Source organism: Nelumbo lutea, chromosome 1 (genome assembly GCF_056320005.1).
Source record: "Nelumbo lutea isolate HS-2025 chromosome 1, American lotus-T2T, whole genome shotgun sequence".
NCBI classification, from domain to species: Eukaryota; Viridiplantae; Streptophyta; class Magnoliopsida; order Proteales; family Nelumbonaceae; genus Nelumbo; species Nelumbo lutea.
In genome coordinates, this window is record NC_142684.1 from 176,273,467 (window position 1) to 176,345,555 (window position 72,089).

At 34.4% G+C, this 72,089-nt stretch overlaps 4 protein-coding genes across 6 annotated transcripts in view; 3 read left to right on the forward strand and 1 right to left on the reverse strand.

Annotated features, from left to right (window-relative positions):
• The window catches only part of LOC148879393 (GDSL esterase/lipase At1g54790-like), a 4,332-nt gene extending 896 nt beyond the window's left edge, over window positions 1–3,436 (forward strand). The window contains exons 2-5 of the mRNA XM_088960919.1: window positions 507–707; window positions 1,885–2,051; window positions 2,205–2,475; window positions 2,968–3,436. Coding sequence (XP_088817045.1) covers window positions 507–707; window positions 1,885–2,051; window positions 2,205–2,475; window positions 2,968–3,236 — 908 coding nt within the window. The 3' untranslated portion in view covers window positions 3,237–3,436. The remainder of the gene's footprint in view (window positions 1–506; window positions 708–1,884; window positions 2,052–2,204; window positions 2,476–2,967) is intronic.
• A 585-nt stretch (window positions 3,437–4,021) lies between these two features.
• Window positions 4,022–6,373, reverse strand: LOC148879394 (UPF0603 protein At1g54780, chloroplastic-like). The gene is made up of 3 exons (XM_088960920.1): window positions 5,797–6,373; window positions 5,398–5,590; window positions 4,022–4,441 (listed from the first exon to the last, which is right to left on the reverse strand). The coding sequence occupies exons 1-3, from the start codon at window positions 6,262–6,264 to the stop codon at window positions 4,194–4,196; spliced, it is 909 nt and encodes a 302-aa protein (XP_088817046.1). The 5' UTR covers window positions 6,265–6,373; the 3' UTR covers window positions 4,022–4,193.
• A 7,852-nt stretch (window positions 6,374–14,225) lies between these two features.
• DAL1 (E3 Ubiquitin ligase family protein) lies at window positions 14,226–32,476 on the forward strand. 3 transcript variants are annotated; one of them, XR_016104215.1, is made up of 12 exons: window positions 14,272–14,975; window positions 15,097–15,149; window positions 16,254–16,378; window positions 16,479–16,574; window positions 20,564–20,701; window positions 20,816–20,881; window positions 22,391–22,503; window positions 22,592–22,702; window positions 27,116–27,159; window positions 27,233–27,341; window positions 31,552–31,793; window positions 32,167–32,476. XR_016104215.1 is itself a non-coding variant. In XM_088960921.1 (11 exons), exons 1-11 carry the CDS (start codon window positions 14,902–14,904, stop codon window positions 31,652–31,654), a joined length of 1,032 nt encoding a protein of 343 aa, XP_088817047.1. In that variant the 5' UTR covers window positions 14,226–14,901; the 3' UTR covers window positions 31,655–32,025. The 3 variants fall into 3 exon arrangements, 1 of the variants encoding a protein (XP_088817047.1); XR_016104216.1 differs by having other exon boundaries at window positions 32,175–32,476; XM_088960921.1 differs by lacking the exon at window positions 32,167–32,476 and having other exon boundaries at window positions 14,226–14,975; window positions 31,552–32,025.
• A 4,173-nt stretch (window positions 32,477–36,649) lies between these two features.
• LOC148879396 (cytochrome P450 86B1-like) lies at window positions 36,650–38,328 on the forward strand. The gene has a single exon (XM_088967036.1). It carries the CDS (start codon window positions 37,387–37,389, stop codon window positions 38,305–38,307), a length of 921 nt encoding a protein of 306 aa, XP_088823162.1. The 5' UTR covers window positions 36,650–37,386; the 3' UTR covers window positions 38,308–38,328.
• The last annotated feature ends 33,761 nt before the right edge of the window (window positions 38,329–72,089 follow it).

The window sequence follows — 72,089 nt, forward strand, 5'->3', positions numbered from 1 at the left end:
ATTTGCAGTTTTGTTTTGCACTCTCATGCATTTCAACTAGTGCAAATGAAATTGCACTGCAAAACAAACGTGGATTGTTAAAAAAAAAAATTCATGGAGGAGTTGAGACTCCATGGCCACGGGGGCTCATATTCTTTGAATTGCCTTATTTGAGGAACAGGAAATAGGGGCCATTCCTTGGTGAAATGGTAAAATCTTGGGCTGACAAGTGTGAGAATGTGGGTTTGAGTCTAAGAGTGGCTGCATTGTATTAAAAAATGCTGAAGTTTAATTCTGTATCTAGTTCTGGATTATACATTCTGTATTGTAAACATTATGCATACTGATTATTATGTAGCCAGGGTTATCTAATCGTTTTAGGCAAACGAAATGACTAACACCTTTCATACATTCACTTGTATTCATGATCAACATATACATGATGATCTCCCTACTGTTCCCCTGCAGAAACAAAAGATAGTTCAACCTACCTTACCCGTTTATTATTGTTTTGTATTTTGATGTAGTGGAGGCAATGGACCTACCGTTTCTAAATGCCTACTTGGATTCAGTGGGAGCGCCATCTTTCAGGAAGGGTTGTAATTTTGCAGCTGCAGCCTCTGCTATACTCCCAGCAACAGCATATTCAATCAGTCCATTTTCATTTGGGATTCAGGTGTCTCAATTCATTCAATTCAAAGCTCGAGTTCTTGACTTGCTGTCTAAAGGTATAATTAGTTGTTTTTTTTAATAAATTTTTGGAGTTGTCTGGTTGTTGGTCGCCAAAATTCTTTCTTCAAACTTATTCACTGCTCATTAGGGTTGCTCTATGCAGAACAATCATCTCTTTCAGAAACATGGCTAAGCCTCCCTCTCTCTCTCTCTCTCTCTCTCTCTCTCTCTCTCTCTCAGAAAGGGGTTAAATAAGTTTTAATTTAATATAAAAATACATATGATTGATGTGGGTATGGGTACCAATCTAGATCTTAAAATATGCTGTTTCCTAATTCAAATTAGAAATGGAGATCATCTCCTTTAATCACAAATGGTATCTAATTTTGTTTGGAAAAGCATCAGGATTTATGCTTTTAAAGCTCGAAAGCACAAATGCCCCAACTTTGGGGCATAGAAATGTTTTGCATTCATATTATAATGTTTACTAAAGTAATTCTGGCCAAGCACTCGAAAAAACTATTTGACTCAATTTTGTTCTTCACAGCCCAAAGCTCAAAAGAAAAAGAAAATATCCAGACAGAGGCTTAGTTTCTTCAGTCAAATAAAAAACCCAGATCAAATGCTTTTAAGACTTATCACATGGATAGTAGGTGCCACTCAAAATACAGTTGCATTCTTGCAATGATGTAGGTCCCATTTTAGACTTAAAGCATGTTTTTAAAGCATAAATTGAACTTAGTTTCTCGAGCCATATAAAAAGTCCAGCTTAATTAAAGGCTTTCCACATAGATAGTGGGTCCAAAGTAAAATACACATACAGTTGCTCTGTCCTGAGGACAGGTTCTTAGCTAGTGGATATATAAGTCTGGTAGCCAATAAGTAGTTAAAAACCTAGAAAAAGCAACCAAATCTATCATTTCTATCAATTATTGTTACTTCTGTGCACTAACTAGGTAAATACTTGGATGATAACCATAAAATGGAAGTTGTACAGTTTGTTTAGAGAAGACTTCTATGGTAAACAATGAAAGAATCCAGAAGAAATTGAGAATTGAATACCATTCTGTTTCACTCCAGTGAAATATTCATGCTACTGGAATATTTGAAACTTTACAGTAATGAAATATCTGTTCAACACCACGCACCTACTCTTGAATACCTATTGCTCACACTTAATTTTGCTACAACTATAAAAGTTAGTTGACAGCCACATTCTTAAATTCTTTGTAGGCAAGAAACTAAATAAATACCTTCCCCAGAAAAATTATTTCGAGCAGGGGCTTTACATGTTTGACATAGGCCAGAACGATTTTGCTGGTGCATTTTATTCTAAGACGGAGGATCAAATTATTGCTTCAATTCCAACAATTTTGTTGGAGTTCGAAGCTGGAATTAAGGTCAGGTGAAGTTTTGATTTAATGTATAAACTTGTCCATTCCTCTTCCTATCAGTATTTCCTTTATTTACTATCCCCACCTTTCTCAATCCATATGAATGTAGTTATATTATCAAGTAATTGAATTTGTTCTCATTTTTTGCTCTTCTTTCAGAGGTTATATGACCAAGGGGCAAGGAGGTTTTGGATTCACAATACTGGTCCTCTGGGATGCTTAGCTCAAAATATTGCCACATTTGGAAAAGATCCATCTAAGCTTGATGAGCTAGGATGTGTCAGCTCACATAATCGTGCTGCTAATCTTTTCAATTTGCAACTTCATGCTCTCTGTAAAAAACTACAGAGTCAATTTCTGGATGTAAATGTTACTTACGTTGATATTTACTCAATAAAGGCCAACCTTATTGCAAATTATTCTCAATATGGTAAGTAGAGCATCATTTATGATTGACTTGCTTATTTAACCAATAAATCTGTTTCTCACACTCACAGAACTTGCATATACTTATAGTTCTTGATTTCTCTGTTAAGGCAATGATTGAGTACTGGCCTGAATTGTCAATATGGATTTTTGAGAAATTAGCTTATTTTTGTACAAGGAGGGTTATCTATCAGCTTGAATATTGGGTTTGTCTTCAGCCCAATTAGTAAATTAAAGGAGATTCAAATGTTGTGAAGGTCTAGCAGTTTTTTTCTTTAATTATTAATACAGACAATCTCCTGATAGATACTTTGTTTCTTCAAGGAAACTGCATCTTGAGAATTCTCAAGAAAGTATTAACTAATACTGCTAGAAAGTTGAGAACATGAGAACTTTGGTACGAGAGCCAAGGGTCATGTCTAGAACCCAATCATTCTTTTTATCAGTAATGTTCCAAATTAAAGACCTTTGATCTTGCAAGATTGACACTTTTCAGGGTTTCAACAACCAATAATGGCTTGCTGTGGGTATGGAGGTGCACCATTGAACTATGACAGTCGGATCTCCTGTGGCCAGACGAAGACTTTGAATGGGAGCTCAGTTACAGCCAAAGGTTGCAATGATTCAACAAAATATGTAAACTGGGATGGAATCCACTACACTGAGGCTGCAAATCAATTTGTCTCAACTCAAATACTGACTGGAAAATATTCTGACCCACCTTTCTCCGACAGGATGCCATTCCTTTTCAAACTCAAGTTCTGAGGGGCCAATTTTCTATTTGTTATTTTCATCATCTAATAAATTGTATTTATTTTTATTTTTCTTAGTTTTTTTTATTATTTCTAAGTGTTATTATCCATATTTAAGAGAAACTTTATTTGTAAATTAGAGCTATAAAATGCAGTAGTAGTACCTCATTCTTTGTGATTATACATTATAAGATTCAGCATCACAAAACAAAACTTTGGACTTAGCCTACCATAAATTATCAATGTTTCGAATAACTATCCAGCAGAGTTGACTACATTCTGTTGCAAATGAGGGTGCAGAGTGCTACATTCCTCCCACCAATTATTCTGCATTGTTGTAATTACTGAAGAAAGAATTTGAGTCAATTCCATGGAAGAAAACAGAAGAGCAGAAACGCTTTCCCCATGGATACAAGTATTTAACTGTATTTTGAAAGCTGCAACTGATTATTAGGTGCATTAATGCCACCAATTGCCACATATCCTTGTACCCATTTATTGTTTATTTTGTTTGATGGTTATATTTATAAATGAGGTATATGCCTAGAAGAAAACAAGACAGTTGCAGGAAGGATGAACTTGTTTAGTTTAACCACCCCTCCCAACACCCCAGATAGCTGGGACCAGCATCAGGTGGCCTTACAGAAGTTGTTTCTTTTGAAAAATAAATTAATATATACTGGCAAAAGCAAAGGTTTTTTATGATAGTTTTCATAGTTGTGAAAAAAAAATAATGAGGATATGTTTTATAATAGTGCAGTTTATATGCACTCTTGGACATAATTCCAAGTCTACATATGCTCTCTGAATGAAACAGAGTAATTTAATAATAATACTTGTTTATACAGATAATGCAAAAAAGAAAAAGAAAAAAGAAAAAAAAAACTGTTCTTATCCTCTAGTGCTCAATTTCATGCAATCTGGTTTCTCTACATAGAATTTGTACAACTATCTGTTGTACTCATGAAACTCACTTTTTGGAGACATAAGCATAGTATTGTGCCATTGGGACAACAAAGGCAATCACTAACAAGCCTCCAACAACAAGAGAGAACTGTCCACGTTTCTCCTCTGTCTCTTCCTTGGTTTTAAAGTTGGTTTCTCGCTTGTTCTCCTTGAACTTTGGCCCTCCAGGATCTGGCAACCCATCAATGGCAGCAACAAGCCGTTTGGCTGTGCTATACACAGCTTCATTGTACTTTTCATCCGTAGCCAAGACTACAAGACACGACGCAGTAGTTCAATCATCCATAGATATTTTCTGAAACAAGTTTGTATTTCTATCCATCTTATTGAGTGAACATAAGATAAAAAAGTAAGTGGACAGTCAATGGCTTCGAGGGTATTAAAGTCGAGAGATTACCAGATTGGTTGTCTATGACTATTGGCTGCAAATGGTATCTATTTTGAATTTGAATTCGATCCATTTATAATTGGATCAAATACGATTCCACTCCCATCTGTCTGATAAAATCCGATTGGTTTTGATTTAAATATATATATGCTCATATATACTTAAAATTTATATTATAGTTTTACTAAATTGTTATAGTTCAAGTTTCATACAAGTTAATTTCAATTTATTTTGTTCATCCCCCCTATTTTGTTCATGAAATATAATATCAAAGTTATTTTTAGTTCATTTTATTAATAATATATAATATTTTGATCTTTATAAGTTTTACTTATACCAAGGTTCAAAATATCAATATGCTCGATATGCTGGTAGAGGCGTATCAGGCAGTACCGATAGCTTTTTTTCTTTATTTATTTTTAATTTTTTTTTCAAATATGGTTCAGAGGGGTCGGTTTAAGGTCCGTCCACCCCCTGAACCAGTCAAAACCCTGATACACCCTCTATAGGGGTGCATCGGGAAGCTCCCTATACGATACGTATCCGCCTATACGGCTTGATATGTGTCGATATTTTGAACCTTGATTAATACCATTCAATATCTAATTGCGATCTTATTTCAATTCGAGTGGATAAGATCCAACTCAAATTTGACTATAAACAAATCAAATTTTGAGCTACCTATATCCGATTCGATTGGATCCATTTGCATTCCATGCGTTCCTTCTAAGTAGTAATTTTTCTATTGCAAGTTGCTCAAATGCTCAAGAGCTCAGACTTCAAAGAAGAAGAAGAAAAAAAAAGAACAGTGTCTACTTACCAGGAAGGTTCTCAGATACTGTGGCATCAAGAACAGTGTCTCCAACAGCCTTGATGAATGCAGGCCCACCAGTGATCGCCCCTTCTTTCTGACTAGTAACGAGCACGACAATCCCCTTGTTGTTTCCTTCCTCAATAGTGGGATACCAGCGCTCCAAAACTTGGTCAGCATACTCGAAAGCATCAGCTTTGCTCTGCAATCAGAACATATTTTGGCAATTACAAACCAGAAAGCCTAAAGGCTTTTTCTTCTCTCGAATTATAAAAGTTCACAAAACAAAGAACTTCACCTCCTCAAATCATCAAATGGGTACCCTGGGATTTCAGAACTGCATTATATAGCAGAAAGATGATACTCGACCACCCAAAAAAAAAAAGATTAAAATGCAGATAAACTTACAGTGAGCTTGCGAACTGTGATAAAATTTATGTGAAAGTTCTTTCTCGATTCCAAATCTGACAACAACTGTTTCAAATCAGATCTTGTCACACGGCTAAGGACTCCCGCATCATCCACAACATACGATTCGGTTGGTGGCCCTCCACCGAGGACATCGAATTCTGATGCAAGTGCTGAATCACTAGACGAAATCGGGCAAAAGTTGATAGCAAGAGATAGTGCTAGAGCTGCTAATCCATGGTGGATATGTGACACCCAGCTTCTGGGGATTGAAAGTGGGGTAATTAGTGAAGAAGAAGAAGAAGAAGAAGAAGATGGTTTCCTTAGACTTGAATTGATGGGTTTGGTGAAGTAGACAAAACTGGATCTGGGTTGCAGAGAGGGAGATAAAATTGTTTTCGAAGATGAAGAAGAAGATTTCGTGCCGAAGAGAGGAACAAAAGAATGGGAAGAGAATATGGTTTCCATGGAGAAGAAACAGATGATCAATGGTGGAAAATAGAAGTGAGCATAGAGTGCTCTCTCTTTCTCTCCCCACTCTCACTCCAGTTCCTTCCTTTTTCTTGTTTTTATTTTTTAATTATTTTTTGTATTTCCATCGCTCTCATTTTGATGACTTGGATTTGGATTGGGTGGTCGCGTTTGGTAAAGGATAAGAGATTAGAGAAACGTTCTTGCAACGTTCATGGGAAAAAGATAATGGCATTTAGGTCATTCCACCTTATTATTACGAGGTCAGGAAAATACTTCTGCTCTGAGCTCTTTCCACGGTTGGATATCGAAGCCACGTAGTTCTTATCTCGGAAAATCCTACACTTTTTTGATTAATGGGTAACATGGTTTTAATATCCACCATTATTTTTTGATAAAATAACATTAATATCCACTATTAGGGGCATTCACTTTTCAAGGCGTTCACAAATTATGAAATACCGAAAAGCCCTTATTTTGATTTGACAGTTAGGTTGCGTTTGTTTGCAATGTAAACGCAAATATGTATATTACATATTTATCCATTTTTCGGTTCATGAATACAAATACGGTTCACATTTTAAACCATTTTTGCATTCATCCAGTTTGTTTGAAATTGGTGCAAAGGTGTGGCCCATCATTAATTGCTCCAACTATCTTATGCTCCAATACCTCAACTTTGATAAAAAAATTAATTATCAAATGAATACAAATTTGTATCCAAAAATTAGGTACAGCAATGCTCTCTTTTTAGAATACAAAAGTGTTAGAAAATGCAATTTTACTTTGATAATCATTACTTTTTTACGTTTCAAAAAAATGTTCACAAATGCGAACCAGGGTGCATAAATACCCTGGTTCAGTGCTTGTATTGCAAACAAACACAGCCTTAATCGCCAATGCATCGAGGCATTGAGTTAGAGGAATTTGTCATGAATTCGAGATATTTATTTTTGTTTTGGCTGCATTTGGTTCCATTACAAATTTCATTTGCATTTTGCATTGATGCAAATGAATGAGAGTGAAAAAGGCAATGTTTAGAAAACAAGACCAAGCATAGAACTGTAATGACGTGGTATATATATTATAGGTCATATAAATACTATATATAATATATTTTACAACTTATAATATATGTAAATATGGTGGTTAAATGGCAAGTTTCTTACTTTTTAAAGCAAAGGATTAGGATTTAAGTCTCTTAATTTATATTTTCTTTCAAATATCGATATAATAAAGTAATATGCAAAATAAAGAATAAAGAATCATTAATTAACATAAGTAAAGATGTGGACTAAAGGTAATAAAGCAAAGTATATAAATTTGAGGTCATTAAAAACATTTTAAATTTTCAACTGTTAAAGGACCTAGGCGGTATCACAAGATCGAGATCGGTTTTCTGGTCAAACCAGTCGGTTAACCGGATTTTTATCAAGTATGGTTATCGGGGTATGACCGAATTGACAAAGGTCTTGGAGTCACAATTCAATTGGTCCGGTCTAAATTTCTAAATACTGGAAAAAGGGTTTAAAATCTTTTTTTTTTTAAATAATAGAAATGTTCGTTCATTCAGGTCAATCAGAAGTAGAAAAGAGATACATAAGTTTTTCAGGCATAACAAACTAAAAAAAACACCCTTGAAACATTGATTCTCTCCCAGAGTTTCTTTCATAACTGACCAAACTTCATATGGAGTGTGGCAAGCCAGAGAATTTTGGGTATTCAAACACTAAACCAATAACTCACAATCAGATTTCACAAAAACTAACTTCTTTGTCAATTCCAGGCCAAACAACATCACTTGAGTTTCTATAAACAAAGACAGCTTTGCTTGTAGACCAGCAGCAACAATGAGTTCAGCTCTTTTATCAAAACAAACAACCAACATATTTAGGCATTGTTTAGTATTGTGGATGTTTATTTAAATAAAACAATTTGTAATTTTTTTATTTTGAAAAACAAGAAAATGTTAAAAATAATGTGTTTCCCAATAGATGGTAAATAAACGGTTGGGGGTTGGGTGTTGGGAAAACATTAAAAATGATATTTTCTCCCAACAAATGGCTCTCACACAAACCAATAAAATGTTTATTTAGTAAATGGTCTTACCAAATAATGGTGTTTCCCCCAGTGCCTACATGGTGATGACCTATCACTGCTTTTCCAAATAAACAGCCACATAACCAAATATCATGTTAGTTAGTTATGAATGCACTGTCCACCAATAGGATGATTACCATCATGGAGCTGCCTACTTTTATTTCATGTTTGACTTTGTTCTATTTGTTTTGAAAAGAAAAATAGGAAGTAAAATAAATAGCTTCCACTTAATGAAAGATAATAGAGAAAGAGTTATCTAGAGGTGTAAAACGGGCTGTCCTGCCCTCCCTAGAGATAACTTGGGGGGTCGGCCCAGCACAAGCCCGCCGTGCCACGGTCCTAGGTCGAGCCTTGGGCGTGGGGCGAACTAGACTAGACTGGTTTTTTTACCTTTTTTGTTATTTTTTGACATTATTTATTTATTTTTTATTTCTTTGCTAAGTAAAAGTGTAAAACTAAAATATTTAACTTTCCTTTAGGCTTTGGGAACTATTTGAAAAAAAAAAGAAATGAGAAATCTAACAAATAAATGAAAAAAATACTTAACAAAATAAGAATGAAATAACAAATTAGAAGAAAAATAGGAAATTTATTTCATTTAAATTTGAATGATACAAATTACAAAGCATACGATGGTTGGATATTTGGATGAATGAAATATGAAAATTGAAAAATGAAATAAATTAATAAAATATAAAAAAAATACAATATAGTTACAAATTGAAAATACAAAATTACATTGTTAAAAAAATAGCAAATAAATAAAACAAAATTTACAATAATTTGAAAAAAAATCTATACAACTATTGAGTGGGTATATAAAAAATATTGACTTCATCATTTTCTGGTTTTCTCCTATTGCTCATGACTTTCATCATCTACTTCAGGTGAAATATCAGGTCTAGCGTCATGCCCTCCTTTGTCTTATAATCTATCTTCGGTATCCAACCAATCTTTAAAGCAGATGCACATCTTTATACTTTCATCATTCATACAACTTCTCTTGGTGTCCAATACACCTGTTAGGGGTAACCATGAGCCGAGCTTCTCACAAGCTATTTGAACTCGTACCTGATACATAGGCTCATTTGCTAATCGAGACGAGCTCGAGCCCAATAAAGCTCGACTCGTGAGGCTCGGGAGCCTAGTATAATAAATAAATAATTTTTTATTATATACACACACATGCATGCATGCATGCATACATACATACATACATACATACATACATACATGCATACATACACATATATAAATACATATAAAATAAATAATTGTTATTATACATATAATAATAAATAATTTTTATAATTCTTATTTTTTTGTATGTAAAATAAAAACACTTTTTTATATGTATAATAATAAATAATTTTTATAATTCTTATTTTGTTGTATGTAAAATAAAAAATATTTTATATGTATAATTTTTATTTTTTAGAAAAAAACTTGGCTTGTAGTTAAGTTCGAGCCGAGACGAGCTTGAACTTGCGAGCTTTGAATCGAGCCAAGCTTGACCTCAAGTCTCTACCTTGAATTGAGCTTGAGCTCAAGCTCAAGCTCAAGCCTAAGACTATTTTAGCAAGTTGAGCTTGAATAGCCAAATATTCGACTTGACTTGGCTCGAATCCACCCCTAGTACCTGCACTAAAACAAGACTTTGATGGAACTGTAGATATCGAAGGGGTTAGTAGATCACATGCCATGGCGGTGAGAACTAGATAATTTTTTGAATGTTCACTCCACTAGGCTAAAATATCAAAATTATTTATTCCCTCACCTAAAGTAGAAAAATTTACTTGTAAATAAAAATTAAGTTCAGTAAATGAACTTGTTGTTGAGATAGCAGATTTCTGTCTTCTACTTATTAAATAAAAAAAATTTTCTTTTCTACTACTGAGCTCAAGTTCAAAGTAGAAGATGTAGCTGTACAACTTGTAGAATTATTTCCTATTATTTTAAATTCATATAAACTGTATATTTCATCAAATAATAAACTATTAATTTCTTCTTTTTTATTTCCAATTTCAATATTCATATTTTCACAATATGTTTCAATTAAAATATCTAAACCATCTTTCCTAATCCTAGGATCTAATATTGTAGCTAAGCAATAAATAAGAGAAATATTCTTCCAATATATTTTTTTTAAAATTTATTTTCCATTATTTCAACAATACTTTTAAATTGTGGATTATTTATGTATTTTGCAAAACAATCACTAATCATCATTAATTTATAATGTAAATTACAACTAGTTGGATAATAAATACTCGATAATTTATTAGTTGCATCACAAAAATGTTTTAAAAAATCTCTTATACAAATTGCCATTTCTCAATCTTCCTCAAATATAATGTCATTAGGCATTTTTGCATTATAAAAATCACTAAGAATTTGTTTATGAGAAATACAACTTTCTAATATAGCATAGGTAGAATTCCATCTATGTTTAACATCTAATATGAAATGTTTATATTTTAAACCATAATTTTGACATAAATATTTATGTTCAATTGTTTTCTTACTTTAGAACATTTAATATATATATATATATATATATATATATATATATAATACAGTTTCTAATTTTAGAAATATGAGTAGAAATAATATTTAAAACATCCTTACATAAATTTAAGATGTGACATGCACATCTGATATGAAATAATTTACCATTTAAACATGGTTTTAATTGAGATTTTAAAATATTTATTGCTAAATCATTATTACTAGCATTATCAAAACTAATAGAAAATAGTTTATTCTCAATTTCATAAGCATATAAAGTATTTAAAATGCTTGCATCAATAGTTGGGCTAGCATGTGATCATTCAAGCCTAGTAAAACTTAAAGTTCTTTTATTTAAAATCCAATTTCCATCAATAAAATGATCGGTAACACAAATATAACTTATGTTATGTTTAGAAGTCCAAACATCAGAAGTAACTGCAACTTTAAAATTAAGATTTGATAACATATAAATTAAAATTTGTTTATATGAATAAAAAATTTTTAAAGCATCTGATCTAATAATATTCCTAGAAACTTTTTTATATCATGGATTTACAGAATTACATAACCATTTTTCAAGTTTAATATCTTCAGCTAACAAAAATGGTTGTTAGCATGTACAATGTATTTTTTTAATTCATGCCTCATTTTTTTCTTAAGAATATTTAAATGTACCAAAATCCCCTACCCAATTTGTGTTTGTGTTGTTTCTCTCCCTTCTTCTTCTTCTTCTTGTTCTTCTTCTTTCTCATGGGTGAACAAATGTCTGTTCAAATGGTTAGTACCACCCTTGTTACAATAGCTAAAGTATTTCCTACTTGGCAAACAACTCTTTTTTTGTTCCCTTCGACATCCTCTATTTTAAAATTTTTCCGAATTAGGTTAATCAATTTAGAGACCCTCTTTTTCTTTCCCCTAGTATCAACACTAGGGGTGGAAGTTCCATCAATATTAATAGCATCCATATTGGTGCTAATGCTATTATTATGCGACTGAATATCATCGACATTGAACATGTTGGAGAATTGGTTTCAAGAGGAGACAACCATTTTTTTTTTAATTCTAAAAAAAATTAATTTAATTGGACTTACTCGGATTGTCAGTTCGGAATCCCAACTTGATTTTAAAGGTTGAAGCCTTTCAACTCCAAGAGTCCAAGCCTCTCAAATTACTAACTTGAGATACTTGAACTGGTTGAGCAAACCTTATTCTTGTTGAAACTTCAATAAAGTTGAGAATTGGAGAATCAATCAATTAGAGTTCAAAGAATGTATGAGAGATTGAGACTTTGAGAGATTGGGAGATTGAAACTTGAGAGAGTATGAGAACTAGAGAAGAGATTAAGCGAATTGTTGAATTGGTGTGATGAGAATGGTGGAGGATAGGGCTATTTATAGAAATTGAAAATAATTTAATTGCCCAAAGTACCCTAAAACTAGCAATTTTTTAATTCTTGGGAGGGGTATTTTGGATATTGTAAAGTTATTTATTGCTTTACCCAAAATGCCCCTCTAAATTAGTTGTTATATAGCTGTTGGGGGGCATTTGTGTCATTTTTTCTCGCCCCATAACCAAAATACATAAATACCCCTATATAGCTGTTTATAGCTATTGGGGGTATTTCTATAAAGAAAAACCCCAAAAGTTGAAACTAGCTGTTGGGGTGGTCTCCAACAGCTAGTTCCCGGGTAGGCCAAGTGTGACCCGCTACGGGCCCGTGGGTCGTACCGTATCGGCCCATGGGCCCTGGGCGGCATGACACACACAGTCATGCCGTGCTGTTTGGCCTGTGGACTTCAAACCCCGTACCCAACACTACATGGACCATCGGGTCGAGCCTGGCACGGGCCGCATGTCATCATGCCATGTCGCGCTAGGCCGGTCCAAAGTGGGGGGCAGCATGACCCGATTTACGTAATAGGATGCAAGATGATATGATCTTCACTTTACGTGATAAATAATTGAAATATGAAGAAAGTGATGAATGCAAAATTTGCACAGAGGGTGAGTGCAAAAAATACCAAAAAAACGGAATATACAAATTTTGCGTCAGGTAGGAATGCAAACCTCTAAAAATGGTGGTGCATACCTAAACCTCTTGAATATACGTTATCCCGGATGGTGGTAAGGTCAAGTGAGGCTGGCTTCACTTGGGAAGAGTGCAACAAATTCATGCAGTTCAGTTAAATGCAAATTAGCGGTACATGTTTGTATGCATTTGGGATAACTAACGCTGTTGTTGGTTCCTAAAACCAGTGTATGAAATGAATTTTCCTTTCTTAGATGCTTCAAAATACAACGAGACCTCCTTTTTCTTGCCCACAATCGAGTTCCACAGAGAAGAACCATAGCATATATACCAAATGTTCTAAAGTGGTCATTGATGTCGTATATCGATTAATTCAGATTCGCCCGAAGTCGAGATAGCACACCAAATGTTCTAAGTTAGTAGTTGATGTTGTTGATTGATTTCAAATTCCACCCGAGGTCCATGGAAAGTATCCATTGATGCCGCTCAATGGTAAAGTTCCATTAGAGAAGAGAGCAAAGTAGCATTCCTTTCCATTAATAGAGAAAGGATAACACAAAGTTTGCTTAGAAAAAAGAATATACAATTACACCCATAAATTAATGGAAATCTTGACAATATTGCATATTTCCCTCAGTTTTCAAAACTGGGCTGAATGGGACAGTTGGATTGAAAAAACTGAGAACCGGTCACCTGATCTGTTCTGTTTTCCTTCAAATTGCTTTTCTCCCAAAACGGTTGATCAAACTAGGTTTTGACCTGGAAACTAATGATCAAAACAGTAATCGGTTTTGAAAACATTGATCGAATCCTGCTGCACTAGGGTTGGGGGATGGGCTACCCCCCATGGCCCCATTGTGTAGTGTAGTCTATGGAGCAAAATAAATGAATGGGCCGAAACAACCATTCCGTAAATTTTGATGAAAACCACCTGATTGGCCGCAAGAATTTCCGTATCATGTCTTTTCGGCATCATAGTCGTATGATCAAAGAGACTAACGGAGTTCAGATTCCTAACGGAAGTTCACGAGAGCCATATACAACCTTATCCGCTTTCGAATATATGCATAATTGACGTCTGTTACATTGGAATTTCTTAAATCGGCATATGAGTTTTTTTTTTTTTTTTTTTTTTTGTGGAAATGGCGTACGAGCATACTGTATGAATGAAGAATGTTCTTTCTCTCTCATATAAAATATAAACAATTAATAAGTTAAGTAGTGATTGCGCGAGGCTGGCCTGACGCTAACCGTCGGATTCGACGTTCTGAATAGTTATTCCTCTTTAAAGGTGATTAGATAAGGATTCGTACGAGGTTCAGTCTCATAGGATTATTTTACCTCAATTAATAAATAAGTTGTGTAGCGTAGGTTAAGCAATTCGCTCACTGCGTGCAATTTAGATGTATGCAGGGCAATAGAAAACTCTACGGATTGTGCCGTGGCTGATGGCTCTCTGTTTCCTTGATCCGCTCGTAGACTCCAGGCACCCGATTCTCTGCTGCCCTAGCTCTCCCTTTTTCGTTGGCGATTAAGTTTCAAAATAAAAGAATCTCAGTTTTAACTTCAATCACACAATCCGTAGTGTTGGTTTCTAACTCTGCCGTAACATTCTCTTTCCTCTTTCTGTGTCGCAACTCGCGATCGGTTTCCAACTCTCCACTGTTCAATCGCACAAACCCTAATTTTTGTTTGTTTTCCTTCCCAATTTGCCTCTCTTAATTCTCTTGTCATTTCGCCATTTCTATCAGCAACTTCCTGCTAAAATTTGAAATTCCAGATTGTTTTGTCTTCCTTATTCTGTCCCTTTTCTCACGTGATCTTCGTCTTTACCGAGTTCCTTTTTTTTTTTTGCGAAACCATTGAAGTCGGAAAACGTTGGTCTTATTTAACTTAATCTTTCAAATCTTATTTACTTCGCTTTGTGTTACCAACTCCATAGAATGGAGATTGGCTTCTAGGGGGTCTCAATTTCGTGTTTACGACGCTTGAAGATGCTTCCTTGGGGGGGACTGAGCTGCTGCTTGAGTGCAGCTGCTCTTTATCTCTTGGGGAGAAGCAGTGGAAGGTGCATTTTCTACTAATCATTTTTGAATTGTTTGATTATGATTTTAAATAGCTATTACTTGTTTTTCCTTTCATTCAGCGTAGTTCTTCTTTCAATGCTAATTTTAGTTTTTCTTTCTCAGAGATGCGGAGGTTCTTAAATCAGTTACACGGGTTGGCCAATTAAAGGACTTGGGTATGTGGATCATTAAAGATTTTCAATCTCAGTTACTGCTAAAGATTATTAATTATATTTACTTGCTTGTGAGATCGACTTCTAAGTTTGATATTGACTTCTGTAAAATTGGACATCTTTTTTTTTTTGGGTAAAACAACTCTTGTAAATTGGACTTGAGCATTTAAACCAATGCAACACAATACAACTGAACCTTTGCTTGGAAACTTATACCGAGTCTGTTGTTGAATCTGGACATTTTCATGTATGAACCTAGGAACAATGGGTTGTTGGGGCCTACTTTTTAGTTTCAGGTGGTTTTCCATTAATCAAGTGTCTTATAAAGAACAATCACTGCCCTTTTCCCCTCCTATGGGCTTAATTATTGGGCAATCCTTAAGCACGGAATTGAGTTCCTATTAATTTTCATTTGTTATCTTCTTTTTCTGGAAATGCCGATTATCTTTGCAATTTTTTATTTCTTCTATAATATGCTGCTTTTTGTCATTGTGCTGCCGAGTAAGGCTATTTTCAGTCAACGTGAAACACTCAAGGTCAAAAGATTTTGACATTATCTCTTCACCAATTGAATATCATCAAAGGAGTTCATTATCATGCTTAACATCTTAATGCCATCATCTTCATGATAATTATGATCCTTTGTAGCATCTAACTTCACCTTCTTCAATTTTATTATTGTTTTGTTCTTCATTTATTTGCTCATTTGTTGTCCTCTTTTTAGTTCTCCTTTTTCTATTTGTCAATTTCATTGTTATTGTTGTCATCTTCATCTTTGTTTTCGTTATTGTCATTATTATCATCTGCATATTCTTCTTGCATTTCTTGTCATCATAGCTATCATCCTCTTCCTTTCTGTCCTCTTCCTCCTTAGCATTCATCATTTAATTTCTTCATTCCCTCCTCCATTTTCTTTATCCTTTCATCAGTAGAAAAAATAGGGAACTAAGTCCATATAAAGTGTCCTGTCACCTTGGAAGATTTATGAAAAGTTGAAAATCATATGGCGGTTATTTTTCTCCATATGATCATATAAATCTATAATTATCCTAAGTCTTGACACCTTAAGTCTTTAACAAATGATGGGTTTGTATCTACAATTTACAGCACAGCTCCTTGATACTGCATGCAAAGTATTACCTTTGGTTGTTTCCATTTCTGGACGAGTTGGATCAGAAACACCAATTAACTGTGAGTATAGTGGGCTGAGGGGTGTAATAGTGGAAGAAACGGTACGAACTGATACTAGAGAAAATCTGGTTTATCCATATGCCCGATTCAAGTTGTTTTTGTGCATCTGACTTTTGTTTGTCAATTGTTTTTCCCCTTTAGGCAGAACAACACTTTTTGAAGCACAACGATGCGGGTTCTTGGATACAAGATTCAGCCTTGATGCTTTCCATGAGTAAAGAGGTTCCTTGGTACCTGGTGTGTTGTTTTGTTTTCTTACTGCATCTGGATGATTCTTGGAAATCTAAATAACTGTGATAACTAGCAAATATGGTTCTTGTAGTTGTAAGTACAATTGTACCCAAAAAGGCAGGATGGATGGAAAAAGAATACAAAGCCATTGAATGGCTCCACTACACTATGAACAATTATCCTTATTTCTGTGTTTGAGAAAGGGTATAAAAGTCATTTATTATAGTTTTAATGTCAGCTTTAATGGCTACTAAAATGCCCATATTTGTGTATTTAATTCATCTCTAATTGTTAGGGTTGAAAATGTAACTTTAGTTATTACTTTCCACCTCATTTAATCTCCTTTAATTAAGTCTTATACTTGAGGTATTAAATCCCATTTTCTCTTATTAAATGCTATATTTTTAAGGTATTTTTCACCAATAAATGCTACTAATTATATATGTCAATATTTTTAACAGTATAAATCCATATATTTTAAAATTGACTCAAAAACAAAGCCATTCTTTATCAATGTGGTGGTTAAGCAATTCAACCATCCGAATCATATTGATCAATCTACGAAGTCATAGGTAATAAAATTTTTAAAATATAAATATAAACAACAATTATTTTAATTGATAATGAAAATGAAGTACATAATTTAGAATTGGCCAAAAGTGAAATTTAAAAATTAATAATTAATAGTTTAACTTTTAGGTTAAATGTATTAAACTTTAACATCATAAATAAATAATAAAAATACATACCTTTTGCAAAAAATATTCAGACAATGTATAATTTCATATATTTATCATATTAAACAACAAGTAAGTGTAAAATATCAGAATTAGTTTTACACACAAAAATACAAAAAAAAACTATAGTAAAATCTGAACACATCTATAACTCTATATTTACACTACTATTAAAAATATGAATAAGATTGTGGAATTTTCTTTTGACTAGAATACTCAATTTTGAATTTAGTCCCTATTTAATTATGAGGTTTAAATTGTAAGTTGGACTACTAATTTTCACCACATTCAATTCACTCTATTTAAATCTTACATTTTTTGATAAATGAACAAAAAAAGATACACCAAGATAATAAATGATTACAAAATGAGGAATCTAGCCAAGCAATAGGGGTGCAAATGGATTGGATCATGATCTAATCCGATCCTTTTTGTCGAATTTGGATATCCCCATTCCGAATCTTCGGATCGGATTGGGTCAAATAATAGGATCCGATAAAAATTGGATTGAATTCGGATCATTCCCTATTCGATCCGATTTATATGTTATTTATTTATTTATTTATAAATATATTATTTATATTGCATTTTTAAAATTTTTTATATTATTTTTTTTATAAAAAATGTACATATATGGTGACAATAGTTGAAAAGATACTCGTATTTTTTTGTTTTTTCTTTATTTAAATTGTTATATTTTAATGTTCTATTGTTTTTTAAATTAAATTGGAATGAATCAGATCCAAATATATGACTTTCTCATCAAATTCATATTCAAATCCATGTTTATGATATGTGATCAGATCTTCTATTAATAGTATTGGATCGGATTTGGATATACCCTTATTCGAATCCGATCTAATCCGTTTGCAACCTTGCCAAACTTGTAGGCTTGTCAATGATACTTGAAACTTCACAATTCAGTCTGATTATCACGTATTTGGATGGGGTATTTATGTAATCAGAATTGGATTTTGCATTCTACATCCGGCTAATAATAAAAAATATAAAAAAAATATATAAAAGTTTATAGAAAATTTTGGATATATTATCATCATTATCATCATCATCATCTAGAATTGCCATGTGTAAAGCATGTGCATGCTTACTAGTTGTACCCAAAAAGGTAGGATGGAGGGAAAAGAATACAAAGCTATTGAATGGCTCCACATCAAAGAACTATTGAATGGATAAAAGCAAAGAACTAGAAATCAACTCCCAGCCCTGGTGAGCTCCACGTCAAACATTCCCTTACAGGTTATAGCCCATGGTTTTGCTAGAGAATCAGCCAACATGTTAGTGGACCTAGGCAGTAGGCACACATTTAAAAGAAAGGTTCAAATTTCTACCTAGGCAATGAGCTGTCTCACCAAGAGTCTGTAACTCCATGGGTCATAGTCATCAAGGTGTCTATGCTATTCTAGGGGAGTTGGGTGACAAGAATTATATAAAATAAAAACATAAATTTTGGTTGCCTCTATAGATTTGTAAATTTATATAACCAGCATGCTTATTAATTAAAAAGTAACAATTATCTTTACTAAGAACATTAAATTTCCTCTCAAAACATGGCAAATCATCATCTAAAAGACAATAGTATTTTTATTATTTTCAAAAATAGTACTAATGTAATAAGTATTTAATAATGCAATTTCATATCAAATTTGCAATTGAAGAAGGATATAATTTTATATACGATAAAAACTTAAGATAGAGAGTTAGAGAAAAAAGAACAAGGGTGGCCGCACCATTTTATTTGATGTAAGAGACAGAATAGAAAAAAACAAAAGAAAGAAAACCTCTTTATCTTTTTTTCTTTCTTTTTCTCTTATCAAAGCCCTTGGATCTTTTAACTTCAAAACAAAGTATAATTCAAAACCCTTGAGTTATAGTAACTAGGTGCCCAACTAGGCGACTAGGAACCCACCTAGGCAACAAAAAACACAAGGCAGGCGCTTTATAATAATATCATCACCATGGTTACATCTTACTAATATGTGTTTCAATACATTATATATGTATAGGTGGGCTCCTACCTCCTAGTGGCCTAGATGGACACACAATTACTATAATTCAAGGTGTTTAGGCAAGGTGTCCAGCAAAGAGTGCCTAGTCACCTAGGCAATGCCTTGACAGCTATGCATGTGACGTCCTCCCTCATCCAATAGATCACTGTTTTAAGTCCCCTTCTACAACATAGCAGTCTAATCAAATGTGGTAATGAACTTGAGACCTTGTACCAGTGCTATTAACAATGCTGTCGTTGATCTTCCATGTCCAATCAGGTCTGAAAAGCTGAGAACAATGTTAATATTTGTGATTTCTTATTACCTTCCCAGACCTGATGCTCTGAGATTACCCAGACTGCAGCCATCAAAGTTAATTTTCAGTGTTCCTTCATTGGGTGCCTCCCACCCTGCACTTCTTTGTTGTTTGCTACTTTCCCATCTCACAAGTCACAATAACTTGCCATCCTCTTAACAGATTGTTCATGTTAACTCCTCTAAGTCCTTCACACACCAAAGCCCAAGGAGCCATTCTCACCATTATGAGATCTATCAGCACCTCCACTTCACACTCCTTGTCTTCAGAAGATCTTGCATTTCTCTCCACCCAATAAATCCCAAAGGACTGTTGCCCTTGTACATTGCCTAAGAATTTTTTTTCCTTACAGTGTGACAAGCTATTGGGTTTACGATAAACAAGTCCATAATATTTGGTGGAGAGCAGTCCAATCACTCCCTAAAAGATGAACAAAGTGACTCCATACCTGAGTTGCATAATGACAACTCAAAAGGTGATTAGTGTTTAATTGATAATGGAAAAGGGTGTATCTCATGTAGTCCTGATATGTTCTTAAAGAGTGAGGCTGCACCTCGAGCCTCTCTCTGGGCTTATTGTAGCAGATCTTTCTTTGAGTAATGAATTAAATTTTCAATTATCAAAAAAAAAAAAAGGTAACGGAAAAGGGAAAGTAGAAGGGAGATCTCCAAACTTTATATTTAATGACAAATCGCATAATACAATAATACATCATAGTTTACTCGTGAACAGGCCTCCTGCATTTCTGAACAAGCACATATGTCTTGGCTATGCAATCTCTCTCTCTCTCTCTCTCTCTTGTTGGTGACTATGAAGAAAAGAAATCTTTGAGGACCATGCAATCTTATTAATTAATGAAATTCCCTTGATATGTAGAACAGGCTCTTCCAGAGCAGTCCCTTGAGTTTGTTTTTCTTATCGTTGTCCTTTTGCTAGGATGATGGAACTGGTCGTGTATATGTTGTGGGAGCTCGAGGTGCCACAGGCTTGGTATTAACTGTTGCAAGTGAAGTCTTTGAGGAGTCTGGGCGGTCTCTTGTTCGTGGAACCTTGGACTATCTCCAAGGTCTCAAGGTTTGTTACATTGATAATCTGAGCCCTATTAGAAATCACCATGTGTGCATGTATGTATGTATGTAGGTAATTGTTATTGAGTTGAGCTTAATTATGGTCATTATGTTTTTTCAGATGCTTGGGGTCAAGCGAATTGAAAGGGTTCTTCCGACTGGTACATCCTTAACGGTTGTTGGCGAGGTATCTTAAAGTATTTGGTCATACCTAGAGTCTCTCATTTTCTTACCAAAAAATGCATCAAGAAAATGAGATGCATAGGAATGAGGCTTTAGTTCTTATGTGGTTGAATGCAGAGGACAATTTTTTCCAGAAGTACCACCTAGGAGATTTGCTTGGCTAAAAACAATTTACTCAATTGGGTTTTCTTAAGTATCCTTCATGTAATTCTATTGGGCATAAAGAGTAATATGGAGTCAGGAGAAAGGGCAATGCCTGCCCTAAAATAGCTAATTACCTAAACTGGACATGTTTTTCAGGAATCTGAAGATTCACATGCAACAAACTTCAGCATATCACTTGAGATGCTATAAGGGTTTCATTTTGGCCTGTTTTGCATTTGACAAAAATGATGGGGATATTCCAGAGGTTTTTTCATTCTTTTTGAACAATGGGGATCAGAATGATCACAGTAAGGGTGATGTACAGTCAGGGGCGGAGCCAAGTATATTGGTGGGAGGTCCTTGGCCCCCCCCCCCCCCCCCCCAACAAAAAAAAAAAACCCCAAACCCCAAACTTGAACTAAAATGTAAAGGATCACTCTCTAAAGCTCCTCCAACTCCCAAAATAGAAAAAGTATTTATTTTTTCTTTAATTTTAAAAAATATGTAATAGGTCCAAACCTTCTCAGGCCATTTTTTTCCCAACCCTATTTCTACTCCCTATCTCATCTTTTTGTTTAACTTGCCCCCCTAAAAGAAAATTCCTGGCTCTGCCACTGTACACAGTGGTCATCGCTAACTCAAGGATAGAGTTAGTTGTATAAACTCGTTGTCTATATGGGCTTCACTATGGGAGTGATGATTGCCTATTCTTCTATAAAGTAAAAAAGGTAGAAGTCCACCATGGCTGCAGCAATCCTTTTTATTTTTGTTTTTTAATAATGCCTTTGCCATTTAGAGATGTGTTTATAGTTTTTGAACTGTATGCCATTTATCTGATTCATTTTGTAAAGTATAGGGATAATATTATCCAATTCAGTTAGAGGGAGGGAGAGATTGGGCCTATATGGTACTTGGTGAAAGAAAGTACATTCTTAGGTGCAAGCATGAATGACACAGTGGGTCTAGGTTCACAGGTTCTGCATGAATGGGAAAATATGATATACTTGCACACATGAGAGGTTAGCATTCTTTATTGTTGTCAATTTGTCACGTGAGAGACTAGATAAAGATATTGTGGACATGGGCTGCTTGATGAACCTCAATCCCACTGGTTCATCAATTTGGATTGTTCAATTGGTCAACCACTATTGATGGGAATTTAATCAACTATAGCCATCAGATATATGTGTTTAAGCGTTGGGAGGTGGTCTAAAATCCGCCATTCAGGCTGGTTGTTAAGGCTATATCAATCCAAGTGGTAGCCCAGCAATTGAGAGGAAGACCTCAAATCTATTATTATTTTTTTTCTCATTTCAGAGTGCAATTAAAATTTTCAATTTTCTTGAACACTCCCTGCCCTTCTATTCAGGCCATCAAAGATGATGTGGGAACAATTCGGATTCAGCGACCCCACAGAGGACCATTTTATGTTTCTCCAAAAAGTATTGATCAGCTAATTGCGAATCTTGGGAAATGGGCGAGGTTGTTCACTGAACGTATATCTGGTGCAAGTTTTCTTTGATTTCTTTCCACTATGTGTACATTCATTTGATGAATGTATTTCCATCAGGTGGTACAAATATGCCTCCATGGGTTTCACAGTTTTTGGTGTTTATTTGATTGCTAAGCATGCCATTCAATATATCATGGAAAGGAGACGTCGCTGCGATTTGCAGAGAAGGTGAACTTTATTATCTTTAAAAGTATATGGTTGAGTATTGACTGAATATTCCACCAAATACATAAGCATTTATTTATTCCTTCTAGCCAAATGGATGTCTCTGAATTGCTGATAGAAAAAAGAAGTATCTGTATTTGAGTCTGATTACAGTATTCTTACTACTAAAAGATAGTAGTGTCATTTAATTCCCTGGTGCATATGGATATGTAATCTGTGCAACATCTTCTGTAACCTTTGCTCTTCAATATGCTTATAAGGTTTTTCATTGCGCAATGTGAACAACACTTGTATTATGTGCTCTGTATGAAGAAAGACATGGGTATTTTTGGAGGAACTATATCGTGTTGTGTTATGCCACCAATCAGATGATGCTTTGTATCTTAGTGATCAATGGGTTTATGTATTTATTCATATTGTTTCTTGAGAGATGAGAAATTTAAGAATTGCAGGAGGGATATATGGTTTTAAGTTTTAACATAAAATTTCTGTGATACTGGATACATTATATTAACTGTGGTCTTTATGCTTATACACATGAACTATAATAAGAAGTCAATATTCTGTTATATATGGAACAGTATAATATTGTAGTAACATTTAATAATGTGCTCACTGTATTTTAATAATGTTGACTAATATATTATTCACCAAAGACTTATATATTGGGAAGTTCAATATATAATATATCTGACATAATAACAATATAGTTCTAAAGTGAAGTTTCTGCACTGGACAATGGCTTTAAATAAGTGTCTAACCAGAGTTAATCTAATGAAACGTGGCATTCAGATTCTGGACATGTCATGTGGCTTGTGTGGTGGGTCAGCAGAAACTATTGAGCATCTTTCTTTGCATTGCCCAGTTTCGATTTATATTTGGAGGCATTTCCTTCAGGCCTTGGAAGTCAGTTGGGTAATGCCAAATTCTGTGAAGGAACTGCTGTTTTGTTGGAGAATTGAGGGTCTCAGCAAGAAATGGTTTGGAAAACTATTCCGGCTGCGGTGATTTGGACTATCTGGATTGAAAGAAACAACAGAATTTTTCAGGGTAAAGCTAAATCTCCAGAGGAAATGGTGCAGAAAGCTGTGGGCAAATTACTGTCTTGGGTGTCGCTAACGGAGGTGTTTAAAAATCAGAACATGCAATTGTTGTTTAGTTCTCAGTCTTGGATGCATTTGTAATCTGAGTTGGCTCTAGGCAGCCTCTACTGGCCTAGGCTCCTTTGCACTGTTATGTGATTTAATAAAATACTTACCTTTTACAAAAGAATTTTAAAATACTCATTTCTGGTCTGAATATATGCAAGAAATTATTGAAAAATTGAAAGAGGTAGCTTTAAACCCTGAAGTCCCCAGCTATATCAGCTGCTGTAACTATTGTATCACTGGACCTTGGTCAATGTCCAGCTACTTCATCCCATATTTCTGTTATTTTAGAACTTGATCAGGTGGTGGAAGTGTACAGGCCAGTAGCCACTTTATGACCCACTGCTAGTACCTCTTTTGATCATTTAGAGGAAGGAGTTTGATCAGGTTGCTGTTGTCATCAAGGTGGTGCAGTTCTGGCCTTCTCCCATTGGACTTGAGAGGGAGATTGATGAGAAAGTGTTCATGAAGCCAGTTGGCAATGAGGTTGAGAGAATAAGGTGATTAGAAATGGCAAACTTTTTTTACAATGACAAGGAGATTCCTCCAAGTGTCAGGAATGAGGGGTCAGGGTCAGGGTCTAGCAGAAGTAAGATGGTTTTTGAGGTTCGGCCTAGAGTTGAAACAGATATAGCAGAAAAAGAAAGGAAGGATAGGAACAACCAAATTAGAAGTAATGGTGGCAAGGCAGCGTTCAGAGGCAATAATTGTTTGCAGGAAAATTTTTAGAATATAGACTTGCAACGAACTGAAAGTGAAGATCAAATATCATCTGATCTGGCTTCTAGAGGTGGAATGGAAGAAGATGCAAAGAGGTTGGTAGTAGGAGAAGGGAGGAAGGTGGTGGTCGAAGGTGTTAAAATGAAGTGCTTACTGCTTAGTTGATTTGGAAACAATGATTAATAAGGAGGTGGAAGTGAGCAAATTTATGGGATTATTTTTTCCGGGAGGTGAAGAAGCTGAAAGGAAGGCATTCAAGGAGATGAAGGAGAAGGGTTGTGAGAGAGAGTATTTGGAGTCGGCATGGAAAGCTGTTTTTCATAGGTTGATGACAAAGTAGATTTTCCAAGAGAAGCTGAAAAAGAGAATGGAGAGTTGGCCGCATCTCAGACTTTTGAAAAGAACATGGTTCTGGAATTAGAAAGGATTAATGAGAGATGTAAGGACCAGAAAACTCTTAAATAGAATGTCAAGGTTGGGAGACACCGGTTGCTGATTTCCTTTCCCCTTCTCCTTCACAGTCTGGTTTTGGTTGGAATCTAGGTCTCTGCAGAAATGTGCAAGATTCAGAACTGGATTTGGTGTCTTCTATTATTTAGCCGCTTGACAGGGTATTTATTGATCCTGTTAAGCAAGATAGTAGATTCTGGGCTCCTAATCCCTTGGAGCTTTCAGTTATGCTTCCTTTTTCAAAACCTTGACCTCTAATCAACCTGGGTTACAATTCCCAGTCCGAGAAGTCTGATGTCACCCTATTCCCCCCAAAGTGGATGCTTTCTGTTGTGAGGTTTACTATGGTGCAATTAACACCTGCGATCTGATGCAGAGGAAGAGGCCTGGATGGTGCTTTTCACCTAATTGGTTCTGCTTGTGTGAATCAAATGGTGAAACTGCTCATCATATTTTTGTTTCCTGTCCTGTAGCTAGCTGCATATGGGAATGGTTCTTTTCTCTTTGGATGCAGGTGGGATACCCCAGTGAGCTTGGGAAGACTGTTTGACGCCTTCACTTTCAGGTGGCCAAAAAGAAGAGAAATAACTCTGTGGAGATGCACACAGGCAGCAGTGCTTTGGATGTTATGGGAGGAAAGAAATCTGAGAATTTTTTAAGGAAAGAAAAGGCGTAAGGAATTACTGATAGAAGGGATTATGATAACAGTGATCTCTTGGGTAAAATCTATGGGTTTATTCTCAGACTTTACTGCAGATGATATAATCAGGAACTGGAGGACTGGAGCATCCTTGTCATCAGCAAAAAAGAAGGTGTTAAGAAGTTGGGATCCTCTTGAATCTGGATTCCTCAAATTAAACTTTGATGGGAGCAGCTTTGGCAACCCAGGTGTGGCTGGAATTGGTGGGGTCATAAGAGATGACATGGGGAAATTTGTGGGGCTGTATTCGGGTCCTATTGGATGGAGAGACTCCATTACAGGTGAACTAAAAGCAGTGGTCTTTGGAATATGAAAAGCCATGGAAATAGGTGTGAAAAGCTGGTTGTAGAAGGTGATTCCAAGGTAATTATAAGCTGGCTAGAGCAGAATGGAAAGACTCCATGGGTGTTCAGAAATGAGATCAAGAAACTTAGTCACATTACCAAGGACATGCAGTTATTATTTCAGTGGACTCCAAGAGCAGCAAATGGGTTTGCGGACCAGCTAGTGAAGCAAGGGGCTAATAGGGAACATTGGTTTTGGACTCAGTTGTAAGGATGTAAAGCAAAACCTTAGGTGGAATTTTAAAGGACAATGGGGTAGCCTAGGCTACTCAATTTCTGTACTAATTCTCATATCGTTTTCTTAATAAAATCACCTTTTCTGATAAAAAAAAAGGTTGGGAGACATAACAGATCTAGAAGCACCTGGAGGTTCAGGTCTCAAAAGTCTTTGCAAGGTTAAGAGGGGGTTTGTTTGGGTTAGGTCCTATCAGGATGGTGAAGAAAACAGAGAAAACTCAGAAGGAAAATAAATAGGGCGAGTGCTCAATTTCTTGGCGGAGATAAGTGATTGGAGGTTTGGGAAGTGGATTGAGGCTATAATGCTGATGGCACTGGGGTCTGGGTTTTTTGATTTCATGTAGATGGTTTAATTGGTTGGTGGTGTTTTTCAGGTTGAAGTTTGGAGGTGTAAGTGGGTGGGGTTAGTATGCTGTTCTTTTTTCTCTCTATTGACCTTCCTTGTCTCAGGTGACTGCTGGTCATCCTTCTTGTAATCTTCTTTTTCATTTTAATAATATTTTATTTTTATCTTAGAAAAATGACTGACATATCCAGTTATTGTCATGCATGGTCATGGATGCACTGTTTTTTTTTTCCTTATCTTTTTGCATAGTTATGTTTTTGTTGGAGATTCAACTTAGCTCATTTTAAAATGTTATCATTTTATGTTAGCACTCTTCTACTTTAGTAGGTCATTTATCATTGGTTGATTTCTTACAATCTGACTAACAGATGACCAGATTTATCCCCTACTAATCTCATTTTTTTTTCTAGTTGTGCATCTAATTTATTTCCTCCTGAAAAGGAAAATGTAATGGCTTTTTTGTGATTGCAGGGTTCTTGCTGCTGCTGCACAAAAATTAGGTCAAGATAATGAAGGTACGTTGCTAAATTCTAGTTTTTGTTACTTGGTCTTGTTGTAAAATTCTGGAATGTTGGAATTAATGTGCAGGTTCTGATGGAAAAGCTGAAAACGGATCAGATAACACAAAAAGGGACCGTTTAATGCCAGATTTATGTGTAATATGCCTGGAGCAGGAGTATAATGCTGTTTTTGTTCCGTAAGCACCAAAATGATCTATGCTTTATTGTTTTTTTTTTTTGAATATAGAATATGGTTGTTAATGGTGATTATGATTAAACTTTAGCTATCACTTTCCTTCAAACCTTCTTGGTCCAGAAATTTTTTGGAGAGGACATGTGTGAGGAGATTAGATGACAAGAGGCTACTTCAGCCTCTGTCACATAAACTGCATAGGCAACAGTATGTGATTTCACCATTAGATCACCTAGAATATGTATTGCACTGTAAATCTTCCTGACTAAATGTTTCAAATCATTAATATGTTTGACTATGATGGTTGTGGCATTGGGAACTGATGCAAGAGGTTGATTTGGGTCCTTTTTTTCCTTTTTTTTTTTGAAGGTAATAAAATTGTATTAGTCACAAAAAGGGGGATGGAACTCTCCATGTACATTGCGATCCTACACATGTTTCATGGCAGTTAATTCCATTTACAAAAAGAAGTAAACTATAAACAAAGAGGGAATTGACTCAAAAAAGAACCAACCTCGAAGCCCCTGAATCATATGAACCAACAACAAATACATTATCATCCCAGTTGTGTTCCTTAGTACTTTCTCCAAGGATTGGCTTCTGCCCATGAAAATCTTGTTGTTCCTTTCCTACAACATGGCCTGCATAATTAATAAGATACAACACCTCTATGCTGCCAAATCCTTTCTACTCAGGTCAGTGACTTTCTGGCAGTTGAAATGCTCTTTGATGGATCTTGGGAAGAATCCCAAAAATGTTTGAAACTGCAATGAAACTGCAATGCCACAAGCTGACAGAAGGTTGACTCAAGTACTTAGCTGATGGTGATTTCCTTATACTGTTTTGCTAGGATCGTTTGAGTTGGAGCTAGGGCTGTTCACGGGTCGGGTTGGGTCGGTTTACTGGGATTTTCCCAACCAACCCGACCTGGTCGGGTTACCTGAGGTGGAAACCGAAACCAACCCACTTATAGGCAAAACCGACCTGGTCGGTTTGAGTCGGGTTGGGTTGGTTTGGGTCGGTTTCGGTTTTGCTCTTGTACAATAAGGACAGAGAAGCCTAGAACTAGAAGGAAATTTATTTGACCATCATTTCAGTCATCTGAATTCAATTCAGAGTCCAAGATAAATCTTCATGTAAATCTGAATTGGTTGCTGTTCAAGAGTCTAAGATAAATCTGAATTCAATTCAGGTAAAGAATAAAATCAATAAATTCTTCATGTAAAAACAAGTGTCAAGTAAGACAAAAATTATCAATAAAATAGAAAGTCAAACTGTTTTATATAAAGAAGGCTGAAATATTTATATTTCAAGAAACTTTCTAAATTCTAATCTAAGTAAAAAAGGACACCTAATTCTAATTGTAATTGCCTAATTAGTTGCCTATTTGGTTTAAAAGACTATAGAAACTAGGATAGATACAATTTAGTTAAGTAGGAACTAGAACTCTAGAGGATTGGTTAAGTAGGAACTAGCTAGAAGACTAATTGGTTCGGTTCGGTTCAGGTCGGTTTCGGTTTTCACACAAGAAAACCAAAACCGACCCGATACACCGGTTTATGAATTTTCCCAACCCGAAAGCGACCGGTGCTGATGAAAACCCGGCCGACTCGGGTTGGTCGGTTTGGTCGGGTTGGGCCTTCTTACGAACAGCCCTAGTTGGAGCAAACGATCCCTCCCCACTCCTTATACTGTTTACTGATGGCGGTTTCCTTATCTCCAAATCACCTTAACCCTAATTTTCAGTTGAGCCCAAAATTAATTGATCCCTCCCCACTCCTTGTTTTGCTAAGGAATCAGCCATGCTGTTAGCCAACCTTTAAACCCATTGAACTTTTACAGCCATACCCCTGGTCAACCATTTAAACTTTTTTTTTTTAACTCATTTTTGTACATTCATAGGTCATTTCCCATTTTTAGGAGACAATTAATAACAAATTGTGAATCTCCTTCAACGACCAAACTGTGCACATTCATATCCTTCGCTTTCTGAATTCCTTCCATAACTGCCTTTATTTCAGCCTTCAAGGAATCACCAATGGCAATTGGTCCTGAGAATAATGCTATCACATGACCTATTTCATTTCTGAAGATGCCTCTGATACCTGCAGGACTTGGGTTCTCTCTACTACTCCCATCAAAGTTTTGTTTTAGGAATCTTCCAGCTGGTGGTGTCCAGGGTCTATTAATCTTGGGTTTCTTCGACGAAGTTCTAGCCACTTCCTCAAAGTATCATCCATCGAAAAGTCAAAGAACAATTCATGGGATTTTAGACAGTGGATCATGATATCCTTTTTTAGAGTAGTTTCATTTGATCGATAATGTACTGCATTGAAGAAAAGTATTTTAGGGATACGGGATCACACTGGTCCAAAATGAGAAGATAACAAGGGAATCTGCTCTGTCTATTTCTCTGAAATTTGGAAAGTGCTCCTCCCTGACCTTTTCTCTCATTTTCTCTTGTTTAACCAATCACCAGAAAGAAAATTATTCCCTTCCTTTTCTTTTTATTCACCTTAAAGAAGCTAGATCCTTGGACTCTAGTATGAAGACCGCTAGGGCTGCAAGTCGGGCCGGGTTAGGTCAGGTTGAGGCCAACCCTAGCCCAACCCTAAGTTCTAAACCCCAACCCTAACCCAATCCGACCTTCAACCCGACCAACCCAACCCTAACCCTAACCCTAACTAAATTCCTTCAACCCTAACCCAACCCAACCCAACCTTCTTCCCATCATTTTAAAACCTCATAGAATTTCTCGATTTTAGATCTTAACTCAACTTTCACTACATATATTAATCCTATGTTTCATTACTATTTGTTTGTTGACGTTATTTTTTTGTTCGTTTAGTACAAAATTCAGAAAAAAACAAGTATTAGAAATGACTATACTTTATTATGAGTTAGACCTACGATAGATCTTTCTTGGGTGGCAAACAACATAGAAGAGATGAAGAATAAAATTTTCATAAAACATAAAATAGTGTTATTAAGGTTTTAGTCTTTCTGATTAGGATTAAGTGAAGTGATTTCTTAAAAGAAATACATGATACTATGTGGTGGGGGCTATACAAATATCATGCATCTAAACAAATCAATGTATGTTATATATTACATATAACATATATTTATATATGACATGTACTATAGAGTCGGGTTTGGGTTGGCTAAGGGGTCAACCCTAACCCAACCCAAAGTAAAATTGGGTTCATGAATTTCAACCCTAACCCTAACCTGAACATCAACCCGACCCAACCCAACCCAACTTTTTTGGGTTGGGTTCGGGCCAACCTGGCCCAAGTTGCAGCCTTAAAGACCACACTAAAAGAGAATAAAAGAGAAGGCAGGAACTATCAAAACCACAACTCTTATCTGTAAAACGTCACCTGAAAATTAGCCAAAATCAGGCAGCACGTAACTCCAAATTCCTTTCTTTGCAGTAGTCTAATAACAGCACACAATCATCATCCAAATGAAGATAGCAGTGGACCTAGTTTAGCACACAATGGAAACGACACTCCACAGTACATTATACCGTCTTGGTAACCACCCAGTAGAGGGTGTACACTACCACATGAACCACTGTTCTCACTCATAGTGACAGCAATCAAACCAAGGAGAGAGAATGAAATCGTGGCTTTTTTTATTTGCTTTTCTCACAAAAAATAAGTCTGGCTGAGTTTGGAAGGAGTACTAATAAAATATCTTCTTAGAAAACAATTAAAATTATAAAATCATTTTTTTTTATAATCCAGATAAATCATTGTATCATTGTTGAAACATAGTAGGTTTTGGGAAAAGGGTTCAAGGTGCTCAAAATCTCAAATGACATATAGGGAACAAGGCAACTAATTTCCATTTAGCCACCTCAAGCATAATGGCAGTTAACAGAAATCAGCTGGCTAGTACTTGTCTGTGGTTATGCCTATTATGTTTTAGAGTTACCCATTGGTTAGGATTTTCCAAAGGTGCTCTATCATGGAGGTGGTTCTCCACTTTGGCATCCAAATTTTGGTCATTCCAATGGCTACTGCATCGGGGTTGAATGAGATGAATGAACATCGATGGGATCTATGCTGGAATTTGCATATGTAGGAAAGGATTTTATTTTATCTTGCCTTTTCAACGAGTTGTAAATAGCTATATATTTTCCCTTATAATTTTGTGCTTTTATTAGTTAAAAATTACTAAATGTTGATGGGATCTATAATTTTTAGGTGTGGTCATATGTGCTGCTGTACAACCTGCTCTTCACACTTGACCAGCTGTCCACTTTGCCGGCGACGAATTGAGCAGATTGTGAGGACTTTCCGCCATTAAAATTGTTCCATGTGGAGCTAGAAAAGCATACCGTACAGGGCCTTGAGGACCTTTTTCCATTAACAATCGTTCCTTGAGAACCTAGAAAACCATACAATACAGCGAATCTGGTTGGAATCATGATATTTTTCCTCTGGTGGTAAGACATATGCCCCATGTTTCAGCCAAATTGCTTCTAAATTTCGCAGTTGTCTAATATTTCTTTTTTTTTTTTTACAAATTAAAATATTCCTGGCATGGTTGTCATATGGAGCGATTTAAGATGTGCTGCTTTATGCAAATACCTCTGGAATTGTAAATGCTTATGAATCTGTAACTTTGTAAATTAAGGCCAATGTTTCCAATCTTTGGATAGATCTTAATCCTCGTAAGCCTTTGTGTCCTCGTTACTTTTGTATTTATTTCTTGATTGTTGTCTGCTTTTTAGTTTTTCTTTTTGTTATTTTACTGTTGTCTTTGTAAAGTTTCTACTAATTACTAATGCCCGTGGAAATTTATGCATACTTTTTTAGTTCCACAGGATTTCCCTGAAGAGATAAATCAGCATGAGCTAAAAATGTGACATTGGATATGGTTTTGGTATAGTGATCCTGGATTTTCAGTTGCATTTGGAATTTGATTCTGCTTACTGGTTCTGGAAGTTTTCATACTATTCATAATTTGGGCTTGAGCAGCTTTTGCTGACTCAGATAATTAGTTACAATTTAAGGAAGAAGTTACCAATTTGATTTCCTCTCAAGAGGGAAAAAAGATGTTTGTGAATTGATAATCTTATCGGCATATATTCGTTTCTACTAATGAATAATGAATGATCTCCTGAAACCCGACATTTGTATTGCACAATGTACCCTAGCCAACTGATTGCGACTAACATGACATTTGAGGTATCTTCCGGTTCAGTTTGTCTTTGTTTGTTTGCAGTGCATACATATCCAGTTCAGTTTTGCGTCTATTTGTTTATAGTTAAGGACCTGAACCTCCTTTGAGGTTTCTCTTAAATACCTCCTCTTTCCAAATTGGACTGAGCCCCTGTTTGGTATCCTTTAGTTCAAGTATTAAACTAAGTGGTGAGACCACAAAGACAGGAATAGTATTTATTTAAAAAATAAGTGATTCCGGTGCTGTTTGTTATAAGTACTTAAATTTAAGTGCTTTTTTTTTGTGGGACTAGATTGTCCCTAAAAAATTTCAATATGATGTTAATACCCCCGTGAATGGAGAAACCCTATCTATGATGATAATGCCCCCATGAATGGAGTCACCAGTCATGCGTATTGGTCCAAGATACTATTGTATCGGTGGGTATCACAATATTGACTGATATGGTTCGATACACACTGATACGGGAGCATGTCAAACCCTAGTTTGATCTAAGGTTCAAAGTATCGGAATCGCAAAGTGTATCAGAAAGACAATTTTAAAAAACGTGTTGGGATATGTTTTAGATACACATGGGTACAAACGGAAAATCAATATATACATAAATATATAGGAAATTTAAATAAATCATAAAAATTATATCATTAACAATACTTACTAGTTTTATATGATTGTAAATAAGCCATTTAAATGTTAAAAAATCATAATTTAATGTTTATATAAAATGTGACATATTAAGATATAATTAGTAATCGTTGAAAAATTGTGGAACAACTAAAATATGAAAAAAGCAAAAAGGGACTAAAATGTGATGTATATACATCAATTTTCAAATAACTGATATAATTTATCTTAATATTTATTAGCATATAAATCGTAATAATTAATTTCCAGCATTTAATAATAAGCACCACTAATAAAATATAAAATTTACTTAAAACTAAAAATGTATATAAGTATTACAAATAAATTGAAATGGCTTAGTGGCAAAGTTATGGGTGTTAAAATCTAGTGACCAAGGTTCGATTCTTGTTATATATATATATATATATATATTAAAGGAATGATTTCAGCTATTGATTACTAATAATAATTACTTAATTGCTGATAAGAATTAATTAGTGACAATATTGCTTACTAATAATTATATATTAGTAGTAGTAGTAGTAGTAGTAGTAGTAATAATTATATATTAAAGGTTCAACTCTTGTTATTGTTAATATTTGTAATTTTTATACAAACAAAACGAAATTAATGAGAGAGTGGAACATTAATTAATCGAATTAATTAGGTGCTAAAACAATTTTGAATTTAAATTTGCCTTAAATATAGATATCTAATATATATATATATATATATATATTAAAGGAATGATTTCAGCTATTGATTACTAATAATAATTACTTAATTGTTGATAAGAATTAATTAGTGACAATATTGCTTACTAATAATTATATATTAGTAGTAGTAGTAGTAGTAATAATAATTATATATTAAAGGAATGATTTCAGCTATCGATTACTAATAATAATTACTTAATTGCTCATAATTAATAAATATTTTCATAATGGTAATTAATAATTCAGAAATAATAATTTTATATTTATATTAACTCATATTAATTATTTTGAAAATAAATATTTAATGTTAACTATTTATTTTATAATTATTATCAGAAATTATAATTCATACATTTATATGAATAATTAATTATATTATTATAATTAATTATAATTATTAATATTATATTAATTAATATAATTATATCATTATAATTAATTATTACTAATACTAATGATAATTATTACTTCGGAATGTTAATTAATTAATTAGTGATAATTAATAAGCATTTTAATAATGTTAATTATTAATTGGGATATAATCATTTTATATTAATATTAATTTATACTAAATATTTTATAAATATAATATTAGTGTTACTTATTTACATTATTATTATTACAAGTAATTAAAATTAGTAGTAGTAGTAATATTTTAATATTACTGATTTCAAAACCAATATGTACATAATAAGAATATATTATTAGTTAATAATAATAATATACTTATTATTATTACTACTGATTTCATAACTATTAATATATTAATGATATAATATTCAAAAACCAACATTTATGTGCATTTGTAATTCACAAAATTAAGCATTTTGTTGAAGTGGCTTACCAAACTTTCTAACGTCAACAAGTACTTATTTCTCGAACAACTTATTCACAAAACATAGCTTAAGATCTCTCATTGTCAGAGGTGACATCGTCAAACAAAAACCTCCCTTCTACAAAATAATTTATATAAAAAACTAATTTTGTCCTTTATTACTCTTTGCATACTAACCAAGTATTGGTGCATTAGAGGGGCCCCTTGATTACAAAACAATTGTTCCCAATCTTCCTGTTTTCTTTGTACAAATTTGGGAATCCCGAACCCATTCATAGTGCCCGAGATCAACATAGATACCTAGAGGCCTTGAGGCCAAATGCAATGAGATCGGAGGTGATAAAGCAAAGATCGTTTTATGATATTGGAGGCATGGACAAACACGGAGAAGTGATGCGATGCAATCTGGCTGCTCCTAGTTGAAGATGATTTGGCTTCCAGTGGACGATGGAGTTGTTTGATCTGCACCGAGAGAATCAAAGAACCCGGGGGTGCTTACCTGACGAGGTCGCTCTGATGTTTAAATTAGTAGTTTGCGAGCTGAAGATAGTTTAGAAAGCAAGAGAGCTAATAAGCAATGATTACGCGTACCTTTGCCCCCGAAGGATTAGGGTCTTTATATACTGGAGTCCTCGCGGGTTTTGGAGTGATTCCGGGATTCTTTCCGTGATGAGACCCGTATCCGTATTAGCAGGAAATAATGTTGTCAACCGATAAGGCTTATCGCTTCCGCCTCGATCGGACGAGGGAGATAAGACTGGTAGAGGTGTGATCCCATAAAGCGTAGAATCTGGTGGCGATATCTTCGGGGTTAACATGCAGAGGTCGGTCAATATTACTCGAGCTAATGCCCCTTGGATCTGACCTAGTACGAACGCCGAAGTGCCTTGTAACCGAGGTGATCTAGATGCAACTGTGTTCCGAAATAAACTTGCTCCAAGGTGGTTCAATTATCTAAGCTCGGTCCGTTGCAGACTTGATACGTTGGGATGAGCTGTTGTCCTGTCAGTTGGGTCATGTCCACATGTTCCCCTATTACTAGGTCGGGCCAAAAACACCCTACATCAACAAGCAAATCAACAACTAAGCTTAATGCTAGAAGACACTGATTAAGGCTGAATATCTTCCACCATTCCCCCAAACCATAAGCAAAGATCATATCCGGATATATTGGCACTATGGTAATGAGAATGTGGTACAAGTTGATTCTAGTGATCATTCTCTTTCTCTCTCTCTCTCTCTTTTAATCTTTTTTCTGGACCAAATCAATTAAAATTTGGCAGTCTAGAAGACTCTTTCTTAGGTGGTTCTAAAGCCTAATGTCTGAAAAGTCCATAAGTTATTATTCATGTCTGAAATTGAAATCTGAAAAGAAATAGAAATGTTTTTCTGCTTTTTAAAAGTTCTAAAAAGATAAGATCGTTTCAGTTGGAACAATTTTCCAACATTTGAAACTGTGGAGTTTACTATTTTACATTTAGAAATAGACTATTTGATAATATTATAAATAATAAAAACAATATTAAATAAAATAGTATTCTATTAATAAACAAATATTGTCTTTTTGAAATAAGTAACTATTTATTTTTTAAATAATAATAATTATTTTAATTTTTATTAATAAACGTATTATTAAATATTCTTATTAATTACTATATAAATATTAATATTAAATGTTACTGTTTATTTAAATAAACAAATAATAATAACTATTTATAACAATATTGATTTATTATTATTATTATCATTATTAATAAACATATTATTATTATTACTAATTATTATTATGATTAATTTCTTAAACTACTTAGATAAGCAAAAAAAGAAAAAACCTATTTTACCCTTTATTCTCCTTCAAATTTTCAAAATAAAAAAGAAACATTGAACTCAGTGATTTCAGCACATACAGCCCTGTCATTTTTGCACCTAAAAACCCCTTTCATCATATCGGATTCTACCTGCCTGAGAATCTACAGTTTGCCGCCGTTGTGAGACTCCTGTTCTCCTTTTTCAAGTATTCTTTTCAAGATCAGGTAAGTCCAATCGTCATTAATTTTCTTCCGATCATTTTGGTATGAGGTAACTGGTATTGAGTAGTCACCGGAACCGGTGATGAAGCTTTCGCCGTGCTAATTTTGGGTGATATTCTTAAAGTCAGCCCAGATCACTAAACTGTATTGTGATTTGATTAAAATCTTGTTTTTTTCGGTGATTTCTTCAGCGTTTCTGATGACAAAATCATCACCGCTGCTCTATTCTCAGAACAAAGGGCTATTTGGCCCGGAGAATCGCCGGGAGGGGTGCCACCGCCGCTGTTTTTCGTTCGAAGGAAGTAGGGGATGAATGAGAGATAATGACTGCAGCCACTGCTGTTTTGCCCAAAGACTGCTCTGCGAGGCGACGAACCCTTCATTCTCTCTCCCTCTCGGCACAGCCGTCACAGGTGACGACAGCCACCGACGAAGGACTCCCTCCCTCTCTTTCTCTCTTCGACCCTTCGTTCTCTCTTCCCCAATTCACCCTTGTCCATGTTTCATCATCGCCACTGCAGCAAGTTGCAGCAGCGGCGGACCCCTCCACGCACTCGGATACAGATGACGAGTGTTATCAGAGCTCTTCAGGCATTCCACCGGACAAGGAGGGAAGAGGGAAACTAAACCGATCCCATCTGCTCGGAGATGATATCTTCACTGGACGACGATGAGTGGCGTGCTCACAAGAAGATAACACACATCGTCTTGGCTTCCAAGGAGTTCCGGAGTTTCACGGCCAGCGTGAGCAGGAAGCTGGTGGGTGATGGACTCTTGAGCTTGATGCTTCAAGCTGCTAAGCATGGCAACGTCCTGGATTGGGAAGATGTGTTCATGGGGTTTGCATTTAACAGTGTCTACACGGTTGTCCTCGGCAGAAACCCGAACTCGCTCTCTTTGAGCTCTGCTGCTTATGAGATTGCTAAAGCCATCGACGACGGGACGGAAGGTGTGTTCCATAGGCACATCATGGCCACGAAGCTGTGGAAGCTGTTGGGTTGGTTGGGGGTCGGGAGTGAGGGGAGACTGGCCAGAGCTCGGAAGATCATAGATCGTCACTTGTTAGAGCACATTTCGTTGAAAATAGAAGGGCTGCGCAAAGGGGTGCAGGGAAGTGATTTGATAGCTATGTACATGAGTTCTCAAGCTCAGAATGGAGAAAGCAAGGCTTACAGTGGTCTGTTCCTCAGAGACACTGCATTGGGCTTCCTGTTTGCTGGCCGGGACTCGATGGGAACGTCTCTCACTTGGTTCCTCTGGTTGGTTTCCACAACCCCTCGCATGGAGGAAAAGATCCTGGATGAACTGATGCAGTTAAAAAAGAAGAAGGAAGCGGAAGGTGTGGTCAGAGATCAAAAGCAGCCATGGGTGTTTGATTCAGAAGATCTGAAGGATCTGGTGTATTTCCATGCAGCCATGTGTGAATCCTTGAGGCTGAACCCACCACTTCCGCTCACCAGAAGAGGTGTTATCAAAGAAGATGTGCTTCCTGATACGTACGGGGAGGTCTTAGTTAGAAGAGAGAGAGAGAGAGGGGAGTCAGGGTACGAGGGCAATATTGGGTTTTAAGCATTAACACGGATGCTAAGGATGTTAAGAACAGGAGTAGAGTTAATTAAATTTTACAGTGTAAGTCAATTTTCAAAGAATAAGGATAGAATTAGTCAATTAGCTAAACCATAAGGATAGTGTTAATCAATTTTCAAATAAAAAATAATGTTATTAACTCCCTCTTTCTCTCTGAACTCTAAACGTCAATTACATGCCTCATATACACATCTCAGCCTGCATTGAAAACATATCTCCCATGGGAAGATATTCCCATGGTTGGGATGCGCGGGTGGCTGATGTGAATTAAAGAAAGTTCTATGCATTCTTTTTTTAGTTGAAGTGAAAAAATGTTTGACTACATCAATTTGATATTTCAATTATAAACGTTAATGATCAGTTCGCCCATGTAAAATATCCTCATTTATATTCCTCATCCATATTTTATTAACTTTTCCTCCTCCCCCAATCCATGTTTATTAGCTTTTGAGCCTCTTAAGAAAAAAAATCTGCCTCCCCATACTTTTTTTTTTTAGCTGAAGCGACTCTTGATATGACAAAATGTTTAGGTAAAAGAAAAAATGGTACCAAACACAACCTAAGATTTTAAATCATTAGTTGCATGCATGCCACTTCATTTGAATGGAGGCCGTTGCTTTCATCTTTTGTAGAAAAAAGGTGGGAATATGATCCGAAGCCAACGTGGTGTATGACTTGTACAAGAAAATAAGTGAGAGAATTTTCTTTACGACCTGTAGGAATCAAAAGCCCAAGTTCTCTCTCATATTCTGCTCATCCCAAATCCCAATTGGTTTTCACACACCACCAAGCTAGAATGAGTTCTCCTTGATTAGATTAGCCCCATATAAAATCCCCCATCGGCCTAATGTTGTCTTCCGTAACCAATTACCCATATCCAAATACAAGAGCAAATTAAAGGAACCTCTCCATCTCCATCCCTTTGAAAACCTCATAACATGTGTAGCAAACTCTTGAATTCTTGCTGCAGTGCCAAGGCACCCAGCACCCCATCAAAACCAACTGCCCCAATAAAAGGCCAACACAAGAAGGATTTGGAAGCAGTTCCCACCAAGCCTCAATCTCCAGCCATGGAAGTGGAAGAGCAGAGAAACAAGGGTGGCTCTTCGACAGGGAGACTGAGTAAGACTAAAAGCATAAGTGATAGGGCCAGTGATTTCATTAGCCGCACCAAGGTAAAGTTTAGGAGCACTACTTCTGGTGTTGGTGATGAGCAAGGAAAAGAGGGCGCGGAGACACCAGCAGCAAGAGGGAAACTAAACAAGACTAAAAGCATAAATGAGAGTGTTTCTGATTTCATTAAGCGCAACAAGATAAGGTTTTGGAGCACTTCAGGTGGTGGAAAAGGAGCAACCTCCAAATGAGCAGTGGCATAGATGATAATGTTAATATGGATGCCTATATGAATGAAGGAAGGAGGGGAAATGGTAATAATGGTGGGTCTGCTTACATGCTATTATGTAAATTTTCTGTTTCCAGATTATCAAAGTTTTCTGCGGTGTCTTTGTTGTGTTAAGGTCTATATTATTTTATTATTACGTTTTCTTCTTGAAATTGATCTATTATATTATTGTGAATTGTGAAGTTTTTTATTAGTGTTATTGTCATACGAAGGCAATGAATAAATAATGAGATGGTGTTTGTTGCAGTAGTTATCAGTTTAATGATTATCCAATAGTATGGAGTACCATTTATTTTTATTATAAGACTACTAAGGTTGTAAGTGTATTCTTATAAACCCTCCACCCACTGTGTGATATGTTTATTATATCCAGTATCAACCATATATGGTGGTTCAGTTGATAAGTTCTTTTGCAGTTTGTAGGTAAGACTTTTGATCAAATCCGGCCCGTTGCCACCAAGTTCAGGGTTATGGATATGGGTGACGGGCTCTTAGAAACACATGATATTGGAAGGGTTTTGGTCAATCAAAAGCCCCCTAGTGAATAAACCACCCAATTGGTTATCGTTTTTTTTTTTTTTTTTTTTTTTTTTTCTGTATTTGATAAATAGCCATCATTGGTTACTGGTTTTTCTGGTATAATGTCTTTCTAGTATCATAGTCAAATTCATATAGTCTATCAAAAATCGATACAATTATCATGCCTGACTTGTATTATAAAATTCATTAATTTTGATATTATGTCCAAAATGATAGAGAAATAAGTAGCTAAAATCGTCCAATTTCATAACAATTTCAAATAGGAATTTTTATGGTCTGGTTTGGTGCAGTTTGGAGAAGATCTCAGACCAAACTGGTAAATTACAGGTTGAGAACGACTTGAAAAATTCTCAAACCAAACCAAACAGTTTTGGCATGGAATCCAAACCGTTTTATTACGGTTGTGTGCAGTTTCAAATACGATTTGGGGCAATTTAGACCATTCTTTGATTCTATTGGGCTTAACCCAATTAGAAAGCCCAAATAACACCCCCAAGATTAAAAATAAGTGCTTATTTGGGCTGGGACTACACCATTAAGCACTTATTGGTATTTGGAAAATAAGTCCAAAATAAGTGCTTATTCTAAAAATATGGGTTTATTGTACTTATTCAATTTTTTCTTCCAAAATTATCCCTAATTGAATTTTAAAATACTCCTTATAAAACTATTCCTAGTTGAATTTTATAAAAGTGCTTTCGTAAAAATTCTTTTGTAAAAGTACTTCCATAAAAGCGATTTTATAAAAATGCTTTCATAAAAGTGCTTTTGTAAAAGTGATTTCATAAAAGTATATTCATAAAAAGTGCTTTTGTAAAAGTACTTTTATAAAAGTGCTTTGACAAAAGTACTTTCATAAAAGTGCTTTCGTAAAATTTGAATGAAAATGAAAGACAAAATAGGTTACAAATGCTTATTTAAGTGTTTATTGAAGAGAAAGACTACCAAATGCCCAATATGAAATAAGTTGGGTGCCTAATGCAAATAAGTGCTTCTTTGAATAAGCACTTGATTTTAACACAAGTACTACCAAACATGGCCATAGTTTGATTCGATTTATAAAATCCAAAAAACCAAACCAAAACTGTAATCACAATTTAGCAAACTATGAAACCAAATCAAACTGTTTTCAGCCTTTCACGTACAGACTGAACCAAATCATAAATTTGGTTTGGTTCAATTCAATTTTGTGGTTTAAACCAAACAATGAACACCCCTAATTTCAAGGTTATGACAAAACTTAGAAAAAAAATCGAACTTTATTTTGATTGTTACATCCAAAAAAAAAAAAAACACCAAAATTTTGTGAAATTTCACCGAAAATTTTATGTAGCTTTAACATCTGTTTGGTTGGGAATCTTGCTAGAGCCAACTTGGGCATGAGCTGGGATTCACCAACCCAGCAATTAGAGTAGTTTGGACTTTGGCTCTCTAGCCACAGACGTACGTTCCAACTCAAAGTGGCCAGTGGGGAAATTCGTTTGGCTGATGAACCTGTAAAGAGAGATCGATGCGCAATCCAGCTTGGTTTAGATCGAGCTCTTTGGGTTTCGGCTTTCAAACTCTCTAATTACTCATTGGTTTAGAGCTCTGTTGCGTGATCAGTTGTGCATTTCACAACTAAGAATACTGAGCAATTCAGAGTAAGTTGAACCGTTGAACTGGCCAGGGTTAACCCTGTAGCCAGATTTGCCTTAATGGCTTAATCCAAATTGATATTTGATAGGGAGGGAATTCGAATAAACTTTAACGGCAGTAAGCCAGTAAGAGATGGGCATGAAGGTGATGACCTGTTATTATCAGTTGATCTCTCCGCCCTCAATGAGTCAGATGGATTCCACTTTGTATTCTTCTTCTTTCGCCAATCGCCAGTTGATGATGACCAAAAGCAGAAGCATCTTTCTTCTTTATGTGACGACTGAATTATAACTTAAATTCCAATTCTAAGTCCCCGTTTGGGTGCACTGAAGCGCAGCCACTTCTGGCCTTTTAAGATGGGGCCCGGCCCTATATGGACAGTCTATAAGTTATGTTTGGTGAAAAATCCAAATAAATCGTTATTTCTTCCAAAATTGTTGATTTGGTCAGCAAACTGTTGACTCGGGCGGTCAAATTGTTTGACTGATTTTTTTTTTTTAAATTTTTTTATCATAATGGATTGTCTGTTCGATTCAAACAGTCGGGCCGTTTGACCTGAGAATCGGACTGCTGACCAATTCCTTGTGCAGGTCAGTTTTAAAAACCTTGCATGAAACTACTCTGAATAGTAATCCAAAACACACGTGCTCAAACAAATCGGCTCAATTAACGCAGCTCAGCTCTCCCCAAACACAAAAGAGCCACCCAAATGGGGGCCTTAAAAGGGGCTATCTGCTTCAGCTTCTTTGAATAACTTTAAAAGAAGCTGAACCGACTTAGCTGAATTTTCAGCTCAGCCCTCCCAAACGAGCCTTACAATGCAAGCTCCGCAGGCAGGGATTAGTGTAAAAAATGAATGCAGTTGGACAAGGACAGCTGTGTCTGCATGTATCAAACAAGGCAGCTTGTATGCCAGAAAGAGCTGTAGTTTTCTAAGCATATTCTTCTTAATATCTTAGTAACAAAGCTTAGATAACGGGACTCTTATCTTGATTGCTGGCTGTGGCTGGGCTGATCATAGGTGTTTTATGGGGTTTGGCCTTTTTTCCTTTTCATACAAAAAGGCATCGTCCCTTTGTTGAATTTGAATTCGAGGCATCTGAATCCAGTCCTTTTTAATAATTGGATTGATTATTACGAATCCATGCCAGTTTTTTAACTTGATTTTGATCCTATCCAATTATAGCCATATTTATTCAAAGCGTGTATCACTGTTCATATTTAACCCTATCCATACATTTTGCAATTATGATATTTTTAACCTAATTTAATTAAGGTTTTTGGTAATTTTTTTAGGAAGATCTTACAAGAACTTATATGGTTAAAAGACATAATAAGTATATGTTTGGTTTTGTGGGGGTTTATAGTTGGGTCATTTATTGCTTTAAACGATTAGGGAAATTGTTTAAAACTCACCATGAGTTTTCAACATTTCTCTTAAACTCACCACAACTTTTCAAAATGTCTAAAACTCACAATGTCAATAAGGTTTTATTTTCCAAAAATCACCTTCCGTTAGTGCACTGCTAATGCTTCTTAACAGAGGTGTCCATGTCAGCATAAATAACTATTTTCATGACCAAATTACCCTTGAATGGTGAGTTGGAGGAAAAATGGTCTTTTTCAGTTTTCAATTTTCTTGTTTTTTTTGCATTTTTCTATTTTTCTATAATCTATAAATTTTTTTTTGTGTTTTTTGTACAATTTTTATTTTCTGATTTTGTTTTTCAATTTCTATAGTTTCTATAATTCAAAAATAATTTTTTATTTTGTTTGCAATTTCTATAATTTTTATATTTTTTTTTGTAATTTCTATGTTTTTATGTATTTTATATTTGAAAATATTTTTTTTTAACTTTTTTCCTTTTTTCATGTCTAAATATTAAAATGGTAATACATTAACGCCCATTAGTTAAAAGTTAAAGATTCCAGATCTCCCGCCATTTTCAGTTTCCTTACGCTTTTGGGGGCATAAGTCTTTCTAGTTTCCAATCTTTCATTACCAAATAGAAAAATACCAAACTTTGGTCTTCCAAGCTTTGAAAAGTCCTAAAGACTATATAAAAAGACTTGCCAAACTCCCCTCATATTGTTTATAGTTGTGAGTTGTGACCTAATAGTTGAGATGGCCACTCGTCATCCCTATGAAATAGAGTCATGAGATCATATTGACGTAGATGTAGGCTCTCACTATTAAGGTAAGTGGCTTGCCCATTAAGCCTTGTGGCCATTCCCAACCCTATTACCTAAAAATATTCCTAGAATCTTTCTCTTAGGGTATCTCCTCTAAGCCATTAGGAACATACCATGTTACCCCACTCCCCAATCAATTCCTAAAATCTCTCACCCCCAATCTATATCCACACTCTCCATCATTTAAAATATTCATATTAATTAATAAATAGTTAACTATAGTTAATATTAAGCCAACCCATATTCAATGAGTATTAAATTGTGTTATTACCAAAAGTTAATAAAAACGGTTAGTAAATTATAAAAAATTAAATATTCTTATTAGTATTCCTAGTAAATTATCAAAAATTAATAAATATAGTTATTAATTAGCTCATCATGACTTTTTAAAGTATTTTGGCTAAATACTGTTATATTCATGTTAATTAACATCTTATTGAAATTGAAAACTCTTTAACTAATTTCTATAAAATTGAGAATTATATTTAATAGTTTCCAAAAAGTATAAAATTTTAGTTGCTACTATTATTATGGTTAATAACCGGATGCAAATGAGGGAAAATAAAAGATAAATAAGTGTAATTTTGTTAGTAAACTATCTAATAAAAATAAATATTTAATAACAATTTAAAATAATTTTCAATAAATCTCCATTGTTAAACAAATGTAATAAATTTTTCATAAAATTACATTTTTGTAAAATAACATTTTAGAAATTAAAAGATATAAAACTTTTGAAAGTTTATTTAAAATGTATTAAATAATTATTAAAAATTATTGGAATATTTTTAAAATTTTAGGAAAATGTATTACATTTGATAGATTTTGGAAAAATTATGTAATTTTCATTGTAAATTAATGAAAATTATTAAGGATAAATGAGTATGGGAAAGGGAAAACTATAATTTGAACCAATAATTACACAAATTATTAAGATAAATTAATATAATATTGGAAAAAGGAAATTATTGATTAGTTTATATTAGGAAATATAAGACAAATTAGTGTAATTTGTAAGTAAATCATTTAAAAAGAAAAAAAAATATTTAATAACAATTCAAAAATAAATTTTCAAAATTACACAAATGTAATAAATTTTATAGAATTTTCATAAAATTACATCTTTTTAAAATTAAAGACAATTTTGTGTACTTTTAGAAATTTATCATGTGGCTCATACTTAGTATATCATTTTGATTATTTTTGTCATCAAATTGAATATTGGGTTGACGGGTAGTGGGTGTCATGCCTTGAACTCGCCCGACACTGAGGATAGGGCAGGGAAAATTTGAAGAATCCCCATCCTTGATGATGAGAGAGTGCCTTGCCCTGAACTTGCTTAACACTGAGGATGGGGTGGAGAAATTCGAGGATTCCCCATCCCTAATGGGGAGTGGGTGCCTTGCCCTGAACCCGCTTAACACTGGGGACGAGGTGGGGATGGGGTTGACTATCTTGATTATAGGGTGAGGACTAGGATAGGGTGATTTTCCCCGTTTCCATTCCTATATTATTGTTAATTATTAGTAAAATTAATAAAAATGTTACCATTTGTAATTATTTTTATTTATTTAAAGTCAATCAAAATTTCATTTAAAAATAATGAAAAAATAACAATTATTAAAATTACTACAAGTGATTAATGAAATTAAATTTATTAAAAAATATTTGTTCATATTAAATTAACAATAATTATTTTCTATAAATCAACATTTAATGAAAATACAATTATTAAAATTTTAAATATTAACATTAACTTTGAATACTTTTAGTTAATTAACATCAAATTTTGATTATTAATTTATCAATTAATTAACAGTAAATGAAATTATTCAATCTTTCATATTTTCCCATGCATCACACGATTCCCCACTAGTAATATATAATAGTGACATTTTTTTCCTTTAATTTATTAATGGTACCTAATATCTTAAATTAGCTTAAAATTTTGATTAAAAAGTTTACCAGTCAAATTTGGATCTAGGTATATATCATTCCAACCCAATCTTTTGCAGCCTAGATAACATGAATGGTTTTGAACCTTTTAATTAGTTTCATTGTCGTTTATCAAAAAAAAAGAATGTACAAATTTTCTCTTAAAGAATTTAGACAAAGCATATTTTTATTAAAAGTCAAAACAAATGACAACTAGGTGACACATGTGCCAAATTTTCTCGATAAACGCTTAATCAAATAAAATTTCATGTAACCATTGAGGGAAACACTTACTTAGTTGACCCGGTGCCAATTTTCTTAAATGTTAATATAGCCAAACATTATCTAAATTCATGTCAAATTGCTTTTTGAAATTCAACAAAAGGGATTGAGATTGGCTTTCGTGGTGATAATAGGTAGGACACGACCAACCCTATAAGGGGCATAGCCTAGGCTCAAGCCCGACCCAAGGTGCATGGGCTAGGTTTCTGGCCTACAACCTTTTATTGGGACAAAGTGCATTCGACTGAAATGCTTTGCGGATCAGCACCCCGTTTCACAACTTATTATCATCCATCTTCTGAAGTAAACAATCCATAGTGAAAGTAAATGGATCAGACCATGATTCAATCTGAATTCAGATCCTATCCTATTTTATTGGATTGGGATGTCCCACATGAATTATATATGATAAAAACAATTAGAAAAGTATTTGTATATTTTGTTTAATTTTCGTTATATAGAACTACTGGGACTCGTGCAATGCACGGGAAAATGCATTCCATTTTGATGACAAAAAACATTAAGTGTATAGTGATTATCAATCACATACTAAATTTATATAATTGATAAACTAAGTAGAGAGGAGGATAATCATGCCCAATGAAACAAACATTGTAAAAATGTTATATAATTGTAATATAATAATGTATATAGAACAAATAATTCAAGTATGTGCATTCATGTAAGAGAAGTTAATTTTGGTGTAATTCTCCATAACTTATAATATTGTTGAACCATCTTCACTCCTTTACTATTATCAAACCTATAAAATAAGAATCATAAAATCGTTAGTTTAAAATTTGTTTTAAAAATTATTTATTATATTTACAAATTAATATATCATAACTTATTACTAACCATGATCTAAGTGATTCTTCTTCAACAATATTGGGATTGAAAGATATTTTTGTATTTTTTTGTAGTGGTAATAGTATGCCCTGCAATTATATCTCATATGTAAATCAATTGAAATTGAAAGTGATTATTAAATAAAGATAATATAATGTCACCTTTATAATGTGTAACCTTTATGCATCTACCAACAATGGTTGTGAATCCTTCCTTTGTTTTTGTAATCTATGAAAGAATTACATATACAAATCTTTCCCACAAGATAAATAGCATTGGAATCATACCATTAATAATAATTAATGACATAATTAAAAAACATAGAAAAGCAAAGAACATGTAATTAATAATACTTATTGTTGATCTAAGAAAAGAATTTCCATCTTTTTGGAGTTCAGATATACTGGAAAAGTGTGATCTACATAAATAATTGCTCTAATGACATCTGTGGGTAATAGAAATGTTTAGTAGAGCATAAATTTTTCTAATATATTTATTAAAATTAAAATAAGTTAGAATATATTTTTTCCAGCATATTCTACAATTTTGTCAAAAGTGATAGAATTATACTTTTGAAGTGCGATTTCCATGCAGTTGTCAATTTAACATACAATCTTTGTATCACTAGTGAAGTGCAAATGCATATTAATTTGAACTATGGTATACTTAGGATGAGTACAACGAATGCTCAATCTTGATATATTGTATATTATACCTTCATGAAGTATATCCATAAAATTTTCTATTACTTCATCAAACATCCTCACTTCAATATCATCCCCTACAAATATAGTAAAAATTAAAATATAAAAAATGGTATTTTAATATGTATTAAGTAAATAAAATAAAATGTTTATTTTTATAAAAAAGTTAATAGGGTATCCACAAAAACCAGGTTACTTACTTTATGAACTCCATCACTTGTTTTGAATTCTTGAATATCCACTTTTCTTATAAGGTAGGGTGATCATGGGTCGGGCTTTGCCTTCATAACAATGGTCTTAGGCTAGGCCTAGGCCCAGCCCTATAGTAACAATTACACTTTTTTTTTTTTACTTATTGTCGTGGAGACTATAATAGCATATAAGAAACTTTAATCTTAATATCAAGATAAAATTGGGCGGTGGTTTCTGTAAAATTGGTGAGACCATGAACGAGAAGATTAGAGTTTAGTAATTTCTATATTTCATTAAATACTAAATTAGAATTTGGTAAGATCTAGGACCCTAGGATAAAACTCTTTAATTTCCTACAAATCTCTATTAATCTTTATTTAATATATAAAACATCAATTATCAAATATTTTTAAACAATATATATACATAAAGATATATATGTATATATTCAAACTGGGATAGGCCTAAAAAATTAGGCCCAACCCCGACCCTAAATTTTGCGGGCCTGGGCTTGGCCGGGCCAGGCTGAAATGATCACCCCTATTATAAGGCGACCTTTGAGGTCACAATTTTTAATAATGAAGTTCATCTTAAAAATTAGTATTAAATGAAAAGTCATTCTATTGAAACAATAAAACACTTTCTAATGAAATAAAAATTATATTACCAAAAATTTGAATATTAAATTTACTATTCAAATTGTAAATCATAATCTATTTTATATAAAATGTGTCTAGACAACATCTGATAGTTAAAAAAAAAAACAAAAAAAATATAGAAAAATAATAGCATCTGCAAAATCTTGTATTCTCTTGATCGCATAATGCTTCGACCATGATCACCTGAACATTTTAAAATTTCAAAAGATATTAGAGTCAATCTAATAAAATTTAATAAATGATAAATCAGTTATAAATCTGAAATGTTGATGTTGTACAACAATTACCTATTGACCAATGGTACTCAATGCTCAAATTCCTCACAATCTAGAAGATTTAATGTACGCTCCACTTCTTTCACCGCAACAACCATAATTAGATCAACTTCTTAAACTTCATTATATTCACAAATTCAGTGAAATTACTCGGTGTATTTTCTTTTAGGAAGTTTAAACCAAATTCTGATAAGGGTGATGGTAACACAACAACATATGTATGACAAAAAAATATTATTTGTCACTATAAAACCTCTTCCTTTTAGTTGTTGAAATAAATTCAATTTTTCGTGAAAATGATCGTCAAGAGATGTCCCATTTTGCTTTATAGTTTTCTCAAATTTGATCCATAATTCATTGATCCCCCGTTCTCCTTCAACCAAAAGATTTGTTAACTTCAGAAAATGTTATGATTTTCTATAAGTGAATATTTATGAAATTACCCTACACCACTCTGGTATGAGAGTATTTAAAATTGCATTTATTATGGATTGTGATGTTATGATAAATCCACATTCTTTTAATTTTTATGTCAAATTTATCTTCTTAAGACAATGATTCTTTATTGATGTTCTCTCTATCAACATCTCTTTCCCGAATTCTCTCCTTAGACTTCTAACAACAAATTGATGTGTGAATCACCAATAAAGTTTTGGAAAATGAGGCATTGGTGTGTCCAGAACCATGTCGTTAAACATTTCAGAACACCAGTTTAAACATTTATAATTTTTTCAATTCTCAAACAAGTACTAATACAATAAAGGGATGAGAACGGGTCGTATCCACAAGGAAGCGAGGAAAAAATTAATACATACTCAAATCTGGACAAGAGAACACAAGAGAGAAGTGTAGAAATATAAAAATTAATTAATTAAACTGAGAAAAATATAGAATTCGAACAATACTAAAAGTTAAAAGTGTAGAAACATAAATAAATAAATGAAAGAAATGAGATAAAAATCTGTAATCCGATCAGAGGTAGCAGTCTCTAGATCTCTCCTTTGACCCTCGAACTTCTCGAGCTTGGCCTTTTGTCTTACCTAGCCAAAGTGCAGATTTGTAAAAAAGAAAACAATGATCAAATGGAATGAAAATAAATTGCAGAAAGGAAATAACGGAACTAGAAATGAAAGAATAAAAATTAAAACTAAAACTATTTAAAATGGTTGGGATCCAATTCCAGAGGTGGTAGTAGTGGTGTTAGTGAACTGCAAGTAGGAACCCCTCTTCTTGCCTGGGCATTCTCCTCTTCATCTACCCTTGAACTTCTCAAGGTCAGCCTTTTGTCTTACCTGGGGGTAGAATCCAACCCTTTCTCAGGAACTCTTGGGTCTTTTTATAGAGAAGGGTGGACACAACTGGGATTAGAGAGAAAGAATGGGGCGGTAGCTTGGTTTTAGCAAAGTTATGGGTGCCCTATGGTTTCTAATGGAGGGTTATGATGATTTTGGGGTGATCCTAATGCTTAGAATAGAAGGAGAGGTAGCCCAATATTATGTAGGGCTGAGATTTAATGGCTAAAGGTTGAATGGTGAAGATTAGAAGTTAGGTGGCTCCATAGGGTTAGAATGCTAAAAGGAGAGTGCCCTAAAATGGACGGTGGAGATAAGAAGGGGTGGAGGGTGGAGATTAAACAGCTAGGGGCAGATAAGGTTTGCTAAGAATGAAAAGAATAGGTTAAAATGCGCCCTAGGGCTTTCTAAGGGGTGGGGAGCATGCTAATACAGTAGGAGGACGCCAAATTGGGTTTAGCAGATAGGAGGCGCCCTCCTGCTTTTAGTTTTTAACAAAAACACCCTTCTCTCAGTTGGACTTCACACAAGCTTCCCAAAAACTGCATTTCAGCCATAAAAACTTCTCAGTTTTCCCTAGAATTTGCACAGATACCCCCAAAGGCCATAATATTGCATTTGATTGCCACTAAAAATCTCTAAAATTGTCAAAAAAAAACTTTACTGGCAGTCACCAAATTGCCCCTAAAAAATGTGTTGAAAAAAGTTCTAGCGGCAGTTTTGTTGGCTGCTGGTAAAAGTCAAAAACTATCGCTAGAAACAGGCTTTTAGCGGCAGCCAAAAAACTGCCACTAAATGAGTCTACCGACTGCTGCTATAGTTTGGTGCATATGTTTTTTAGTGGCAGTCAATTTACCTTTAGTGGCAGTTACTGCCGCTATAGAGCCCTACCCTAAACAATTGCAAATAATATTTTAATTTATTTTTTCACCTGCTAAAATAACCTAAAATTTTGTCCAAAATCCAAATAACATGAAATTGGTTTTAATTATTAAATAAAGTTATAATTTGTTTCAAATAAACTATTTTCCCTTCATTTATGCAAATTAAAATTTAATACAAAAGGTCAAAACATCAATTACAAATAAAATATAAATGTACATTCTCCATTCAAAATATTTAAGCCACAAACACATTTTTGAGGGACCACCCCTGCTTCTACATGAGGTGATGTAGACACAAAAGTTGCATATGCAAACAGATCAACATCTTCTGTGTTACTGCTATTAACAGTATTTGTTTTTGTTTCTGTTGGAATAGAAGTTGGTGCATTTGTGAGGTCGATTAAACTTTCACCAAACAAATCCACCTTTTTAACTTGCAGCAACTAACCCTGTCACATGAAACAATTAAGTGCCTTAGAACACAAAAATTGTGTATATCATAAAAAACATATGTATATGGAACTATGAATTTTGCAAATGTGTACATAGAACTTATGAATAACCTGACTTGCTTGTTTATATACAAATTGACTTGACATACAAATAACATAGGTAAGCTCTTTAAACGAGAACCTGAATGATAGAGTCATTCATAGCAAACTAACCCCTATGTATACAACAAACATTTTAATGCACTATTTACATTAACTCAATAATAATTGCAAACTAAGGGGAAATGAAAAAGAGAAAACAGCTTGAAGCCAAAACTCGTAACAAAAACTAGCACTTACCCATGGAATATTCCAATATTCCCATATAATGCCCTTGGAACACTACAAAGCCAGATTACTCCAGCCCAACCCCTACCCCAACCAATTCCCTTTATCCTTGAGAAACCCCAGTTGGCATAGACTCCAATCAGAGTTGCCACCTGAAAATAACCAACTAATTAACAACAGGGTGGAGCAAATAATCTTTTTCTTTTTCTTTTCTTACTTTCCTTCTATTTGGTGTAAAATGAAACTCAAAATCCATACATCAAAAAATAAGCATTGAACCCATTCAAAGGTGAAACAAATCAGAGAGATGAGTAGCAAAATAACCAACTTCAAGATAATTAAATGGTTGGAGTTGGACCGAACAAATGAACCACTTTATTCCTTTGAATGAGCAACATGCGGCAAATTATAGGGCTCCATAATACATCTACATTGAAAGTCAAACTTAACCTAACATTTTGTCCCTTTATTGGATATTGGTTAGTCCTTGTGAAGGAATTAGAAAATAATATTAATAAAAAAGTATACTTTTATAGTTATGGGGTTGGACTCGGCCAACTTAGTCCATGAAGCAATTAAGAAATCAATAAAGCCTAACCAACTGTGGGTGTTCTATTGCATGTAGGATGGTGGAGAGGGATAAATTTATTGGTCTATGGAAAAAAGAAAGACAAAATAAAGAACACACATTCTTACTTGTTGAGCAATTATGAAGGCACTCACTAGGAGCAATACAAGACATTCAACATATGACCAACTGCGTGACCGAATGACAAAAATAAGGGTCTAGCTAATGATACTCACTTGCAAGTATAATGCAGCCAACTGCTCATGAGGACTCTTCCTCAATAATCTTACATTGAATTTGTCTTGTATGATATAGACCATAACAAAATTAAAATCTAAATTGTCTTCATAAAAGAAAAGTTTAGTTATAATATTTGCTCCTAAGATAACAACAACAAACTTCTTATCGAGAAAAAGTCAGTATCATGCATAGCCTAGAAGAATAACACTGTCATTAATGTCAATGTCAGTATGAAATATAGATGCATTTTTTTAATCGTAAGCATGAATGACTTTTTTCTGTAAGCCTACTTACCACAGTACCAATTGTGATTGAAACTTTATATGTCTAAAAAAGTGGAAAAAGGGAATCAAATTTGGTTATTGTTAGCAAACTAAAGTATGATGACCTCAAGGAAATGGGGAAAGGGGGAAGGAGGGATGACTAGGGATGTAAGGACTAATAGTGAAATTCGGGTGAGCACAACATTGATTATAACACTCAGCCCAGGTTCTGTGAGAACTATATCAAAAGCATTTATAGCAGCATCAATAGCATCAACAACATCAATTCCAATATCAGCCTTCTTCAATGTAGGAGCAACATTCATTCCATCTCTAGTCATTCCACAAATATGTTTCTTCTCCTGTAACTTCCTTACAATTTCATATTTATGCTCTGCAACAGAAAAAAATAATATTAGTTTAGATGATAAAAGCAAAAGAATGAAAATGCATTCTTGCATAATCAGGATAAGAGAAGGGATTAACCTGGAAATACTCCTACAAATCCATCAGCCTTCTCAATCAACTCATCTACAGGAAGCTTTACATCTATCCCCTGTTATAGGTGCTCGCCCTCAGGCCTCGGTCCGTTCTTCTCGCCTTGAGGCGGAAGCTGAGTTTCATAAACCCTTTTCTCAGTTGGGAGAAAAAAGAAAAACAATGTTATAATACAGTGAATCAAAGAAAGGTTGTAAGTCCAGAATGAATGCTAGGTAGTGGAAAATAGAAAGCAAAGTGGGATGAATAATGGCTCTACAGTTTGTTTTTGATGAAGGAGCTATTAGAAGCAAGTTCAAGAAGGCGGGAATTGACACTCAGTTTATACCCCTCATTTGGAAGTACAAACCTCCGTTGCGACAATGATATATTGCATCCTACCTTTCTCAATCCTGTATGATAAATAATCTTCTACTTGTTTGTTACTTTGTTTTGTAGATACGTTTATAACCCTAATCGTGAATTGGATGAAGTTCCTTCGTTGTCGTTAGTTGCTTACCCTTTGCTTTTTAATTTCAAATCCTCCACTTCGACCATCAATTCTATCACCGAATTACTAGCAATGTCAAATTCCTAACACAAATAGAAGGAACAATATAAGCCACTGCCAAACCAAATACAAAAAATTCTGAGTTGGAGAATTACCTTCGTTTATACGAGTGAAACATGATTGGGGAAGCTGAAGCCCATGTTGTTGACACTACTAGCGTCGATTGTGTTGTCCGGTGGGATAGCACAAAGAATTTGATAAAAAATAGATCGGGTTAGGTCAATCACACACACACACACAGACACACACACACACACACACACAGAGAAAGGTGTTATCCTTACTTAGGTGCCATCTGTTAACACCTACATCACAGATTATCGTTAGGAGAGAAGTTGGTGGAGCTCCAACTGAAAGAGGGAGAGAAATAGAGAGGGCGGGGAAGTGAAAAAGGGGAAGAGGAAGATGAGGAGCATATTTTCTTCTAACGCTTTAGTTGTAGCAACTGTCAAAATATTTTATAGCGGTAGTTTTAATTGACTGCCGCTACAAACTATTATTTTTAGTGGTAGCCCCCTTTCAGCCCTTTATAAAACAGCCACTATATATTGTTTTTTTTTTTTGTAGTATGAGTGTTGTCAATGAATTTTTTTCTAAGAATTTGTATCCAATTTGGATCCTTATCCTTCATAAATGATTATGCTGGTACTCTCTTATCTCGTACATTTAGAACTCAATCTACAAATTCCTATAACTCACAACACTCTTCATTTATTATACCTAGATCTAGAATACGCATGTTTGTCTCCAATGTAAGAATTGGACAATATTCCCATAAATATGACCATTGAATAATGATGGAATTATTTGTTCTCGTCCACCTTTTCATACTACTAGCAATATTTTGAAAATCACCTCTTAAAATAACCAACTTCCTTCTAAAAATAGATCTATCTGTAGTTGAGGACATTGATTTCATTAAATATTTGAAAGTCCTATCCATAACCTCAAATGCATATCTATTTGTCATTGTTGCTTCATCCTAAGTAATTAAATTAGCCTACTGTATTAATTTTGTAATGATTGTTTTCCACAAAAATGTTTTGTCAGTTCCACCATTGCCATAAACAAAAATAATCCTCCTTTGTTAGTGGTATATACTTTCATGACTTTATAAAAAATAACATTTTGATCTATATTAAGGCTCGCATGCCATGTTGCTAAGTTAGTAGCTTCCATTACACTGTCATAATCCAATGCCTCACAAATCAACATGTTTTTGAGTAATTGATAATGTTGATTTTTGGGAAGTGGCATAGGGGGAAATTTCTTTAGAGACTAACAATTTTGATTCAAAACAATTTCAATTTGATACAAAACTATGCCTTTTAAAGTTTTAATATCGATGTCCGTCAAAATATTTCTGTTGTGCTTTTTTAGAGTTGAGTATCATATGTGAGGTCCTTCCAATGTTGTTCCTAAAGTTCAAAAGGATTTGTAACATCATTAAACATTAAAATTTTACAAAAAAAAATCCACAATTGCAATTCTAATGCCCAAAGAGATGACTTATAGTTAAACTCTCATTCCATTCATTGCCATCATCAAGTAACCAGAGAGTTGAGTGTGCTTCCTTAAATGTTGCATATTCAATTTCATTGATTGTTCTCAAATCCTCAGACCTCACTATTGCTTTTATTTTATGGAGTAACAAACACAAATAATACTATTCATCTGAATTTAGATGAAATTTTTCTTAAACTACCCTTATGGTTTAGCTAATTGACTAAGTGTACCCTTACTATTTGAAAATTGACTAATGCTACCCTTGTTGTTTCTAAAAATTGACTAATACTTTCCTTACCGTTAGTGCCCCTTAATATTCCGTTAATAAAAAGACAAAAAAAAACTATTTTACCCTTTATTCTTCAAATTTTCAAAATAAAATAGGGAAAAGGGGAGAGAGAGAGAGAGAGAGAGAGAGTATACGTTTAGATACTACCTTCTTCAACGAGTCTGATCTTTAATGCTAGTGGATCAACTTTCGGATGCCATTTAATTCTGAGCGGAATTGGCATTGGCATGGAGGGCAGCAACGGTTTCCCTTCAAGTATCTGGAAACTATTGATCTTACTAGCATCTGCTCTGATTAGAGATTCCAAAGTCTCTGTCTTCCCACAAGAAGATGATGTGCTTGAAGAAGATGGAGGTGGGGAAATCTCTTCCCTACAAAGTTCGGAGTTCTCTTTCACTTGTAGAACCTGGTTTTTATGATTTAGGTTAGCCTCAAGCTCCAGTGATCCATCATCTATAGAAACACCTCTGATACGAGTTTCTCATCCATTAGTTCTCCTTATACTTTCCTCTGTTTGTGTTGAAGCATCAGTTGTTCCATCACCTTTAGAAACCTTGTACTCTGTCAAGCTCAAAGGTCCACCCCAAGGGGGATTCTTTCCCACTCTATAATCTGGGGACATACTAGCAGGACTCAGTTGTTGAAGTGGAGGGGAGATTTCCTCTTCTTGGCGCCTCATATCTTTCCCAATTGTGCTCAAAGAAGATGAAGATGCAGGGTCTTGCAATTGCTTTGAAGCTTGCAATTTTGTGCTACCATTTGGATTGAAACAATCTGAGGAAAAGAAATCCAAACTTGAGGACCTTGATTTTCCTTATTTCTAGCATGATATAAGCAATTCATCCTTGGAATGAAATAATTCATCTGTCTTGGGGTTACTTGAATGGAATAATTCTTCAAAGAGCTCAGAACCTTTAAGAACGTATTCATTCCCATGTGTAGGAAGAACCAAGTCATCATCAAAAAGATCATGCCAAACAAAACCATTTTTGTAGCTCTTGCACCAATCCCATAGGGGAGATGAAAGCTTATAAGAAATCCTAAAAGGAGTTCTAAAGTGAAAAATGAGAAACTGTGATGCCACTACTCTTGAGCATTAATCTCTTACAAGACCATGAGCACAAGGAAGGCATGCCTTTTCCTTTCAGAACATTAAGCCTGTTAATCACATCTGCAAAACACATAAAAGTTAGATAACTAATTTTGCACCCAAATTTAATGGGTGTCTTGAATCAATGATTAGATAAATAATTTTGCTTCTTGTGAATTAATTTTAAGAGAGAAGAGAGGGAAATGACTGAGAGATTGAGGGAAAGAGAAGACCACCAATAAAGTTGGTCGAAATGGTAGGAAGGTGGGAAGAAGGAGAAGAAAAGAGAAAAGGGAGTGAGAGAGAGAGAGAGAGGAGATCACTGGAGAGATAATCGGTGGAGAGAAACTGTTGCTGCCCTCCATGCCAATGCCAGTTCTGTTCAGAATTTAATGGCAGTCAGAAGTTGATCCACTAGCATCAAAGATCAGACTCATTGGAGAAGGTGGTATCTAGACGTGTACTCTCTCTCTCTCTCTCTCTCTCTCTCTCCCCTTTTCCCTGTTTTATTTTGAAAATTTGAAAAAGAATGAAGGGTAAAATAGTCTTTTTTGTCTTTTTATTAACAAAATATTAAGGGCGCTAGAAGTAAGGGGTACATTTAGTCAATTAGCTAAACCATAAGGGTAGTTTAAGAAATTTACCCTATAATATAACCTTTCAATTGCAAATCCCTTCTTTCTTCTTGTTCATTCCTTTATTTCTTTATTCCAAACCCACTTGGAAGGGAATTCCATATGTGTTAGGTTTCTTGCATCTTCATATTTTTGGTTTGCCTTAAATCACTTTATCAACATACTGTATTTCTAAAACTATCAACAATTGTTGATTTGGCATATGATATTGAAGTTGCTCTATCGTTGGAGAATGATTTTCAATATCAAGTTAAAATATTCTCTAACATGACTCAATTGATGAGATATAACAATAATCACAATACTATTTCACTTCATCGACATATCTATATCAATCTCTTGCAGCATTTGTATTGGCACATTATTGTCTTCAATTACAATGGTTATACGATCTACTCCTTTGTGAATGTACTTATATAAATAATTAATCATCTTTGTTTCCGTATACTGCTCAACATTTATATGTACATCATACTGTAATAATACGTCTAGATTATATGGAATTACCCATATGCTATCTCTCTCAACACTATTTTTTACAAACTTTTTTCCATCATCTCCTCATCGATAAACAACAAATCCATTACAATTTATTATTGTTTCACTACAAAATTGTTTTAGGTATCCTTTAAAATATTTACCATTTATCATACATGGACAATTTGGACTATATTCACTACATGGGCCATTTATCATGCATCGAGTAACTATTTCATATAAGAATGGTTCACTTTCTCGGTCATGTAATTTTGCACATATAATATTATCAATATCATTAATTGGCACATGCTTATCCTGTTCTACCAGAGTTATAAGTATGTGAAAATGTGAAAGACCTCTTTTTTGAAATTCTACTACATGTACATTTACGATAACATCCCCAAATAATTTCCCTTTTTTCCAAATCATGAAGTAATTGCTTCAACTTGATTTGAAATACCCTAGCAGTTAAATCAGGTCGATCTTCTACTTGTTGCCATGACATTCATTGAAGTTCTTCTCTAAGCTCTAGCCATTTTTGGGTTATAAGTCATCTAATAAAAGATGATGGCAATATAGATCTTCCAACAGTTAAATCAGAACGTACTTGTGATTGATTATTTGTGATGCATGTACTTCAATTGTTGCTTATGAATCAACTACAAATTATTGAAATAATTTACCACCCTTTAGAAGTGTTGTTTCCTTCATTTTCCTGTATTGCAACCTTAATGCAATAAACTCTATTAGTGAAACTTTTTGTCAAGATATGCAGGATGCATGTGTATGTGGTACATTTATATTCCACCCATCTGTACCATGTGGAAATAATATAAGATATTGTAACGGTAGATATAATGGGTGTGTTTCACTAATCACTTCGTAAAATTCTATCATTCGTTTAAACAATGATATCTCGATGTTGTTCTTCTTCATTACCACCACCCAAGGTTCAAAATATCGATACGTATTGGCCGCATTGGGGGCTTCTTGATACACCCCTATAGCGGATGTTTTAGTGTCTTGACTGGTTCAAAGGGTGGACAAACCTTAAATTGGCCCCTTTTAAACCATATTCGAGAAAAAAAACTATCGATATTGCCTGATATGTCACTACCGGCATATCGGGTGTATTGATATTTTGAACCTTGCCACCACCAACTATCAATGTACCAATTTCATTTGTTGTTGGCCTTATATATTGTCGCCGTTGTTTTGAATTTATGATCTAAATTTGTAAATTAGGAATAGTTTTCTTAAAAAAATATATCTCTTGCCCTTCGAATAAACTTGGCAAAAAGTTAACCTAACCCGTGAACTCGACCCTAACCCACCAGAAAAATAGGGTTAGGGTCCCCATGTTTTGACCCAAGAATGCATTTTGACCCAAACCTAAACCCGACCCACAAAAGATCGGGTTGGGTCAGGTCAGGTCACAGGTCACCTGACGGGTCAGACTAAAGCAATGTTCGAAAAGTAAAAATTAAAGTTCTAAATGGATGTGTTGGGATATTTTTGTAATTATAGTTTATAGATTAGTCTTATTATTAATAGGATAGGAATAGGAAAATGATAAGACTATTAAGCTAATGATAAGTTAAGACTATTAGGCTAAAAGCCTAATAATACGACTAGGTTTAGGAGTATAAGATTAGAAACTTAGAGTCGAACCCAAAAACAAATTTTTAGTTTTGTGAGTCGAGTGTTGGATGACAAGCCACCACAAACTCCAAGGTTTGTTTTCTTACTATTTTTTTCTATTTAATGTATCTTATTTTTGCCTTTTAATTTTATTAATAGATTTTAGTTATTTAATTATTTTTAATGGTTTTTTTACATAATTAATCTTTTTTTCTATTTAATTATTTTTAATGATTTTAGTTATATGTTCCTAACGATGAATAACATAAATTTTCATAAAAAATATTTTTTTTCCACTTTTCTTTGAAAATAAGATTTAAAGAATGAAAAATAAGACTTGCTTGTTTTCTTTTTAATTTTGATTTTTTCCTAATGTTGTACATTTTCCTTTTAAATTCAAATTTTCTTTGATTTTCTTTTTAACTTTTATTGATCCACAATGTTTTTGTTGCCTTCTTAGCCACTAAACAATTCATTCAAAAAAAAACAAAAAACTCATAAAAATAAAATTGCCATTTGCTTACTAACTCATTGTCTTTGTTTTGTTTGTATTTTAGTTCTCAAGAGTAAACCATGCCTTCTGTGCATGTGGCTGATAGTGATGATGATTGTCATATCGTGGATGACGTCTTAAGTGCTTTGAAAAATGATGAACATCTCTGAAGTTTGGAAAGAATTTGAAATTATTCCAAGAGACAAGTTTGAAGATAAAAAAATTAAGAGCTAAGTGCAAACATTGTTATACATCGCAGACTCTTCACATGACACTTCTAATATCAGACGACATTTGTCTTTGGCGTGATTATGTTTATATTTGGCATCGATGCTGCATATACAACACCATTTTCTGTATCGGTTGGAAGCACCATTTTTTGAGAAAATGGTGTCTTTTTTTTTTGTTTAGAAATGTTGCTGCCAAGTAGGACATTTCCTGGGGCAACAACAACACCTTCTGTTTGGTACGAGTGCTCCATATTTGTTTTCAGCACTGGAACCCATTATAGAAAGTCCATGTCACTGCCACATCATGTCCTCGTTGGTAGCAACGAACTCCAAATTGAGAAAACATTGAATTCGGCATTTCCCCAGACCACGCCTTCTCGATTTCCAAGGCATAGTTTAGAGCACCTTCTCGATTTCAAACATGCTACCATTTTCAGAAGCACCGATTTTTCCAATGTGGCATTGATGGGTCACAATTTTTTAGAGCAACGACATCGATGCCAAACAACGTATATACGGATGTGGGTCAATTAATGATATTTAAAGAGGAAAAATTGGTTAGAAAAATTAATTTGGAGGTTTATAAAGAGTTGGTAGCAATACTTATTATACGACATGGATATCCATTTTCATATGGTGAGCATAAGGGACAAGAAATGTTTGGTGTTATCTAAATGAATATGTCAAAACATTGACTAGGAACAATGCTAAATCACATTATTTAAAAATCTATAAGGGAGAGAAAGAAATACTTAAACTTGCTTTAAATAATGTTACTAGTAAGATTTTTTTGACATGTGATATGTGGACTTCTTCCTTTACTCAAGGGTACCTTTGTCTCATTGCACATTATGTGGATCATAATTGGAGTTGAATAACAAAATTTTGAACTTTTGTCATGCTCCTCCTTCACACAATGCATTTTTTTCATGTGGAAAAGTGTATGATTTATTGAAAGCATGGGGAATTGAGTATAAAATATTCACAATCACCTTAGATAATGCAAGATGCAATGATAATATGCAAGATATTTTGTGTAATCAACTTAAATCTTCTTTGCTTTGTAATGATGATTTTTTTTTCATATTCGATGTGGTGCTCATATTTTGAACCTATGTATAAGATGGTTTAAAGGTGATTGATGATTCTATATATAAAATAAGAGAGGGAGTGAAATATGTAACAGGATCATAGGCAAAGAAAATAAAGTTTGAAGAATGTGCAAAGTGTGGTGATTGTATTTGTTCCAAGGGTTTATGGTTAGATTGTCCAACAAGATGGAATTCCACTTACGTGATGCTTGGGCACTCATCTATTGTCAAGCCTTTGTTAATTTGCAAAGTACAAACAAAAATTATATTTGTTATCCAACAGATGAAGAGTGGTCTAAGTTTGAAAAGATTAATAATCTTTTGAAGCCTTTTTATGAGATTATAAATCTTTTTTCGGGAATTGAATACCCAACAGTGAATTTATACTTTAAAAGTGTTTGGAAGATTGAGTTGTATTTACTTGAAAAATGGAGAGTCAATATTTCTTTATAAGTGACATGGCACAAAGAATGAAGAGTAAATTTGCTAAGTATTGGGATTGCTGTAGTTTGGTGCTTGCATTTGCTATAATACTTGACCCTCGTTACAAATGAGACTTGTGAAATTTTGTTATCAAAAATTAAATAAGGAAACTGCAAATGCAAAATCAACCTATCTTTATAATCAGTTGTACAAGTTCTTCAATGAATATGTAAGCAAAATTTCTAGTGCATCATCATCAATTACACATTCAATAGAGAATAGTGATGTTAGAATTGATTTAGATGAAGATGACGACATTCATGTAAGTTTAGTGTGTATAATGTAATTTAATTCTTTTAAAGTTCATTATATTTATAATTTTTAAGACTTGTGACTATCGATTTATAATGCAAGAATTTAATTTTTCTAGAAAGAGCAATTAAATTCAAATAAGCCAGAGCTAGAAGTATATTTGGATGAGCATAGATTTAATCACAGACAACAATTAAATGTTCTTTCTTGGTTGAAAGGTAAGCAGTATCAATTTCCTAATTTGTCTCTTATGGCATTGGATTTATTAAGTATTCCTATAACTATTGTTGCTTCAAAGTCATCTTTCAGTATAGAAGGTAGAGTTCTAACCAAATGGAGAGCTTTTCTTTTGCCAGGAAATGCATAAGCTTTGGTCACTACTCATAATCGGTTATTTGGATATCATGGCCAAATAAATTTTTAGTTTGATTTATTTCAAACATTATAATTTATTTACATGATAATATATATTTTTATTTAATTGTCAAAATATACCGCTTACATTATTAATGTTTTAATATTTTATTTTCTTTGATTTAATGTAGTTGATGATAATGAGACTAAGAAAATGACGAGATTGGAGGTGCATTTTTCTAAGTTAAGCATTCTTGAAGGATCATCATCAAAAGCTTCAAGTCCATTGGAGTTTTAGGAGGAACAAATTTAGAAATGATGGAATGCGTTTAAACTTAAAATCATTTTGATTTTTTCTTTAATTTGTATTGGAAGTTTAGAACATTTGCATATATCTTTTGGCCATTTAATCAGTAATCATCTATTTACGTTAGTTTTTTCTTTAGTATTTAATCTTTACTTTTATTGTTGACTTTTTGAATTTTATAGTTTTTTATAGTTGTTGGTAAATTTGTTTGGGGAAGAATCAATCTTTCCTTTCTTAAAGAACAATTAAATGCAAACTTTCTTTTTAAGATTAGAATTTTAGATTAATTCATTTAATAGTTTATTTGGCATCTCCAATTCTTCATGTTTCCTTATTTAAAATTTCAATAATCGACAGGGTTGAACCAAGTTGATTCGTGGGTCAACCCTAACCCGAATGTTTAGGGTCAAGGCCTAGCATTCGCCAACCCAACTCGAATCTTGACTCGACCAGGAATCAACCCGAAAATTCTTTAACCAACCCACCCAACCCTATTGACAGGTCTACTTGCGAAATATTTAGATGTATGGATTCAATAAATCAAGCATAGATTGCAATCCTTCCACAATAGATGGATCAACACTTGGTGCACCATTATTTCCACCAATTACTTGCATTCAATTTTGAACCTCATGTTCTGTATCATAAACATACAATTGAGCAAACTTTGGTCTTCTTCCATTTTGTGGTAGCATAGAACCTATTTGATGAAAATTCAATCCATTAATTCTAAAGGTATATGGACCCCTTCCATCTAAAACACTTCGATCTATTTTTGCACCTATAAATGTAAATGCCAACAAGGAGTTGTAGTCGTATATTATCTCTGAAGTTTGCATTATTGTAAAGCAATTTTAAATATTTTGGAGTGGTGCATTGGTAGCTTGACTTGTCCATCTCTACAACAAAGTGTAAATCTTAGGTTAGGTAATGATGATCTTCCAACTCTCTCTTCAACCCACATTAGTATTGAACAATGATATATTGCATTTTACATTTCTTCTTCCAAAATCCCATGGTTCATTAAACTTTCTTTGCATATGGTACTAAATTAACTGATATCCTATAGGTAGAAAAGATTATAATTTAGATTTATTAAAAATTATAAATTTTTTAAAGGTATTAGAGTTGTTGTAAGTTATTGTGTATATGTTACTGTTCTCTCCACTATGTTCTGAAAACCCATAAGAAAGTTGAACATTTGCCAATATAGGCAAACAATTAGTAGTGATTGCATTATCCTCTACATTTTGTGTTGGATCTCTATTTGCACCTTCACTTGCACCAACTTGTTCATGATTCCTCAAAAGGACAGAAGACTTCATTAACAATATCATAACACACATCTCAAATTCTCTAAATTGTTTTATAGAGGTTGAGAACTGCATGATTATTCTTTGTGTAGCATGCTTGCTGACCTTATAACTCGAGAAAATCTTCTTATTGTGAGCATGTCAAGCCTCTATCGCTAAATAATCATCCTAGTTTTTCTAAGCCTCCGTATCAATCTATAACTAATTTGTTTCATTTGTAGCATTATTTCTTGATCTTGTACAAATGAGGTATTTCTAATGATATGAGCTAATGTAATTGCAAATTGGATAAAAGGGATTATTTGGTAAATGATTTTTTCAACAAACATAGGTATTCCTATTGATTTGAACTACTTTAATCAGAATAGAAGGAAACAATGTTTGTATATGCAAGAATTGAGTAGGTAGTGGCATTTATTTAGTCTAAGACAAGAGTAGGCTACGTTATGCCTTATGTTTACTCATTTTAATTAAATAGATTATCCACGAAGTGTAAACATTAAATACCACTAAATTCTAATAAATTTCAGAAAATTATTTCAACAAATATAAGAACTAAATATCACTAACTTATAATAAATTTTAGCTAATAATTTCAACAAAAGCACTAAATATCACAAATATACAATAGTTCATAATAAATATCAGTAAATTACAATAAATTGCACCAATAATTTCAACAAATGTAAGCACTAAATAAATTTCAAAAATTTCAAAAGTTTCAGAATTAGTTAAGTAATTATTTTCAAGTAGTATTTTGGAATTTTTCTATTTTCACCATTTTCAAAAAATTAAAAAAAAATTAGTAAATATCTTCATTAATTCCCACTAAATTGAGAAATTTCAAGAATTTCAGGTTTCAAAATAATTTGTAAGTATTATGTATGAAATTATTAATTTTCATAAATTGTTTTTTAATTTTCAGGAATTATTTTCACTTTTCAATAATTTTTTAGTAGTTCCCACGAATTTTAGTTCAAAATAATTTGTAAGTATTATAACTGAATTTAGCAAATTTCAGCAACAACTTTTTTTATTTTCAGGAATTAATTCCAATTTTCAATAAATTTTTAGTAATTTTCACGAATTTTAGAATTTCAGAAATTTCAAATTTTAGTATTTACAATTATTTTTAGAAGTTTTAAAAATTTCAACTTAAAAGTTACTGAATAATAGTAGAGTAATGTCCAGTAATTATTCTGAATTTTCATGTTTAAAAATAATTATTTTCATTTTATAGGAATTAAATTAATTTCTAACTAATTCTCTGAATTTAAAAATTATTCACTAATATTCATTTATTCAATTTAAAATTTATTCATTTTATTAATTATTCTCACTAATTCTCTGAATTTTCAATAATTCCATATTCAAATTAAGTTCTAAGTACTATATCTGAATTTTAATTTTACAGGAACTACATTAATTCTTATGCATGTCAATAGGAATACTTATTAGTTGTGGGAATGGGAGGGGGAATAGTGGTGTTTTGAGACACAAATGTGGTTGAGGTGCAAGGTGGATCAATTTGCTCTATATTGTACTTCCAATTGGAGGAGGATTTCGATTGGATGTTGTAGGTACAGTGTTTGTTCAAACCCTCAGAGAACACCAAATACCGAAACTAACACCACAAGGTTGCATGCAAGCAACCCGCAGACAATCTTCTTGTTGTAATGAACTCACAACGCGTATTGCAAAATCGCGATAAACCCGTGGTACGCCGAGCCCACTTGGTGCCCGAATCAACGGAAACCATGGCCGAACCCAAGATAGGGCCCCACGCCTTTTCAAACGTGCAATAAACTGATGATTCGCTAAACGTGCGATGAACCCACAACTTATGAGCCCACTCACGACCCAAACCGAGAGAAGCCCAGGCCGAGCCCATGGCGAGGCCCGCGTGTGCCCAGATCCACGTGGAACCTACACCATCAAAAGACGTGGCAGATGCCACGTAAGGTTAACAAGACACTGCCCGCCAAGTGTGACGTCATTAAATGCCACGTCAATTAAAACAAAATGCATGAGAGGTAGTAGCACACGTGAGTAATGAGGGACCTTGAGGAGAAGGAAAGTCGATCCTTAGGAAAATCCTCATGAAACACAGGGTGAAACCCTAGTGGTGCACTTAATTATTGACAGCAAATCCAATATTCCCTCTCTCGGTACGCCACAAGTACATTTATCTCCTACCTTTTAGGATCTCGGGATCTCCCCGATAAATAGAGATCCTCCTCATATTGAAATTGACTCGATACTCAACATTCAGCATTCGACACCCAACACTTAGTACTCGAGCATACCTTACTTCCAGATTCCCTACTCCCAACACTCTCAACCAAAAGAGTCAACCTCCCTACTCACCGGCCTCTCTCTATCTTTCAAAAGACCGCTCCCATCCAAGCCTTACCCATACCTATAGATGTATTTACTAATTAGAGGTAGATGGAGTTTTTCGTGGTCATTGGGGTGATTTCAAAGTTGCAAGGGAATGAGGGGCTTCTATAAGTTCATACAAAGATTGGGTTGATTGACTAATTAATTACCTTTGTTATATAGCACATCGGATCTGCTACCCACAATCAATCCCCGCATTCCTGCGCATAAAATATCACTGCCATGTATTCAGAACATTTTCCTGAGATATTCTCAAAACGCAACCAGTGGATAAGGATGTGGGAACAACTTCAGTGTAGCAGATCCAAACAACCCCTTTTTTGTCAGGGAGTTCGTATTTGCAACAATTGTTAGTTATATCATCTCGCTATCCGTAAGAAAAGGTCATGCCAACTTTTAATGGTAATCATGCCGCTTTTAACATTCATAAAAGTTAAAAAGATATTATTTGTCTGAAAAGAAGCATAAGTGCTTTTCTACTTTCTAGAGTCTATGAATCCATAAGTTTGTTTGTTTTGGATCAATCATTTACCATAATTCACTTATTTTACTATTTTACCCCTAGAACATACTATTTGGAAATGTTGTGTTCAATTCACATTATCTCATAAAAAATAATTTTCAACTTCATAATAATATTGAAACAGTACAAATAAAAATAATAAAATATTAATTAATAAATGAAATGATTAAAATGAAAAAAATAATTAATGATTAGAAAAATATTAAAATAATTAATAATGAATAATTAGTAAAAATAATTTATAATTAATAATACTAATTATTATTATTATTATTATTATTACTTAACCGCCGCCATTGCAACTTGCAAAGGCAGTAGCGGGAAGACAGGAGAGAGAGAGGTCGAAAAGAAGAAAAATGTGATAAACAACGGCCATGAAAACCTACTTGGAGCTTGGATTCACGAGTGGCATTCTTCCTTCCCGTCCTTGAGAGCGAAAACATGAATGACCTAGGTTTTTTGGGTTGGGGTTAAATAGGGTAAAGCACGTCATTTCAAAAAGAGGTGAAGGGTAATTTCGTTCATGCACCGGCTCCTAAACATGTCTGAGTGTATTAAGAGCCGGCCCGGACGCTATCGTTTTCAGATCTGAAAACAAAATTCAGATCAGTTTTAAGAGGAGACACCAAATGGGTCTGAGGTCTGAAAAACATCGTATTCAGACCTTAGACGTCTAAAAAAAGTGCTAAAGGCTCCATTAGGCTTTTCAAGAAATTATTTGGTTGGAAAACATTTATCTGGGTATGTGTATTTATTATGTTCTTTTTGTTAGAACGGGTGGTCATAGGCCCTCGATTTGGAATCCTCAACGTGTAGGAGAATTCACTGGCCATGTGAAAAGCCACACGTTGATGGAGTCGATTAATAATATCATTCCTGTGAACACACTACAACACACACCAATTATAGTTTTTGTTATATGTTATTATTTATTTTCTAGTAAAAATAAATTTGTTTTCTATAAACTGTTTTTGACTTGTTCACAGGGTGGTTATTGGGTCTAAGTTGGTTCCATTTCAACCTTTGACTAAGTCAGCAAGAGGATGTTTGGCTTAGAATGGGCTGAGTGGTCATGTGGTTTAAAACCATCATCATTGAGACACTTGTCTCAATCCGAAGGGGTAGAACAAGATTAATGTTGCTGAGTTTATCCTTGGTAACGACTCTTATTCCCTCTTTCATAGGAGAGACGTTGTGGCAATTACCTATAAAAGGAAATGTGTAGAAGTCACAAGCGCACCGACTGAATATCCTCTTTATTGGAAGGCTATCAAAACCTCCAAGAAGTTCTGCCCAATTCAGATTGTATTATCAGCTTTGTAAAGTCCAAGGTTGTGTTCAAGCGTTGCTCGATCCATCAAGAAAAGTGGAGTTACTCTTTTGTTTGCAGAATCTTATTTGCATTTTATTTTGTCACTATTTTGTTATTGTTTTTTCACTTTTAAACAAAAGTATTTCCTAAGTAAGGTAAACAATGACCAATTTTATCCATAAAATGTCGTTATTTTAAGTGATATAAAAGTCAATTATCCTCTTGGGAAATAGGGGTAAGTGAGAGGGAAAAGAAATTTATCATATGATTGGACCGACTTCCCCTAGAAAGCAATCCCACTCTAGTCATATATATAGTTTTAAAAAACGACCTAAAAACAGAATCGTTTTGGCCACTAGTTTTCAGGTTGATGGTTCGATCGTTTGATTCAAACGAATGGTCCATTCTAACAAAAAATAAATAAATAAATGGCTAAAACCATTGAACGGGTAAATGGATCGAGTGCCTGGATCAACGGGTCATTGACTGATTGAACGATTTTTTACCAAAGACTAGGTTTGGAGTAAAACAGAACCGGTTGCCTGGACAGTTCCATGGTCATATATGCATCTTAGTTAGATTCTATGCCTCCGGCTCCGGCAATCGAAGGCAACGTATGATTCTAATACTATTCTTTCTTGCAAATTTTCCCCTTTTTTTTCTTAGAAAAACATTTAAAGCAGTCTGCTGCTGATTTCTTGTTGTGATTGGAGATACAATAGAGCTGCAGAAAGGCAGTCTCCCATCTTTCATGCTAGCCGGCCCCGGCCTCCCATGAATCATTTGCCACATATACGACAGAGTTGCAAAGTGCGTGCCATAATAAGGGAGACACTGTCAACTGGTTTGGGCTCAATCGGTTGAATGGGTGCATATGTGAAAGTTGCAAGACACTGTCAACTGGTATAAAAGCAAAGAACAGAGAATGAGCTCATTGATATCTATGAAAGTTGCAAGATTAACTTCTAAGACCCTTTGGAGACTACAAGGGTAGACGAAAATAATAGAAGTTTTAAAGACAGAGTTACTGCAGCCCCAACCTGTCGAAGTATGAGGCTTCTGCCACGCACATTGACCTATCATCCTGTTCAAAATACAAGATAAGTGTATAAATTCAGAACCCAAAAATACCACTTAATTTGGTGGTAAGTTAATTATGTGGGTAAACGTATTTACTCGATTAAGTGTTATCCAAGTAAATATATTTATTCATGTTCTTTTGCCAGAAAACGTTAGTTGGATAAGTGAACAAATTCCTGAAAGGATCTCAAACTTTTTTTGTTTCGGCAGAGGCATTTTAATCCCATGCAGTTCCTCTTGAAGCATTACAATTCAAACTCCGAAGCATTAGAACAGCCCCTCTCTCTCTCGCTCGCTCAATTAATTCCTCAAAGAGCCGAACAAACTCCTTCACAGAATGGAAGGTTACCCGGAGCAAGAGGGGATGCCATAGCTTGTTTGCTGCCTCCTGGGGGTGCAACCTGAAGCGGGTAAGAGGGGCTGACATAGGTTGAAGTGGGTTGGGCCAGGTTGCAGGTCAATCCAGCCCAACGTGAGCTTAACATAACATATATCGGGCTGGGCTGGGCTTAGTTAAGTTGAACGGGTTGATCAGGTCTATAAATACATTCTTATATGACATCATTTATTGGGCTTTATGGCCCAATTTAAGAATAGAACTGAATGAAAAAATTGCCCATATGCATTTCTTATATATTTCATGTATGTATATCATTATATATATATATAAATATTTATTCGGGCAGGTTTGTATTGTGTCAGGTCCGGATTAGGTTGGACTGAGCTAGGATTGATCTTGGTCTACATCAGGCCTCGATCATGCCCAAGCTTTTAGGCCCAGATTCAACCCGTACTAAAACTAGGGTTAGGCCCGTGCAATGCATCCCTCTTCTGCTTGAGGCTTGAGCTAAGCTGATATCGTGTAACATAAATTATTACTTCTGTTCACTTCAGTTGTTTAGATCGTAGGGTTGTGTATGGGGCCCAGATTTTTGTTTGTAAATTGTAATTAGCGCAGTTTGGCTGAAGTTGTATTTCAGCGTAGATGGTAAGAGTTTCGTGGTTTGTCTCTTTCTTCCTTTCTCTCCTCCGATCTCAAGCCAAAAAAGCTGGCGTCTCATCTAACTAATGAATTCGACAAGCAAATCGATTGGGCCTTTATACGACTGGTTGGTCATCCTAGTTATTCTTCAGATACCAAATTAGTTGACGAAAAGATGAACACAATGGTCAATTCCATTGTTGGGTTTTCCTTTATATAACTAACCCATCAAACCTTTGACAAATTTTGTTAGAAAGGATATCTCCAGGGCTCTCTTTTCTAGCAAACATTCACTCGGGGAATCATCCGAACGGATGATTGTTCGCAATCCAAAGCGCCCTCTCTCTCTCTCTCTAGCCCTTTTCTCTCTCCTGAAATAGAGTTTCCTATACGCAAAGAAACACAGCGATGCATTTGGGCCATCCCATTATTGAAGAAGCATGCAGGTCGATTGAAAACAAGACAAAGTGGGTGCTGTTGAGAGATCCCTGACCATATTATTGAGGGTTGTAGCATACTAGCATTATTGTTATGCATCGACAGTCAAATTGTTCCGTTCACATTCTTCTTTTATCACAATACCGAACATGACTCCATTTTAAATGACGCACTTGTGTTTGTCCGGTTCCCTGTCAATTCAAATAAAGTCACTTTACTCGGCTCCCTCAGTCATTATTTCAATCATCATACATGCAGACAGAGAGAGAGAGATCTTCGAGGAAAAAGAAGCCTCTGTTCTATGGGTCTGACCACCAACCAATGCAATAGAATGGTCAGCGTTGAGCACTGAGATCAACGCTGGCTATGGGTTGATTACTCCAAATCGGTGACGGTGGCCAGTGGCCTCACCCCTTCAGCGTTCAGCCTCAAGTCGAGTAAATCATCTGATCCACCGCTTAACGTTGAGGAGCTATCAATATCACGGGATCGAACCCGTGAAGGGTGACGCCCCGGCCCCGATGACTTCGTTCCCCGAAATTCCCGTGACCGGTTCTAACTTTGTCAGCATTTTTCGTTTTCCGGACCGATTCCTATTTTTATTTGGTAAGCAGTGCCGTCATCAGTTTGAATCATTGATTATTGGAAACAAAGAATCTTGCCTGGGTTGCAACTAGCAAGTCAACCATGGTATGAGCCAAAACCAACAAGCATCGGAGAGTACTTCACTGGTGAATGCTGCACTGAGCGAGGGTGTTCTGTTTGTGTTCAACTCCGTTTCAAGTAAACAGGGTTCAGAACTCAGAAAAGATCCTGACGTAACCCACACCATAGATCTTTACATTTGTCTTGTCGTGCCTGCATGATTATTTCTTTGTTGTTTGATGCCGATATGTGTTTGGGTCAGTCTGCCTTCGGGTACTGATGTCAGAAACGGGTCAAAATTGGAACGGTGCAGGCACGCTGGGGTTGAGAAAAAAACGGAAAAACTGAATTGAAACCAAATCGATTGATTCAGTTTCAGTTCAATGTTTTTAAAAAAACTGAAGGCACCGGTTCAGTTTCAGTTAGCCAATATAAAAAACCGGCAATTAACCTAATCGACTGATATACATATATTTC

What these genes read in the sequence shown, in the direction of transcription:
- LOC148879396 (XM_088967036.1), top strand. Translation starts at nt 37,387, where the DNA reads ATGATATCTTCACTGGACGACGATGAGTGGCGTGCTCACAAGAAGATA.
- LOC148879394 (XM_088960920.1), bottom strand. Translation starts at nt 6,264, where the DNA reads ATGGAAACCATATTCTCTTCCCATTCTTTTGTTCCTCTCTTCGGCACG. An exon ending in TCACAGTTCGCAAGCTCACT is followed by an intron (nt 5,591 to 5,796) that starts GTAAGTTTATCT and finishes TTCTGATTGCAG; the next exon opens with AGCAAAGCTGATGCTTTCGA. An exon ending in AGTATCTGAGAACCTTCCTG is followed by an intron (nt 4,442 to 5,397) that starts GTAAGTAGACAC and finishes CGTGTCTTGTAG; the next exon opens with TCTTGGCTACGGATGAAAAG.
- DAL1 (XM_088960921.1), top strand. Translation starts at nt 14,902, where the DNA reads ATGCTTCCTTGGGGGGGACTGAGCTGCTGCTTGAGTGCAGCTGCTCTT. An exon ending in AAGAGGTTCCTTGGTACCTG is followed by an intron (nt 16,575 to 20,563) that starts GTGTGTTGTTTT and finishes TCCTTTTGCTAG; the next exon opens with GATGATGGAACTGGTCGTGT. An exon ending in TATAATGCTGTTTTTGTTCC is followed by an intron (nt 27,342 to 31,551) that starts GTAAGCACCAAA and finishes TATAATTTTTAG; the next exon opens with GTGTGGTCATATGTGCTGCT.